This window comes from Diadema antillarum, unplaced genomic scaffold (assembly GCF_040938485.1).
Source record: "Diadema antillarum isolate AM-2024a unplaced genomic scaffold, OU_Dant_1.0 seq00002002_RagTag, whole genome shotgun sequence".
NCBI lineage: Eukaryota > Metazoa > Echinodermata > Echinoidea > Diadematoida > Diadematidae > Diadema > Diadema antillarum.
The window spans coordinates 327,373-383,954 of NW_027272658.1; the positions used below are offsets into that span (position 1 = coordinate 327,373).

General features: G+C 38.0%; 3 protein-coding genes across 3 annotated transcripts; 1 reads left to right on the forward strand and 2 right to left on the reverse strand.

Annotated features, from left to right (window-relative positions):
- Positions 1-3,248: 3,248 nt before the first annotated feature.
- Positions 3,249-18,119, reverse strand: LOC139713550 (beta-1,3-glucosyltransferase-like). The gene is made up of 14 exons (XM_071625273.1): positions 17,982-18,119; positions 16,187-16,227; positions 14,968-15,093; positions 14,439-14,515; positions 12,919-13,027; positions 11,048-11,178; positions 10,105-10,168; positions 9,116-9,313; positions 8,181-8,250; positions 7,552-7,665; positions 6,880-6,982; positions 5,946-6,068; positions 4,655-4,799; positions 3,249-3,401 (listed from the first exon to the last, which is right to left on the reverse strand). The coding sequence occupies exons 1-14, from the start codon at positions 18,055-18,057 to the stop codon at positions 3,249-3,251; spliced, it is 1,530 nt and encodes a 509-aa protein (XP_071481374.1). The 5' UTR covers positions 18,058-18,119.
- Positions 18,120-18,510: 391 nt separating this feature from the next.
- LOC139713556 (bleomycin hydrolase-like) lies at positions 18,511-31,329 on the forward strand. The gene is made up of 11 exons (XM_071625278.1): positions 18,511-18,587; positions 21,384-21,538; positions 22,131-22,280; positions 23,588-23,818; positions 24,872-24,964; positions 26,348-26,503; positions 27,600-27,758; positions 28,295-28,362; positions 29,359-29,482; positions 29,862-29,937; positions 31,133-31,329. The coding sequence occupies exons 1-11, from the start codon at positions 18,581-18,583 to the stop codon at positions 31,300-31,302; spliced, it is 1,389 nt and encodes a 462-aa protein (XP_071481379.1). The 5' UTR covers positions 18,511-18,580; the 3' UTR covers positions 31,303-31,329.
- A 6,609-nt stretch (positions 31,330-37,938) lies between these two features.
- LOC139713554 (vacuolar protein sorting-associated protein 33A-like) lies at positions 37,939-53,806 on the reverse strand. Its single transcript, XM_071625277.1, has 15 exons — positions 53,663-53,806; positions 51,667-51,732; positions 50,372-50,611; positions 49,516-49,620; positions 48,567-48,683; positions 47,975-48,149; positions 46,248-46,456; positions 45,452-45,542; positions 44,943-45,017; positions 43,838-43,917; positions 41,913-41,999; positions 41,182-41,313; positions 40,388-40,556; positions 39,144-39,260; positions 37,939-38,114 (listed from the first exon to the last, which is right to left on the reverse strand). The coding sequence occupies exons 1-15, from the start codon at positions 53,762-53,764 to the stop codon at positions 37,993-37,995; spliced, it is 1,887 nt and encodes a 628-aa protein (XP_071481378.1). The 5' UTR covers positions 53,765-53,806; the 3' UTR covers positions 37,939-37,992.
- Positions 53,807-56,582: the final 2,776 nt, after the last annotated feature.

A 56,582-nucleotide genomic window follows, 5' to 3' on the forward strand; every position in this document is an offset into this window, starting at 1 on the left:
TTGCCAAGGGTTAGCCAGACAGCGTTATATCTGAGGGGAGATATCCCTGTATCATACAGTCAATTCTACCAGCATATTCAGAGTTTTTTTCTCCCAGTTTACGAAATGTGGATCCGGGAAAACAAGGATTTGTTGCTTCAGTTGCTTCTTTCATCATTTGTCAAGTTATGCCTGCATAACATGGGTCATTATTCGGAGGATAAGCTAGTGGGAATTATCAAAATAGTGTGGAGACTGTATCCGTATGCGCACAAATCCCACTAGCACCTCCAGTTTCAGCGCAAAATGTCTATATCTGTGTAACCTTATCCACTGTATGGAATGCGGGGTGGGGGTGGATGTCGTTTGCGAAGTATTTAGCGTTCCTCGAGTTAGTCAAACTCTCTCAATGTAAAAGACACGTGTGCCTTTTCACACAAATATCGTGAGCAGCATCTTAATGGTGTGGGGAAGTGTGTTAAAAAAAATGAAGAAATTTTGCTGCAAACAATTGGAAGATATGGAAATATTCTAAATATGTCCTTGAGGGCTGGACTGTAATATACAAATATCATGGATATTTGAAGGAATATTGGGAAAAAATTGAGAAAAGCACAAAATGTTATTGTTTGTCCAGTTTCGGTGAATCTACTTTGTAAATAGCATTTCTACACTGTAAAGATAGTACATCTCTCTTGTTTTTGTCAACGTGAGAAGTTGACAATCTGTTGATACTTCTGTATAGGTGTTTGACTATGACCGTGATGTAAATATGACAAAAAAGGTATAGCTTGTTTCTTTTTTATTATCAGAATATGTTGTGTACAGAATGTACAATAATACATTGCCAAAAACAGGATCTTAGTCTTCCCTTGTATTTTATGTATTATATTTCATTTGAAATTGATAAGAAAGAGATCATGCAAGGAAGATAGAAAGAGAGAGAGAGAGATACGAAGGTCAAAACCCCTGTTAACATATGAATTTGGGGAAATATTTTGTGGCTCATCGTAGCGGCATTCAAAGAATTTGTAAACTAAGCTTGTGAAACACATTCAGTCACAGTTTTGAGATGTAATTGCTACAAAAGAAAGAAATTATACTCATTGCATCTAACTGCCACCAGAAGACACCGAGACCCTTTGACCCCCAAGAAAAAAAAAGGGGGGGGGGGAGAGTCACCATGATTGTGTATGTTCCTTACCCTTGAATTTTGACTTGCCTCTGCTATGCAAGGACTTTTTTTTTTCAAATTGTATTCTTAGTTTCACATCACTTCAATACTAAACAACAACGTCTCTTTGGAATAAACTCCCTCTCTATATTCGGCTCGCTGAAAATTAAGATAAGTTTAAGTCATTGTTGAAAAATTTGTTTACTCAACTTTAATTCTGTTGTTGTTGCTGTTGTTATATTATAATATTTACATGTACATAATGTTGTATTTTATTTCAATGTCATACTTCTTTTTTCCAGATCGATGCACTTAGAAACATCAGTATTAAGCGCTATATAAATGTTATTCATTCATCATTAACAACAACGACAAGGAAATGCATGTAAATGCGATCTATTCATCTGAATGCATTTGACAAAATATGAATGCCCTAGTTGACAGGCCAACACATTTAGCTTGCTAGTGGGTGTTTCTTCTGCAGTCTGTACTGAAAAAAAAAAAAACATTTTCATGCACAAACAGACACACATGCACATACATACATCTACATCACACTTATCATCTACCATACACTGAAACAACAATAACAACAAAAATGCTTCATGTAAAACATGCTGAATATAATATCATCCTTCATTAGCTCCAATAGAATAATAACGGTAAACTTTAATTCAAGAAAACAACAATATCATTTGATTCTCTGCCTATTTAAAGCAGCAATACCATGCAATATACACAATGCGCAGCAAAAACCATGTCCCATTGTGTATTTTATGTACTTACAGCTTATACTTTAAAAAACAAGAAAGGCAGGTACAAAAAAAAAACCCTGTAAAAGTGGTAATTTTTCACTCAGCAGTGTAAGGTGAATTTTGCATGTTTTTCTTTCTGAGGAATCAAAATATTAACGAGTATTACATAGAGGAAGTAAAAATTTTCACATGCTTTTATTTTCACGCTAGTTGCACGTGGTGCAAAATGTGCAAAAAAAAGGAATCCAAGCTGCAAAAATTTCCACTTTTACAATACTACATCCTGTCTTGCAGACAAAAACTTACTGGTATTGTACATAACATGCCTATCAACAGTCTTCAGCTCACATTCCCACACAATCTAATATTGGAGGATGTCCTCACAAAAATTTAGAGCTTGTTTAGCAAACATAATACACAAAACAGACAAAACTAAAAATTCAGTATTGCATAGATTTCAACACTTAACATTCAGCCTGTATGTCCGTATATAGTCAATAAACTGAATCAGTGAAGATAATATAGCACCACATGAGTCCCTTCCACACCCCATACACGACAACCATTAACTCTACTTTAACATGTTTGAAGTCAATCCCGACATGAATGTGACGGAGACTCCAACTCTCCGCTTTCGACGGGAGATCTCCCGCCGAAAGCCAATTTTTGTAAAATCTCCCGTTCTCCCGCTCGAGATTTAATTTCTCCCGCCCTGGCTCTGTGTCTCCCGTTGGAAAGGATTTCTTACTTATTGCCATCATTTATGATGAAAAATAAGCCTTAGATAGCACGAGAGAGCATCTAAAACGTTAGAGCTGGACCCCGGCCACAAGGAACTTCGCGCTTCGGGCACATCAAGTTGGAGTCTCCCATTTGCTAGGGGTTTCAGGCGGGAGAATCTCCAGATCAGAAGGTTCTTGGGGTTGGAGTCTCTGATGTGACATGTAAGCATACATTTCTCCATTCGGTACTACGTTCCATTATCGCAAATTTAACCACTCGCGAAATTGTCAGGAAGCCCCGATTCGCAAAAAATTAGACTCAAGAAATATATGACGTATACAGTATACATCTACTAGATATTTCTTAAGAGACGTCGGTGAATTAAACAAATGCAAAATTCTTTGAATCTTTAACATAAGATCTAAACACAGTTTGCATAGATAGTCTCACGAATGTAGTCTTTGTTCTTCTAGAAAAAAGAAACATCTACATTGGCAGTCATTCCAAATGATTTTGTTGGCCTGGAAGTGTGGGGGGAAAGCAATAAATACCACAGCTTGGACGGACAAATGGGTGGGGGAGGAAGGGAGGGAGGGGGTACATGGTGATAGAGGGCGCTATAACTCATCGTGGGACTCATTTCTGCTCTGCTCGTCACTCTGCCGGAACCAATCCCCGTAGACCCGGACGGGATCCACGTTCCAGTGTTTGTGGAAAGAGACTGGAGTCTGGTGGGACAGTAAACCCTTGGCGTAGTCAGCTGGTCGGGCCTGGAGGGGTAGGTAGTGGTTGTTAAAGTTATTAAAGCTTTTTAATATTTCACTTAATTTTGTTTGTTGAATTCAACTCATTCACATGCAAGTTCTCCCAGTGCTCAACACTCCTTTGGATCTGTTTGTCCTTACAAACAAACAAACAAAACAACCATAACCACACACTGATTCACAAGTGCATTTGAATAAAGTATGTTTTAAAGCCACGATTAAAAAGAAGAACTATGCATACAAACTCTATAAATATTTGCTTGGTGATTTTCACAATTTTGTGAGAACAACAATTAATAAGAGGTTTGATTAATGAAGTGAGATAAAAATCCTAGTAGTGAGGTTAATGAGTTAGAAATTTGGAACATACGTGTTAAAGTCCCTTGACTTATTATGTCAGCATCAAGTGGATGGAATGTGTAATTTTCATGAAAAATGATTTTTAGTGGAATTCCCTTTATATTTTCTTTGTAAAATTGTTGTCCACACATGACGCCATAACCTCTAGTAGTCTCCTCATCCAGTGGTTCCAACACCAAAACTTTAAAACTTCATAACTTTTACATCAATTGTCCAAATTTACTCAAACTTTCACTGATGTGTTCTACTAATGTTGCTGCTTTCACTCAATCCACATTTCTCTTCTGGTTTGGGTTTCCGTTAAAGCTAAAACACAGTTCTCAGGAGGCTTCAAAATTCATCTTTCACTATTTGGAATTTTCCTGCATTACACCAAAACGCTCCACCAAGAAGTAAGTAGGTGATGGTCAAAACATGCCCTAGTAGTAGCATGAAATCTCACGCAGCAAACAAGCTGCAAATGCGATTCACTCTCACGCAATGGATGCTTCTGCTGCTGCAATGGTCCAATATATTGCAATTGATGTAATCAATTATAAAACATTGTGTAGCAAACACGGTCGAGCATGCTCTGAGATTGCAATACTTCTGGCGTATCATTCTGGGTATTAATTTGCATTTTTGTCAATAGCCAATTGAAATCACATTATCACAGCGTTATTTCACACATTTCTTGTGCATATATCTCCTTTTTAGAGCGAAAATTGAAAACTTTTGCAGTTATCTAGGAACCACGTACTACCCTTTGACAAACTGCACTATCAGGTAATCAGAATCAAACAAAGTGTCTTTGTAGGTAGGGGCATGCTAGAGAAGACATGATCATGCATCTTGGAGAAAGGCTAAGTCACATGACACAAAAGTGGTGACCTTTGACACAATATCAGTCACGCCCTCACCTGGTGAAAGAGGGGAGAGTGAGCGATGGGTACATCATATCTCTTGGCGCACATCCCAATGATCATATCATCAGGGTCGTCGATTTTGCTGCACTTGCATCCGTTTGAGATCAGCGTCTCCACGGCTGACCGGCTGAAGACCATTCTGTCAGAATAATAGTCAAACAAATTTTTCAAGTCTTGTTTTCATTGAAAATAGTTGGGATGGCCTGTATAGAATGGCTGCTTTACAATAGTTCCTCACATTTCATTAAAAAAGGGTTTAGAAATATACTGGGGAAGCAGTTTTCATATATGTATAAAACATTACGAAATACAGCAGAAAAAGAAAAGCAATAATGATGAGTTAACACCACATTTTTTTTTTTTAAGATGTTACATATACTAGCAGTTTGTGTTTCCTGCTGAAGTTGCATCACAGATACATGCTGCAAACTTTCTTCACATCCTGACAAAGGAAAATATAGTATTTTAATGTATTACAGTATTCACTGTACAAGTGGACAATTTCACAGAATTTGTGTAACATGAAACCGGTGCAAAGAGAAAATGAAAAAAAAAAAATTGCTTGTCGTTTTAATCTTTTTGTTATTTGTAGTTTTCTTCACATAATTTGCTATTCCTGTAGCATGAATGAATCTGCGGTTCATGCGGGTGAGTTATCTTTCACTGCAGTATGTGCTGCAAAAGCCCTTAAAGATAATATAAAGTTTTGGTACCTCAAAAGTTTCCCTGAGTTTCCTTGTTTTAGTTTGTGTTTCAGGTTAAAGTATCTTTCATATAACTAACACTGTGAGACTTACTCGCCCCAAAGTGCTCTCATGTCTTAGTAATCATGCAATAATGGTTTCGTACAATACGTGTATATTGATTCTCGCTGTACCGCGTCGAGTCAAACTAACGGCTCGTTCAAATTTTTCAGAGCCCGCTCTGCTCTGGTACGAAACCATTATTGCATGATTACTATTAAGACATGAGAGCACTTTGGGGCGAGTAAGTCTCACAGTGTTAGTTACATGAAAGGTACTTTAACCTGAAACACAAACTAAGACAAGGAAACTCAGGGAAACTTTTGAGGTACCAAAACTTTATATCATCTTTAAATGCCATGACAGTGGTGCAATGTTTGAAGCGCTCACTCAGTTGTCATAACCATCTACAAACTTAAAATTATGTGATATTCATTTTTGATACCCTGCTGAGCATGAAGAATTACTTGTGCATAAATGTGCACCTGGCTTTACAGAACCTAATTGTCATCGAGTCTCTTTGCCTGAAATGTTCATCTTACCCTCCTCCACCGGTGACGTAATCGTAGCCGTGTCCCTTCACGTGCCCGTACCCGTACCGCTCACCAACGATTACGGGATCTTCGGCTTTGTAACACGACAGCAGCTGCTCCAAATGCGCCACACTGAGGAGAAAATGCGTAGAGAAGCAGACTCAAACTGTGATTTTACTCATCTAGGGATTGCCTGGCAGGCACTGATGGTTAAGGACTAACTTGGAGTTGTATATTTTACTTTAAAAAGACATTGTATATCTTCTCTTAATAATTGTGTCATGGTAACTCTTGGCAAGCACTAGCAATTTGAAAGTAGAAAGCCTACACAAGCATGATCTTTAAAACCGACTTTTGTAAAGGGGTGGCAGTATCTTGTCTATGACATCACAGAGAAAAATTATATCATTTTCACCTAGCACCTTTCATTTCATTTCATTCATTCAATAAAAGGTCAGAAAGTAGTAAACCCATACCAGGAATATATCCAACTCTCAAAAGGGTGACATTACCTTATCAGTGACATCCTGTCTTGCTGACATAGTGACAGCTGAAATCACAGTGCTTACAAAAAATATGTTACAACTAGAAACTGAAATGAGGTGAATAAAATTGTAGCATTATTGTTTTGGACGCAGTCTATCAGAATCAGTACTAAATCATAAAATTTGCCAAATAAACAAAAAGAAGTGTATCAAGAAAGTTCATCCAAACATCACACTGAAAGGTCTAATACTCATTGGAAATCTGGGTAATGGATATAACTTAAGACAGCTTCAGTTTGAATAAATCATTTTAAAAGTTTTACAAGTGTGTTTTGTTCTCATATTTATCCCCTTTCTTGTTACGCATTGACATTCTGTACCACTCTGTATTTTGACATTGTGTTTGTCAATGAAACACAGACAATCTCTTTAATCAGAAGTGGAGTATCATCACTCACCTGAGAATTGTGTCGTCATCTGCTATAACGAGCCACTTGAATTTCTCATACTCCTTTTCACTTAGAAATTTCTCCAAGATGATGAATGTCTTTGCACAGTGTCCTAAGTGGAAAGAACAATATCCAAGATATATTCCTCCTAAGCTTTGTGAAACTTCCATTTATTAAAACAACAACAACAACAACAACAACAACAACAACAACAACAAAACATGTATATAATTAATCATGCTTGAAAATAAATACAGATGTTACCAACTGGTTTACGTATAAAAATGATTTTGACAAAACTGCCAACATCAAATTAGTGTTTTGAGGCAATCTGGCCACTGGTATATCCAGTATTCTTAGTCAAGACATTGCATTTCTAACTGGAGAGAAATTCTCTCACAGAAAATGCACCTCAGGTACTTCCATCCTTTGCTTGCATCATTCAAGTTTAAAGCTGGCTTGCATTATTCAAGTTTAAAGCTGATAGGCACAAATCTAAGTATTAGTATTGCTTATTTAAAGGTTGCACATCATAAGGTGAGATTCACAGCTAATCTCCAACTTTTGACATTCATGACATTTCTTTTTTTTTTCCTACAACAGACCAGCTAAGATTATCATCATGAACTGAAAGAAATATCAATTTGATTTTGTAAAGGGGGTCAAAGTTCATTTAAATACCTCGCTCTGTGTTCGGCACGCCACATTCCACAGTAGGTATGGATTCGTCTACCTTGTCGCTGAAATACACCAAATGTTGTGCAAAGTTTCCCCATGTCTTCTTCACCACGGACACTGGGGCATTGAGGAGAGCATGGCATGAATATAGTATGGAGTCACAGTCACCACAATAATAACTGTCAGAGTGGACCGTATCAGTGAACTCTATGAAATTTGCATGTGAGAGTACATGTATTCCTGTGCACTAACTGATACCTCTACTAATATCTATGCTTTATCATATTGCAATTATCTAGTTGAGCACAAAGTTTGTACAAAAATAAAATAAATGTCCACATCATGAAATATTCGATGTTCATAGAAAGCATTCTGCATGTTTCTTGTAAACCTTGTATGTTCGTTTATGACTTTTATAGTCTTGTATGATTATAAACTATATCTTTTTTTCTAATACCATTCATGTGACAGAAAGACTGTCACCAGGATTATGATTGCTAACCACAACTGTGAAAAACCTATCCTCTTTCTTTCTTTTATAGTTGGTTTCACTGTATTAAAATCAGTATCAAAATATGCAATTACATGTAGCTACATATAAAGGAATATCTGTGCAGGGGTGCAATATGTACCTCTGTCTCTATGAAACTTTTCACAAGTTTTCACCGCAAACAGAACATCATCACCTGGAACAGCACTTCCCTGAAAACAAAAAAACAAACCAACAGACAAAACATAAGAACACATTAAGAATAACAGCTCCTTCATTGCCACACTGGTAACTTTATTTTGTTAATGTAGCACCAATACCTTGCCAGCTTCCACGAGTCCGATTTCATAAAAAGTTAATAAGATAGCAACTCTTGCTAGAATGGCAATTGTCATAGTAATGACAAGAATCCAGCTTCCTGATTAGCTGTTGCTATTGGAAATTGCCATTCCAGCATGAGTTGCCATCCAAACGTCTTTTATGAAATGGGGCCCAGATTACTACCAGCTTATTACCAACTTACCACCAGCTTACTACAAACTTACTACCAGCTTACTACAAGCTTACTACTATCTTACCACCAGCTGCTTTAAATAGTGACTCTTCTCTTCTTGTCAATACCAGCAAATCTGAGTCACCATACGTATGACTTAAAAATAAATAATGATATTTCATGTTTCATATTATTTAATGATTTCTTTTATTTCTATGGTTATGGGGGGGGGCAGGAGCTTTTTACACCTACTGATGTATCTCTTCTTTAACACCTATCTCACCATCATCCTATTACATTTTTTTTTTTTTTCTGTCCACCCTATTCTCCTGAGTGTCTTTTGTATGCATGACATTTCGGCCTACAGCATGTCACTTGAACTAAGACAAGGCATACAGTATAATCTTTCTTGAAAAACTGTAAGATATTTGACTTCAGACATCTCATAGAGTTTGAAGAATGTGCTGAAGCAAACATGGGTGTGAAAAGAAAAAAATACACATTAAATTTGACTTCAGACATCTCATAGAGTTTGAAGAATGTACTGGAGCAAATGTAGGTGGGAAAAGAAAAAAGTGCCTTACACATCGGGGCAGAGACTTGGGGTAGGCGGTGACACAGATGGAGTCCGACTTGGACCGCTTCGTCTTGCCCTCCTCGACCCTCTGCCGGACCTGGTCATCGGTCAGCGGCAGCGGACTGTGGTCAATGTTTCCTGCGCACATCTGGGGGAGGCCAGTCAGGTGGAGCCCGCCTTCTTCATTCCAGATGTAGAGAGCAAGCTATGTTTGAGAAGATACAATGTTTGTATGTAAAAACAAAACCAACAAAAATAAACAAAAAAACATGGTAAAGTAAGAACTACACGGGGATAAATCCATACATTAATTCTTTGAGTACTCTTTTTAACCATTTCTGGATAATAAAGAATGGTACATGCTGTGTGGCAATACAGAGAGGGGACAGAAAAGAAAGATTTGCAATTGATTGTAACTTTCATAAGAGACATATGAAGGTGTGCACCACACTATTTTTTTCCCCTCTTCTTGGCAAAGTCATGTCAACACTATGGAGCTTCAATCTTGAATATTCTAGACAAACTCAGCATCATGTCATCACCTACTGGAAGTTCTCCAAATACACAAGCATTTTTACTACATATATTCTTTGTATAGTTGCAGGAATTTATCTTCAAATCATACTCACATAAAACCACAAATCCTTTGACACCTGATCATCAACAACAGGCAGACTGATTTTTTTTTTTTGCTGCTTTGGAATTTGTTTCCACAAGCTCTAAGCATATTTTTCAAATTTGAATCAATGATTTATTTTGATATCTTATTCTATTTCCGGTGTAAATAATCTTACCAAAAACATTCTCTTCTTTCTACACACTCATTACACTGGCAACATGCATTATCAATGAGAACAAAACAAACACACATCTCACTTTAAACTTGACAGATATGAACACGTCTACTCGTAGTCAAGCTACCATCACACATTTTGATATTGAGGTTTAAATAGAGAGTGATGAGTACGATTCTCTGAGCTGACAACTTGGTCATACCTCATGCTTTACATCAATGCTGAAGTCCACTTTTGGTGTCTCCTTCTGTATCCTTGCAGCGACACTTTCCAGTTAGAGTAGATGAACAGCATACGTAAATCATGTAAGCAATAATCTATTTGTTGTATTGACTGAAGACATGAAGAAAACTTCCCTACTCACATTCAGTTCTCTACCTCCACTGAAATTTTCAAAAAGAAACTAAAAACCCATTCATTTCAAGAACAGAACTGATGATTATGTAGTTGTACTCATTGTCGATTTATATGTTTGTTAATTGTACAGCACTCAGAAATACTGGGGGTGTAAATGCCAAATAACAATTTTACATATTATTATTATAATCATCATTAATCATCATACTGTAAAATAAGAAATGTTCACACGCATGAAACTTTTACAAATTTTATGAGGAGCCAAGATTCGCGAAAGTAGCATGCAAATGAAAGTTTTCGTCTATAAACAAAGAACTGAATGCCAGTCACCAGTTTGCAAATGTTTATATGGTTTTACAGTAAATGAAATTAAAAGAAAATTCACTCCGAGAGTCAGCAGACAGAATTTAACAAAGATCCAACAGCATAACACGTGTCAATGTAAGGGAATGAAGTACAATATCATTTGTTTCTAAGAGAGAGAGCTATCATGAAAGGAACTTCTTTCTTTATGCTCTTTTCTAAATAATCACTCGTAACATTATTTGTTTCATTTCTTTGTTATCACTTCTAATTCTAAATTTGCTTTTTTTCCCCCCTCATGAGTTTAAACCCTTTTCCTCGCCCCCCCCCCCCCCCAAAAAAAAAAGGCTCAATGAAGTGAACCAAAGTGAAATCTGAAGATTAAAATTCAAAAATGAAACAATCTGAAGAGACCTCCATGACAATCACATCCATCTGAGATTCCACCAGCCAGAATTTTACATCACAAAGACTGAGATCCTCACCTGCTGAGTAGCGTGGCACTCAGGATCCAACCCGCATCAAAATCCGGGAAGATGAATTCTGACTGGGGATTGTGAAAGTGATGGATGATTGTGGCTTCCTGGTCGTAAAGTGTCTTCCCAAAGAACCATTCCTGGATGATTGGGGGGGGGGGGGGGGGGGGGGGGAGAAAATAATAGGTCACAATCATTGCTACCGCACTAAGTCAACATTGGTGAAGAAGGCATTGGTACCATGTTTCTTTCTTATAGGTGGAGGTAATGCCTTATGGCTTCTATCAACCTTTATCAATTTTGTGGGCAAGCTTTCATGGATTAAAAGAATTCAACCCACACTCAACAGGGATTCAGGCTACATTTTGTCTCCGATCTTCGGTTCAATGATCTGATGAAGACAAGCGGACTGCCGAGAGAAACGCTTCGATCACTTGGCTCGAGAAAGTCCACGGGAGTGGACGAAGGCTTGCCCACTAAATTGTGAAAGGTTGATAGAAGCCGTAACCTCCCCCAACATCATCCTCCTCAACTGATGAAAAATTCTGTCTCATGTTTCTTTCTTGCACATTTACTCTAATAAACATCAACCCTCACTGTGCCAGGGGCTTTGGACAGTGTGTACAATACTATGTGCTTTTCTGTGGCAGTTGGCTCTAAAAGCACACAAACATATGATGTGAAAGTGTTTTTAATGTATTAATGAGGTGCATCAGCTCCCCCCCCCCCCCCCCCCCCCCCTTTGATCAATTAACGTGAGTAATAAGTTGCATGGCTGGCACCAAGGTGTTGATCCTCAAGTGCCATGTTCGCTTAACCCATTGAGGACGGCTTGATTTTGTTACAACACACATTTCCTACAGACGCTTGCCTGAGTATACTCGGGACTCGTCCTCAACGGGTTAACGGAGAAGACTCTCAAACAATTCTTCCACTGTGAATTCTGGCTAACATAGAGATAGACACAAACAGTGTATAATTCATGGATGTATAAATTTGACAATGGTGTCATCCTATGACATTCCATATTCCATTGTCACTCAGTTTTAGCCCAAAGAGATCAACATGCTTATTGTCATTGCGATCACTTCACAGTCTCAAGCAGACTGCAGCTCTTGCCAAGATATCCATATACATATCCATATACATATCCATATACATATCCATAACAACAATGTCTAATAGACTTTTAATATTTAAAAGAAGTTACAAATTCTTTCTGGTTCATGAAGGTATACTATAAATTTCAAGTTTCATTCAGTGTGTAAGCACCACACCTTGATGACTCTTGCCTTGTTATATGTATTGTGTACTTTCTGCAGTATAGTTTTCTTGTGTGTATTGCATTAACGGAAGTATTTTTTGCTGTAATACTTGGGATCAGCCATAGAAAGACCAACGGTCTATGTTGATCCCCCCACAAACTGAAATAACTGCTTTTATGTTGTGTTTGCCTATTGTGAAATTGTTGTAAGTTGAACATTTTTTTCCTGTATTGTTCCAATGTTCTACTGTGTATGTATCGTTCCTGTATTTTTTGTAAATGCTTTTTATCAGGATGTGGAAATAAATGAAATGAATGAAATGAATGTACTTTAATCTTTTTTTTCCCCATAGACATTAAAGAGGAAATGAATGAGAGTAGAATAAGCCATATCTTTTGCATTGCAAAGCAGTGTCATCTTGAGGATTAACCCATTCCATACGGGAACCTGGTGGCCTGTGTATTAAGTCTAAGGGGAATCCGGAATTCAGTATGGAACGGGTTACGAGCAGTCTTTGCCTGAATGAAGTCAGTCGCTACCAAGTATGGGATGGCATTCAGCTCCAACAAACCATAAAAACAGGTCATATACAGTTTTTGTGCTGTCTTTTTTTACCTCATCAGAGCTAAATCTGCTCAGTAGGACAAGCAGCCCAGTCACGCTGACCCTCGTATCTTCCTCGCAGAAAAAGAACCATTTCTTGCTGCTGTATTCTCTGAAAATCCTGCCACAGGAGTGAACCAGAAAAGGTTGCATATTTAGTTCTCAACAGAGATTAGGGGCTCATCACAGATCCGCAAGTAGCATATATAGAATGAATAGGATTACACACACTGGACATACACATGACAATTACTGGACTTGAATGTATTACAGTAGATATGCTACCTTCGTTTGAGACTGAAGAACACAATGTGACACTTAATATGGCAAGTATGGGTGATAATTTACTTAGACAACAAAGCTACCTAGACAATCATGGGTATGTATAAGCTTTTTAAGGTAAAAGGAGATTAGCTTGCTTTGTTTGCTAACCAAAATTTACCAAAAATCTGCAAGCCTCATTATATCTCATCCCAGAATAAGTTTCAATGATCAAATAGCTGTACAAGTTTGTGCTCACAAGCAGAGATATTTTGGAACACAATCTTGAGCTATGCACTCAGACTTCCACTGAATTTTTTTCCTGCCATCTAATCAGTGGATTGACCAAGTTTGTGCCAGCATCGTGTAAAGTTTGATGAAATTCCTACAGACAATTCTTTACACACATACATACGAATCACAAAAATTGAGACAGACAGACAGACAGACAGACAGACAGACAGACAGACAGACAGACAGACAGACAGACAGACATGGTATAACAAGAAATTTATATAAAGACACACAATTCATCTTTTGGTAATGACATTAAGCCGCTGAGGACGGGCTGATTTTGGTGCAACATGCATTTCCCATAGACACCTGCCCTAGTGTACTCGGGACTCGTCCTCAACAGGTTAAGATGAAAACAAACATAACAATCGTTTCTGGCATTTAAAGGGAACCCAAACCCAAAGTAACAATGTGGATTGAGTAAAAGCAGCAACATTAGTAGAATACATCAGCAAAAGTTTGAGGAAAATCGGACAATCGATGCAAAAGTTACGAATTTTTAAAGTTTTGATGTTGAAACCACTGGATGAGGAGACTACTAGAGGTTATGATGTCACGTGTGGACAACAATATAAAGAAAATATAAAGAGAATTCCACAAAAATTAATTTTTCCTGAAAATTGCACATCCTCTCAATTAGATACTGGCATATGTTAAGGGTAGTAACTATTCCCCCTGATTTCTAAAAGCAGTAAATGGAGTGCTCTTTTGGTACGCTAGAAAAGTGAAAGCATGTTGAATTTTCTTTATATTTTTCTTTATATTGTTGTCCACACATGATGTCATAAACTCAAGTAGTCTCCTTATCCAATGGTTCCAACGACAAAACTGTAAAAATTCATAACTTTTGCATCGATTGTCTGATTTTCCTGATATGTTCAACACTGATATGTTCAACTAATGTTGCTGCTTTCACTCAATGTACATTTCTCTTTGGGTTTTGGTTTCCAGAATCTTTTCTGGTATTTAATACTTACTTGGGGAGGACAGGCAGCATTGTCCACTGGCCATGTCTTCCATATTTTTCGTGCAACAAAATGACCTCTGCTTGACCCTGGATGGACATTCATGATAAAGGATCAAAGACACTATGAATGTAAATACATTTAAACATATCAGTTTTTCCTAACATTGATACCATATCAAGTTGACAGATAATCTCTTCACTTCTCTATGCAAGTCATATTTTGAAAACAAATATTTACTTAGATAGACATTTAAGTACGGAAGTAAATGAATGAATAAAAACAAATAAATAAATGAATGAATGAATAAATGAAAGAATGAATGAATGAATGAATGAATGAATGAATGAATGAATGAATGAATAAATAAATAAATAAACAAATAAATAAACAACTAAACAAAATAAACAAATAAATAGACAGATAGTCACAACTTATGACTGTGTAATTCTTTGGGGGGAAACTTGAAGGGTTTGCAAAGATGGCCACTGACAGATTCAGTTCTTTGTTTGTTTGTTTGTTTGTTTGTTGTAATGCTCACCAACTCTTGCACCCTGGTCTGCTGAATGATGTCGTCTCTGACCTGCTGGGCCCATTGTCGGTGGGGCAAGGCGGCTTGGCTTCTGATGACAAACAGGACATCTTTCACCGTCACATTGAAAGCACCCTGAAGAAATGGTCACAAAAAACTAGCCCATTTTATACATGCTGGCAATCATCAAACCAATTCAAGCAAAGCTGCCTATTCTTTCACTGCAAAATGAGACATTGTACGGTGAAAGTGAAATATCAACAAATTCTACGGTTCCCTCAACATCAAAACTGTGTACTGGCATAATTTACCATTTGCAGACAAAACAATAACTCAGCTTTAGTGCTTCAAAATAGTTTTAAAATGTGAGTAGCTTTAGTGCTTCAAAATAGTTTTAAAATGTGAGTTAGGGATAGAAAAAGCCAGAGTAAAAAAGTTAATCAGTATAATCAATGTTAAGTATTCTTACATGAACAAAATGTGAACAATAATTATAACAAAATTATCTCTAGACTAAACAGTCTACAGTTATGGTTTAGTGAGAAACATAGTGGTATCTCCAGGTTATATTTTAGGCTTTATTGCAACATTCTTTATGCGTTACAATGTTTTGTGATACAACTGACCTACACATATGCATCACATGTGATAACTTGAAAAAAAATTTAAATCACTGCTCCCAAAGGTAAACAGTAGATTTAAACAAATGAGAAATGAAGGAAGTAACTGAACATGATTGATATTGGTCATACTGTATTTAAGGAAAAAAAAAATTTGAAAGAGTCAATACTTCTTCCAATGACTACTTTCAGCTTAGTCTATGTGTTATATTTTCTTAATTGACTGGAACCCAAATCTTGAAACAAACTTGAGGAGTAACTAGGGGAACTCTACACAGTGTCCAAGCAGCACACATACTGGATATCATATATTTCATTATGATTGTTGCATAAATGTTGTGTCTGACAAGGTCAGACTTTGCATTTCACATGGACAACATAATTGTAATTTGAACACTGGAAACAAACACATATTCTATAAAACAACAGCAAAAGACAAAAACAAAAACAAAACATAAATAACTCAGGTAAAGACAAACGTGCTGTCAAGAATGGTTTTGCACTAGCTAACAAACTTTTAATATGGATATGAAGAGGTATTGAATAAACAGTAATATCAATAATACATCAACAAAAAAAAAGAAGGAAATGCAAGTCCAACAACTTACATGTGGTTTACTTGAAAAATCCTGATAGGGATTGAATGTACCTGGGAAAAGTGGAAAAAAAACATTTAAAAGTTGAAAGCAAATTACTGATTGCAAAGACAAGCTAAAGTAGGCGTGTCTTGGCGGATACCGGCGCTATACAAGACTTCATCATTATTATTATTATTATTATCTAATACCAAAATCACATTGGTTCGTACACGGTGGAAAAAAAAAATGACACCCAAAACTGATGCTCGAAAGTAGTGTACTTCGCATTGGTCTCTTGTCAGTCATAGCTTTGTTTTTGTTTTTTTGTCCAATGAAAAATGAACAATGAAAATAGGATTCTGTTATGATTTTCTTTGCTCGAATTTTTAAGATATCTATATTAATTATTATATACATTTCTAGTCATTTTCTTTCTTTTTTTTTAGTTTTTTTTTAATACATTCTCAGCGATTTTGCCATCTCCAACAAGTAACACACCATCAATGAATTAGTGCATTCATATTGAAGCTAGTGAACACCCTACAAAAGCAAGCATGTAACAAATTCTTGGCCAGTATAGAGTAAAGTCTGTAAAATAATGAAACCAGTGCGAGAAAATACACACCTGTGCACCAGTTAGACATTTCATAGTTGCTGTTTTCAGGAATATCGCACAAAAGTGCTGTAACAAGCAATCTCATTTGCTTTATCACTTTTTATTACTCAGGACTAACTTTAGTTTAACAATTCTAAGAAACTTATTGAAGTTTCAACTGAAATGTCTTTAAATTCATAGATATTGTTCGATATCATGAAATATAAAATATGAAAAAAACAAGCCTCTTTTATACTATTAAAGATTATATGCTCGCAGCCCTCTAACAACAAATTATTTCATCTGCCTCTAATCCGAGACTCATTCATGAGTGGTAGCCGTCTAATATGTTTATCAGCTCTACAAAATGAAGTCATCTCTTCAAGTGAATTTGTTTAAGACAGGACCGACGGCAATTCAGGATGCGACCACATTACCTAGTAGTAGTACGAGTAGTACTGGAGTTAAGATGGGATGTTAATGTTGGTAGATGATATCTACACCCAAATTCATCCCAACAGCTGTCTCACACATTGGGTACAAGTATTGTGTATAGCTTTGGTGCTTGATGGGGCTTGCACCGGGGGTAATGTTATTACCGTACTGGACCATGCTGTATTTACTTCTCCCCCCCCCCCCTCCCGATAACAATTAACATACATGTATAACTGGTACACACAGACTTTCAAACACAAATTCTAAAAATGCATGACTCATATCATTTCATTATTTATTAGATCTTTCTACTCTCCACATTTCCCTACAAAGTGGCGGTAAAAACATGAATGATTTTTTAGTGATAACTGATGCGATTTGTAAAAAAGTCTGATCTGTTAGTAGTGTTAGTGTTACCAATACTACAAATACAATTCGCATGCATTGCTCGATTAGGGTAAAATCTGGCACCGATATTAAATGTAGGGCCGTGAAGTGCACAATTGCCCTTAGTACTTCACCAATCAATGTCAAACCATCCTCAACAGTAGGTCTAACCAGTTAGTCAAGTTGATTGTTGCAAATTGGCATTGTCAGGTTTATATTTTAATCATCATACTTTCATTGAGTGTGAAAAACTAGCTGCAATCCGGCTTATTTCTTCGCGTGATGTTCCACGGACAAGTCTGCTTTCAGAAGGGGTGAGCTATGGATAAATAACATTGCTTTTTACTCTGGAGGAATAGAAAGAGACTGGCGCAGACACGTGTACATTCATCAAGCAAGCATGCTTACCTGCTGCAACAGCGGGAACACAACACACCGCCAGCCCGACGGTCAGGGCAGCGATAGTTAGTAATTTTCGATGCATCTTGACGGCAATCCCTCACACACGATCACAGCTGCTATACCGTTAACTTGCGGCAATCCTACTTTCACAAATAAGGCTCGGCAACATTCAGAGCATGCTAGATATCTGCCACTGTCAAAATTTATAGTTTCGTAAAATCTTTGAGTATTACGACGATTTCCGGTTGACCAGACAGACACCGACTGCCTCTACTCTTCTACGCGCCTGTATGTCTGCTAAACCACCGAGAGTGCAACTAGCTAGTGGGACGTGTACACCATTGAAATAAACGCTAAATTCTTGACCTTTGCACCGGGCACTCCTGCGCTCCTTCCTTTATTCTTGCGGGTGGGTGCGCATTGCGCATAGAGGGCCGGCTTCGGGAATACTTTTAGGTGGCACCTTCAGTTTTGTACACTTGATAGCATCAAAACAATAACGAGTAGGCTTACCGGTAGTTTCTTTACGCAAGGAAGGAGGAGGAGTGGAGTCTAGTTACTTTACCCGTGAAAAGATCGACGCCGAACTCAAAAAATCAAAGCAAATGGCTGGTATGTATTTCCGATTGCAGTCATGGTAATTGATTGTTGAAGTGTAGCCAATAATGGTGGGATTTTTATATAAGATAATTTGATGCGAGTGTGAGAGTACGTTGTCGTTGGTCGTGTTGGTCTTGGTCGCCGATCGTCGAAGAAGAGAAGCGTAAAATATTGCATACTCATGAGTCATGTAGTGATCTCTCAAACACAGAAATGATAGCATGGGACTGTTTCAAACTGTTAACCTCTGGGAATTCCCAGTCTCTGGGTCTGGGTCTGCCAACCTTGAGTCCTTTGGAGACTCTTTTGGATTCCCTTTTGGGGTCTGAGAGTGCAGCCAAAATCGTACTGAAATTGTCTGATCATTACAGCATTTGATTTAGAATGTAGATATCTAACGTTACATGTGCAAGTTGTAATCTTGTATTGTCTTCAAGTCTTCTAAGATAAATAAAAATCCTGGTAAAATAATCTAACGGTTAGACTCTAACTAACTTACTTAGTGGTAAATTACTTTTTTTTTTTGGTGGTGGGGGAGTTTTGTGGTTGATCTTATCAGTAAAAAAACAAAAAACAAAAAACAAACAAACAAATAAACAAACCAAACAAAGAACAAGAACTAAAACAAACCAAAGTAAACAATGCCAACAGGAGATATAGAATCGAATGCAAGTTTGAAATATTGTATAAAATTAACATATTGATATCTGATAGTGATATGTAATGTCAAAAACTATAACATATAAAATTACAAACTGGCTACCCTACCACAATTAAAAGGTGAGGTATCCGAAAAGTACACACATAGGGGCCTACATGTACGTGACAGATGATCTGAGAGTCTATTGACTGTTGTGTTACCGTTACCAGATGCTTATATTTTTTAATTCCCCTGAATTCTGTTCTCAGCCAGAGGATGAAATTTCAAACAAAAGTAAAATAAGCACTGGATCTAGTATAGGCCTAGAAGGTATTCACAAAGTCCTGAAAATTACAAATCCACCAGAGGTGCGGGGAGACGTGACAAAACCGTGAGGGATCGCCTGCGGCGTCTGTCCGTCTGTCGTCTGTCCGTCGTCTGTTCGTAACGCTACAAAAACTTGAATAGCTCTCTACAGAGGACTTTAATTTCAATCAAACTTGGAGGGATGAGCGGTTATACAAAGTTACAAATTTTACCAAACATGTAGGTCACTTCAAGGTCAAAGGTCACAGGCAGGTCTATGAACTTTAGGGCCCAATGTTAAGTTTTTACGGCGCATTTCGATTATTGCTCATAACTTTTGGTGTATGAGTCCGTTTGTGACCAAACTTGGATGGTAGATGTCCCTTGGGAGTTTAAGGTCAATACAAGGTCAAAGGTCACAGACAGGGGTCAACAAACTTTTAGGGCCCATGTTAAATTTTTACAGCGCGTTTCGATCATGGCTCATAACTTTTGATCCATATGTCCGTTTGTGACCAAACTTGGCTTGTGAATGTCCCTTGGGGAGTTGAAGGTCATCACAAGGTCAAAGGTCATAGGCGGGGTCAATGAACTTCTTGGATTTAGAAAAACATTAATTTCTTCTACGCGAATGGGCGAGACACATTTTGGCACTTGCCTTGTTTAAAATATATTTCTAAGTTAACCCCTCCACGAAATGTTATCTTTTCGTGCAGTGCAGAAACACATCAAAATTCCAAACATGATTTTCATAATGGATTAAGCCATGTCTTTCACATCTTATTCATCTTATGCAAAGTCCCATGCGTACAGAATGTCATTATTACTTGCAGAGATGCATGCACATTCGGAGTTACTATGAATGATGTAGTGTCCAGTAATACCATGTCTGTTTAGCTAGACATACCTATGATATTTGTCAAGCCGTGAGGGTGGCTTTACTACTGGAATTATGGAATGCAATCACCCCAAATCGTATCGCTCATTTCCTACCTTTTTCACTCTTAGCAAATGGATTTTCTTAACTTAGTCACTCAGTCACCACTAATAATGTCTTCCATGATATCTGGGCAGGTAAAAAATCTTGTTGTTGTGTTTTTCTTAAATGGAAAGAGAATTCAGAAGTTCTCCAATCTGAAGTAGATGTAGAACTAGTATGTTTTTGAGAGAAAGCATTGTACAGTAAGTGGTGATTTACTGCAGACTAATATGATTACAATGTACATTTAACCACATTTGAAAGTCTTTGTTATCCTACATATAGAAAGAACTACCCCAGGTACCCTCTGCCTTGCTGCCCCTATCTGAATGATGCCTATTACTAAGTTCCAAATATTTTAGTTAACCCTAGGGCCTATGTGTTTTTTTAGTGGTGATTGACACAACACAATTCATAACCCTGTAAGCACTGTCTATAGTCCCTGGTACAGAAAAGATTAAACGCAATAATGAGTACGAGAATCAATCATGAATAAATCAGGGCAGCAAGTTTAGTATTAGGTCTGCCTTTATTTTCAATAATTTGAGTGTGATATGATGTCATAAACAACACTAGGGATCATGTGATTTTTCTTGTAGTCGGGAATGCCATTCTTAGAAAGATTTGACACACAGTAAACTCTGCAATTGGAAATAAGAAAGAGCAGAAATTAATGAAGGAATTCATTAATTTGATAAATAAAAAAGCATTTCCATATATACATGCATAGCAATGACCTTTCATTATGCAAATTCAACCAAAGTATAGAGGTCATTTGCCCTGTGTTGTGCTGATGTGAAACAAATACGAAGTCAAGAGCATATCTGTCATTGTTTGCTCATGTGTTCTGCCATGCTGACTATGTTTTTGTGTATTCTGCTAGAAATCACCGAAGCACAGATCAGCTCCCTGCGGGAGGCCTTCAATGCCGACCCCAAGAACATCCTGGCTCAGAACAGCGCCACCAAGTATGACCCTCTGGAGTTCTCCATCGCTCCCAGTGTTGTGCCCAGCAACCAACACCTCTACACACACCGGGTTAGTTCACTTGCCTGTTTGTTAGAGACCTATGTTCTTGTTTGCTGAAAACTCTCTCACCTTTAATCGTAGGAATTCTTCATAGAGTTTCCTGTACTGTTAAGTTTTAGTTATTTCTTAGGCAAGGGATTGATTAAATGCTCAGAAAGAAAAATCTAATTCCTAGTTATTTTTTTTTCTCAAAAGATTACTTGTAAGCTTTCAAATCAGTTGTATTGGCAAAGGAAACCACCTTAAACCTTTAACCCTTGCATATTCTTTTAAAGCAAATATATGTACGATGACACCCCCTCCCTCCCCCCCCCCCAAAAAAAAGAAATGAATGATAAAGATGAGAGAATAAAGTTACCCATTCTGTGTACCTGGTAAGTATTTACAATTGTCTTTTCCCCCAAGTCAATGGATAGTTGTTCAACGTTACTCTAATATTTTAGACAACCACGGTAGTAACTGTTATTTTTATTTCAACAAAGCTTTCACTTTTCTTGTCATTTTACCATTAACGTTTTTTTTTTTCAAAGTGAACTGGAACTGGGAGTAAAATTTTGACTGTCATTATACTCTGGACGGTTTCCCTTGCATCACTTTGCAGGTCACTGAGGCCAAACCCATGACCAATCAGCGCAACTCCGGAAGATGCTGGATCTTTGCTGCCCTCAACACCATGCGCATTCCATTCATACGGAAGTTCAACTTGGAGGAGTTTGAGTTCAGCCAGAACTACCTCTTCTTTTGGGACAAGGTGAGATAAGGATTCTATACACTTGCTCTTTATGTGCCACGTTCGCACGCCCGACTCAGTCAACGGCGTGCCAACTTGGCATATTCTGCTCAAATGCACAAACCTGCCCAAACCGATCGATAGATAGCCAAATGCCACAGTACAATGAAAGGGTTTCTCGTGATTCTGTTCTTCTCACAAATAGCTTGCAATTCAAGTAGTGATTAACTAGCAATGAGTGTTCCCTACTGGATTAGCATGTGAATTTTAAGTTTCTGTCTCTGTTTTGTGTGCAAAAGTCATGGCTTTACAGTAATGTAGCTACTGGTCACTTGAAAGAAAAACAAACATTGATTTCTCATACCATTTACATCAAAGTAAAGCTTGGCATTTTCTCTACAACTTTACTCACTATATGTTCAGCTTAACAGAAATCTATATAAAAGTTACATAGATTTGAAAAACAGAATGTTTTCCAAAAGCATGACTACATTAGTGTCTCAGCATAATGTGGCACACAGGGGGTTTTCACCATGGCACATGAAGAGCTAGCTGTGTTCCTACTTACAGAACGGAATAGGCTCAACATTGCTGAGCACTAGTTTGTGTTTACTTCAATCATATGTACTGAAATTTTAACAATGGTTTGATTGTTGCCAGTGTTGTGAATAGGCTCTCGATTGTAAAAATGTGGTGAAAAGAAAAGTTATGACAAAAATGTGCCCCACATGCACTGTCCTGATGCAGCACATTGGTGTTACAATATCAAGTGTCTACGAGTAGTAGAACCCAAGGTATCGGGCCACCTGCTCAAATCCTTGAAACACTAGTACTCTTTTTCCGAGAGATTTGATCTCATTTCTAGCAATATGTTAACAAAATAGTCAAATTTCTTCTACACGTTCTTGTCTTTTTGTTGTTGTTGCAATTATTGTGATGATGTGAAAATCATAGAGCGCAAAATAGACAACCTGTGAAACATCTGATCAGCTGCCATCAGTGTGTATAGTATTTTTCTTCTGTAGACCCTATAGGTACAGAGATAAATTTTTATGTAGATATTTATACAGCTTGATGAAAATGTTTCTTGCCTTCACAAAGGGTCAAGCATTGTCTGTAATACAGCAAATGTTAGGATTTTCTGTTTACAAAGTTGAAAGCAATGATTTTTTCCCTTTAGCAAATACACACTTTGTATTCGTAACAGCAAAATGAAAATTGGAGAAATGCGAATTCATTGATGTTCTTTGGATGTGATTATTCAAAGGAAAGGTGGAAGAAGATGTGATAACTTTAAAACCTCTCTTTTTTTTTAATTGATCATGTAGATCGAGAGATCCAACTACTTCCTGCACTCCATGGTGGAGATCTTCCGGCAGAATGAGCCAGTGGATGGGCGACTGGTCAGCTTCATGTTGACCTGTCCCACCAATGATGGTGGTCAGTGGGACATGATTGTCAACCTGATCAAGAAGTACGGCGTCATCCCCAAGAAGTGTTGCCCGGACGTCCACAGCTCCGGTGCCTCTCGCCGACTCAACATCACTCTCACCTCCAAGGTATGGCTGAAGCTGCACATGCAGAGCTGTCATGGCCCAGTGGTCTGTTCACTGGACCCACAATGAGTAGGTCATAGGTTCAAGTCCTTGCCATGATACTAGTGTCCCATAATAGAGACAAACATAAACATGAGTTACTTCTGATTATTCAGGCATTTGGGGGTACCTTCCAGGCCAGGCCAGGGCAAATTAGTCACTGTTCCGTCAATATTCATATGTTGAAATTTCTGTGATACATTTTTTTGTGTCTAGACAAGAAGATGTTTTTGTGTAAAATTGTTGATAGCCCTCACTAAGTGGTGGATGAGGACTAATGCCAACCTCTGTGCAAAGAGTGGCATGTGATATCTATGTAGACTAGATGCCTCCCATAAGTACATGTATATGTAGCATTTTGTGGTATTTTACATAAATGATGGTCCCACCTTTTATTAGGATTGCTCTCTTTTGGGTATCTCAGCCATTTCAAAACCAATTTTTATCAAATAAACATTGATTTCCTCTTGAAATTACAGTTGAACCTCTCTTATCCGGCCTCCCTTTATCCGGATCTCTCTATTATACGGACGCAATCTTGCCGTGATTTTTTTTAAAAATAATTACGGAAGGAAAGGGGGATTCCCAACTCCTTGAGAACTTGAACTCCTACACAAACACACATGAATTACATATTACTTCCAACATGATTAACATACATTACATCAAATTTCCTTCCAAATTGCTTACCTTCAGACATTTTAACATCCCCAAACATCCCCAAATGTAACAATGAAAAGGTTGCAGTATACATATTACTACATGTGGTACTACAATGGGCTACATCAGTACATGTGTATGTATATGTACATGTATAAAGCATTGAGTCTCCCGTATCCGGATGAGCCCCGGTCCCGACTTGTCCGGATATGAGAGGTTCAACTGTACATGCTTTTTCGTATTTCAAGAGAGGTTTCTCATTATCTCACCCCAAAATGTGAGAAACCTGAAGTTAGGTCTCAACCAAAACTGTACAATCCCTTTAAAGAAATCGCTGCGTGACTATTGCCGTTACAGCTGAGAGAGTACGCTCACGTGTTGCAGTCAATGGTGGAGAAGAAGGCGACTGAGGAAGAGATCCAGACCAAGATTACACAGCAGATGTCAGAGGTCAGTAGTGGTGTAGGGTCGTGTGATTCCTCACCCATTGTTACCTCCGCCAAGGGAGAAGGTTATGTTTTCTTTGGCATTTTGTTTGTTTGTTTGTTTGTTCATGTGCAAAATAACTCAAAAGTGGTGAACGGATGTGGATGAAACTTACAGGAAAGGTTGAGAATGACACAAGTAACAGATGATTAAATTTTGTTAGTGATCCAGGAATATTTGTGGATTTTGTGAAGGATTTTCTATATTTTGGCAGGTAGGATCAATAAACTTTAATAGGAGTTCAAGCTGCTCATTCTTTAGGTTTTCATAAGTGCACTAAAGCGTGTGCTCTAGTTTCTGCTAGGGCGAGGCACGCCGCGCGGCTGGAAGTTGGTGACGTAACAAAAGGCTCCTGTATTGGGAAATCGCGCGACTTTCAGCATGCATAGTATGAGTGGATATCACTGATCTCTATGGAAGAACAAGATCAGTGGTGGAAATGAGCTGCTTGGCAAAGGTCTGCACTCTCAGAGTGCTTCTCTATAATATTCAGGGGATGGGGTTTGTTTTCCTTCATGACTTTCAACTTTTCGTAGCACTGGTAACTGATTTTGATATATTACTTCTTCCAAAGTTCTTTGCACAGTTAGTGTTTTGATCCATGTCCTTCGTCTGAACTGAAATTTGAGTTTAACACTGCCTGCAACATTAGGGAGTGGTCAGTGAGATAGACAAAATGTTACAGCAAGCCTTGGGTAGTTGCTTACCTATCTTCTGAGCTTGATTTTGATCTGTGTCTTCCACATAGACTAAGACTTAAAAAAAAAAAATGAGCGAAGTTAAACTCACAACTGAAGGAGACCATCTTTTATCGCAGTGGCACATATGTTCATTCTGATGTGATTTTTCCTTTTATTTCTTGGGGTTTGTCCTCATTTTGTTGTCATAATTTCTGCCAAACCAGACTTAACCGATTGTGTGCTTTGAGCACTGAGTGGCTCAGAAAACCCCATAGCATTGTACACACTGTCCAAAATCTCTGACATATAAAGGGTTAAGATTTTATCCCTACTTGCTTATTTTTTTTCACACTCCCCCGTTTTATGCATGACCTCTTTTGTTTCGCTCTTCTCTCTCTCTTTCTCACTCTTTTGTTGTTGTTTTTTTCATCCATCTTCAATGCAAATGACTCGGTTTTATGGGGTAAACTTTTAGGTAGGTGACTATGGTTTAGTCTGACATGATTGCAAGTTTGCAGTTGCATTGAATTATTGTATGATATTGATCAACGTTTGAAGCATCTGGAGGCAGTTGACGAGCAGAATGAGTAGTTTTTTATTTTTAATAATTCACTTGTAAATCTAGAAGTGACAGTTGCTTATCTTCATCGTTCACATCATGCCCCAGATTTTCCGTATCACGTGTATATGCCTCGGAACGCCACCAGCGACCTTCACGTGGGAGTACTACGACAAGACCAAGACCTACAAGAAGATTGGGCCTATCTCCCCCAAGGACTTCTATCACCAGCACATCAAGCCCGCCTTCAACATGGAAGACAAGGTGACGATATATCCTCCTGCGGAGTAATTAGTACAGTGCACTCCCGTTATAACGAACACGGTTATAACGAAATTCCGGTTAAAGCGAAGTAAAGTTCGGGTCGCAACTTTATCCACTCTGTGTATTTTTATTGTTTATTTGTTCGCTTACAAGGAAATTTCGATATCACGAAAGAAAACTTCCGGTCCCGAGGACTTCGTTATAACGGGAGTCCACTTTATACAAGTGATCCACAGGTCTGAGTTAGTTAGTAATTGTGTGCATAAGGTAAATATGAAATGTTTAACCTACGCGCAAAGCTGAGTAGGTTAAGGTTAGGGTTAGGGTTAATTAAGAGCCTAAGGTCTCTCGTTAGGGTTGGTGGGTTAGGGTTAGGATTAGTTAATAGCCTAAAGTCTCTTGTTACCGCATGCACACTATTCCTATTGATGCACAAAAAGAACATGTGCATCATCTTTTTTTATAACACAGCAACAAATTTGGGGCTAGAAATCCTTTTTTTGATTGTGTAACCTGATGGAAACTTTACTGGATACATTGCATGGATACATTTCAATGAAGTAATTCATTACTACAACAGTAGAGTTCTTATCTACCATTATCACTCTATATCTTGCTATTCCCAGTCATAATTTTGATTGTTATTCTTAGAATAATTCCTATCAACAGTTACAGAGTAATTTTTTTTTCTTCCCCAACATTGTCACTCATTATTTGTTGTTACGGTTATTTTTGTTGTAAGTGATGGCAATGAAATAAAATCAAGTGAGATCTAGTTAATAGATATGCATTCTTTTTAGATTTAGGTACAAGTTTGTTGTTTTCCTTAGCAGTTTGTGTTGACATAAATGGAGTGTGGGCAATTTGTTGTGTTTGTTATTGCATATCTTTGCATATGTCTGCAGACCATTACAGCTTCTGCAGTATGTTATGAGGGATTTGACTATTTTAATCTTGTTCTGATAGTATCAAAACATCTCATACCATATTTATGGGAGAGTTGTAATGACAGGTAACTTTTCAGGAGTTTACTAACCTGGTAATCTTGTTGATGTTTCAGTATTAAAGACAATGTTTGTTTGTTTGTTTGTATCAGGTCTGTCTTGTCAACGATCCCAGACCGCAAAACAAATACGGAGAGATGTACACAGTGCAGTACCTTGGTAACATGATTGGTGGGCAGAAGACTCTGTACAACAACCAGCCGATTGAAGTCATCAAATCGGTCTCTCTTAAGTCCATCAAGAATGGAGAAGTGAGTTCATGCTTTTATTCTATGATTATCATTTTCCATGTCTTTTGTAATCATTATATGTAAATTATCTTTTTCATTAGTGTTACTATTAGTTTTACCAAACTTGCAGATTGAATATAGTTTATTAGTTTTTAAATGTATCCTTTTTTTTTTTTCTGATTATCCTTTTAATAGGGTTTTGGTCACATATTAGAAAGTTAGTATAAAATTAGCTCATTTCTTCTGATAAGAATTATGGAGGAATTATTGTTACTATTATGGAGAAACTGGCAAACTACATAAGATGCAAGTAGGGGGAGTGATTTTAACAGATGCAGTTTGTGCAATGAACAAATGCATTTTTAATCAATACAGGCTAAAAAGAAAGTACTGTGATGCAGGTTAAAGAAATATATGCAGATAGATAGTGCTGTTGACGGAATTTGTTCAGTTAACTCACAAAAATTAAATGTGAGAAGGTTGCCCTCTTGCGGCATTTTTCATTCCTCTATAATCATGCATCTTGTATGCTCCCTTTCCCTTACCCTGTCCCGCAGGCTGTCTGGTTTGGCTGTGACGTGGGACAGTGCTCGACGAAGAAGACTGGAATCCTTGACCCTGAAGCGTATGTTGCATGTCATACTCCTCTTTTATTTCATCTCTCACATTTAATAGTCTTTTGAAGTGATGTTATGTCACCTGTTTTCCAAAACATTCCCGCCTGTAATTGTCATTTCATAAAGATCAGTCCACCATGAAAGGTGTCTTTCTATCCAACATGATATTCTCTGGGAATCATACAATATGGCTAAACTGTATGACAGCCGAGGTGTATTTCCATTCACAAATCCCTCTAGACAAACTTGGAGCACTTTTACTGGAAGAGGACATGTGTGTCCCAGCTTGATCAAGATGATCCTACTAGGGATGATTAAGTCTTGTATCAGTGATCAGAGTTGAAAGTTGAAAAATAGAGGTTAAAGGTCACAAGAAGACTTTAGAAAGCCAGGAGTGTGTGCTATTTCTTTGAATTCATGCAAACTTGGCATTGGTACGAGACATGATTATGCAACTCATAGAAATTAACCCAAGATTTCCATGTCAGAGGTCAAGGGGTTAAGATTTAAGGTCAAGATTATATTGTGAATCATATGCACATGTGACTGAACTGCAAATAAGGGTGCAGCCTTGTAGAGAGAGAACAATAGAGATTTTTAAGTAGCAAAAGTACTTTCAGTACAATTTATCTTTGCTGGTCATGTACAGTTTGTTACTCATATCAAAGTGGAGATATGCATTTTTCATGACATCAAATTTTATTCAATGCAGGAGCAAGTCATTAATTAACAATCACAACTGCAGCACAATGTATGTGAAAGTGAGAGTGGTTTAATGCACATTTATCAGCAATGTAATGTTGAATATTGAGACATTTCTAGTCATGCACTACATGGAGCTCTGTCTCACTTCCGGAAAATTTTCACCTGTCATTTGAAACAAAGGAAAAATTAAAAGTGACACTGTTTTGTTTTGTTTTGTTTTTTTACATTTCTGTCTATATAAGTTTGTAATATTGGATGAGTTTCTCTGCACACTCTTTCCTATTTACTTTCATCTTAAGGGTGGACTATGAGCTGGTGTTTGGCATCAAATCCCTGCAGCTTAACAAGTCTGACCGTCTCCGCTTCGGGGAATCCATGATGACCCATGCGATGGTCTTCACCGGTGTAGCAGCTACAACACCGGTAGGTTGTGATTCCAGACAGCGCTGCTACTAATGAGATTCAACAGTGTATGTTATTGTATATCAAAGTAATGTTCTAGTTCTAAATCTGAAATGTTTGGTGCGATCTCCTTGTAAAAACTGAATATACAGTCACTGTAAACGTGGACGTTTATGTCTGAGCAATTTTCCATGCTCAAATGGGTAAGATGAATTTTGTTGTGTTTTTAATTTCTTGGAATCATAGGTATAAAATGATAATACATATATGAGCAAAAAATTCACATTCTTTCACTTTCGTGCTTGTTTCAGATCACGCAGAATGAAAATGAAAATTTCCACTCATACAGTAATGGAAAAGTCTGACCGATTGACATCTTTGTGATGTGTTTTTATGACAGGAGTCGGATAGTGAGTCGGAGGCCGTGCAGAGATGGAGAGTGGAGAACTCCTGGGGGGAGGACGTAGGAGAGAAGGGTAAGTAGAGCAGGGGATGATTCTCTTCCAGAATTCATGCATCCATATCTCTTTCCTCCAAGCCTCACTCCACCTTTCTCTATCAGTGTTAAAAACTCTTCGCCTTCTGATCTCTTTTTCTCATTCTCGTTCTCGCTCTCTTCTCCTGTCTCTTTCTTTCTCTTCCGAACTAAAGATTTACAGAGTATTGTTAGAGATTTAATGCATTTGTAAGTTAATATTTTATTGACTACCTTTTGAGAGTACAGTCAACCTTGCTTAAATTGAATCTATGTGGACTAAAGAAATAGCTTCGACTCAGAGAAAATTCAACTTATGAGGGATTAAGATCAAGAAAATATAAAGAGAAGAGGACTTAAAAAGTCCTTCGACTTGAGCGATTATTTGACTTATGGGAGGTCGACTGCAGGAAGGTTGACTGTAGTGAAATATATCACCTCAGAGGCGCAATTTTAATCAAATTTAATGAATGCCCTCATCAGATTTTCAATTTATAATTTTCAAAGAAGTTGGAAGAGCATTAGACCTGCAAGTCATAATATTAATATTTTTGAAGCAATATGACGAAGAGATATATCTGCGTATTCCAGTGTCGACAGACATGCACACAAGACATACAGTTGTTTGTCTGAAACACTTTCATGAAGTTAGCATAAAGTCTTTTTAAGTGGTAAGATTTTCCCTCTGATTTCATATGTGTTTTTAATGAGAACTGAGGGTAAATGGATATTGATCATTAGTAAGGATACCTTTATCAAATATGATGCGAAAAACCCCGCGTTCACATTGGTCCCCGCGACGCGGGGAAAGTCCCGAGCTGTGGGACTTTCTCCTCCAAAACCATAATGTGAACACTCAATGGGACTTGTCCCCCCGTCCCCGCCAAGCAAGTCGGGTACAGGGACAAGATTTGGAGGGGAGAGTGACCTTGGGGCGAAATTGATAGCGTCCAGCTGTGGTCATCAAATGTGCGCATGTGCTATGCCTGGCAGAGCTCGCCCCAAGCCCCAATTGCCCCCACAGCTCGGGGACAGATGAGATACCAATGTGAACGGTCAGTCATAAAAGAGATAAGATCTCTTGTTGCTGTCCCTGCGTCGCGGGGACCAATGTGAACGCGGGGATAGATACTCTGCATTGATTTGTGTTTACCCATGATGACTCTCATTTCAATTGGGGGTTTGTGTTTTGGCAGGCTACTTTCTCATGACGGACCGCTGGTTCGAGGAGTTTGTCTTCGAGGTGGTGGTCGACAAGGCCCACATTCCTCCTGAGGTCCTTGAAGTTCAGAGCAAAGAGCCCATCGTGCTGCCACCTTGGGACCCCATGGGGGCCCTAGCCGGGCCGCTGTCTTCTAAATTATAGCCACCCTCTGCAATATATGGTGATCGAGAAGAGGAGCTCTTAACGATGGAGACTCCTAGATAGCTAGAAAACTCTTGATTATATACTTAAGGTAGGACTATCATTATCTGTAGATCCTAGAGAAAATGGTATTTTTTGATAATCACTTTTTATGATAAAAAGTGCCAGAAGTACACATCCATGTGAACGGACTCTACAGTACTGGCTTGTGTGTTTTGCATCAATGTACGTAGAGAACATTAGTGATTTCCAAAAACTGCCCAGATTTTCAAAACATTAGGCTAGTACAAGAATACCAGAATCCTTTCTCATTGATCTTTTACATTCCCAGGCATTAATCTATCTAGTCCAGGAAACCATGTTTTTGAGATTTGATGCTTCTCTTTTTTGTCATTATTTTATCATTTATTGCCAGTATATCACAAGGTGGAATAAGAACTTCTCTTTAACTTGAGCTATATTTTCATATAACTATATTTTCATATAAAATTGATTACTTTATCTGTGGAATTACCCAACTCCTCAATATTCCTACTTTACACCTGATCCTTAAATTAGCAACAGTTTGGAAGATCTAAGCAAATATTTCTTATCTCAAATTGTTGATTTTTTTTTAAAGTCCAATTTTGTGCACATTTCATGTATGTAACCAGTTCCATCTACTCTTTCTCCAGTATAATAAGTGGTGAAATTTGGAGTTGCCAATTTCATGAAGCCAAGACAATAATTTCTGCTGCAAAATGACCCGAAGACTCGATCCAATGGGCTCAGTGAACATATTGTTTGAGAATGAACTCTTCAACCCAGCCTGCATGTTACTGGGAAGCCAGAGCAAGATTCATTTTTCTCTTTCTTTTCTTAAAACGGTACTTGCCTCACCTTATGAAACGTTATGGAGCATTTTACACATTTATGTGTCATATGAGAAGACTAAAGAACTCGTATGTCTAGGATTATTTTTCTCCAAATCTTTATTTTAATTTCATTGGTTAGGTACTATACAATCCACTTGAGTGTTTAGATATAGATACAAAATGAATAGACTAAACATAGTATTTTACGACAACACAACACACACACATACACACATACCTTGATACCTCCGTAATAATTTCGTGGACAACAGTCCCAGACATAGATTTTGGTGTCTGATTATTCTCATGGATAATTTTTCCAAAAGGCCAGGAAAGGCAGCTTACCCATGCAATCTTATCACCATGAATCTATGTTTTGACAAGCTGTTGCCAAAAGTGCTGTCAAACCTTTCGTTGTGGTTCAGTCAGAGTAATTACCAGTGTGTATAAAACTTCATGAAGTGTGAAAAATCATAAGATTTTTTTCTGCAAACTTTGTGAAATTGTATTGTTCAATCAGTTTTTAGCAACATGACTGCAGACAATGAATTTGTATTAATTTTGCATTAATTACTGAGCCCTATTGTGTGATGCTACAAGTAGGAGTGATGATGAAACAATAATGGGCTAATTTTTGGCATTGTGCAGCAGATGATCATTCTGTAGTCCAATTCAATTGCACAGTTTTACTTCCTGAGAGCATGCATCCAGACTGTAGTGTTGTTCTTCAGCAAGCTGCATTTTTATAGTGAACACGGGCCTTCATTTGAAGAACAATTGTTGAATGATTGGTGTCGAAGGTTCAGAAACTTGGCATGTTGACTTTGTCCTCTTTTCATCTGATGCCTCCAGCAGGAGTTGAGATCAGATGTGGGTTTGGATATGACTGAAATGAAGGGAGATGTAGGCTCTAGATTTTCAAACTACCGGTATTTGATGCACATACCAGTGTCATCGTCGTTGGCATACGTACATTTGTCACTCACATGGCGACTTGCTCCAAACCTATTCTGAGTCGTCAGCACCAAGAATTTAAAAAATGTCGGTGGAAGTTTGAAAGATACTTGGGAAGCTCAAGTGAAAGCATGCTCATCTCCCACAGAATTCTTTCCCCCAGGTGACCTAGAATGTGAACAATCTATCAAATTTGATGCAAGTCTTTACTTCACATGAGGTAAAAAGAGATGAAGCTATTTGCTAGGATTTACCGGTAATGTGATTTTTCTTGTCATACGAGCTTCCTCTTACCTAGGAATGAAGACACACATCATGAATGTATTATAGGTATATTTACAGGTGACTATAGCTGGATTGTTCTAGTATGCTTACTGAGTAATCCATGCCAATTCGTGAATGGGGGGCTACCATATCTAATATTTGAGCTTGTTGAAATTGTGGGCAAAAAAAAAAAAACTGCCAGAAATCTTCTCTCTGTAAAGTGAACATTACTCCAATAACCCGCACCAATCATGTTACAGGCATGCTGCAGTATGGTTTGCTGCACAAGCTCAAACAAGAGCAAATCTGCTAGAAATCTCGAATCTTCAAATTGAAGCACACTTCAAAATTTAAAGGCAGCAATACTTTACAGGCTTACTGCATGTTGGTGCTTGTGTGTGCGATGCATTGTTATTCATGACGGATGCAAGCTAAAACAAGAACCATCATTATATGCATCGTTTGGTTAAAGTATTTTTGTATTAAGAAGTGTTTGCTGTCGGTAATGATTTATGTGTCGGTGATTTGGCAATGTACTCATGGCTATTCTGCAAAGTATAAGAAGCATTTGTTAGCTCTGTTTGTATGTAAGAGCTTATTCTTTTTTTCTCTCTCTCAGTTCTTTCTAGCATGTTTTATACAATACATATAACTCTCTGTAAAGATCTGTATCTCTCCATACTGTATTTGGCTTTACTTTTTTCAACAAATAATATGTAAAGAAAAATACGACTTTGACACATTTATTTGTCTGTGATGCTCTCATCGAGAAAAAGAAAGTATATAACTGCATTTCTAAGTAGTCCAACATGAGAAATTTAAGATCAAACTAGTGTTTGTGTGGTACAGGTGTACAAAAACTGCAGATCTTTGGAGTTCTACAAGGTGGTTTGATATCAAGTCATGCTTTACAAATATGTTGAGCTCGTAAGTTTTGTTAAACGACTATTACTCAGACTTTTCGCACACTGCAGTGCATTATATTAACATATTGCATTTTTTAGTCCTTGTGTATGGTAAGAATTTCACTGCATCATTGATTTCACCAAAGTTTTATTTGCAATTTGTGTTACCTAATGCAATGCTGCAGAAGAAACATTACATATTCTAGCATTTGGCATAAAAATACATACAGCAGCATTGATAACTTCTTTAGCATAACCTGTCTTCAATGTGTGAGTTTTCTTTTCTTTTTCTGTCACAATACTCAGACTGTTTATGCCTTAAATGGTCATGATTAATGATTGTTATTCATGTCAGGCTTTTTGTTGTACCATAAAAACACCATGGAAGAGCATATAAGGACTGTTCCTGGTATATGTTGTGAATGACCGTAGTGTCAGTGTGAAGGATATGCCAGAAGATATTGCACCAACCAGGGCCATATTTTCTTATATTCCCCTCAAGGCCTGCATAATTATGTTATGTAAATGTTACATACTGAAAGTCTGTGGCTTTTGCCTCAATGCAGATTCATTCCGTAGGGTTGTGTTGATGCGTGAGACAATACTTTTCAAGAACTATATTATATCTGATGTGAGGATACCGAAATTGGATGTTTGTATACAGTAAATGTGTTCATAGAATTTAATTTCTTGAGACTGCAAGACAGATCATTTTAATAATACGATTCTCAAGTATGTTTTACATGGACAAATATACTCAAATATGAATCACTACGTTCATTGTCTTTTGTTCAAATGCTTACCCAGAGCGCATATTATTTTTGCAGCAGGTTTGATACTAGATATACAAACAGAATTACAGTCAACTTCACTAAGTCAGTTCACACAAGTCAAAATATTGACCAAGTAAAAGAAAAATCCTATTGTGTAATATGAATTTTATGTAAATTGAAGAATTTTTCTGGTGCCTTTGGATTTGACTTTCGCGAAGTTGAGTGTATATATTGTAACTTGTGTGTCTGTGTCTGTATGTCTGTGGATAAGAAAAATGTCTCCACCTTTTCACACAAAACCTTGACTACATGACGATCACCAAATTGACAAAATGAGGGCAACATAGCTGAAATATCTGATTTTAATATGTGGCATATTGCACTGTACAAGTCTTTTTTTACATACAAAAATTACATAATTTTCAATACAGCATGAATGGCATAGTTTGCCACTGCCATCTATTCTACAGCTTCAATAGAAATAAGAACTAAAAAATAGCTCGTTCATGTCCAGGCATAGATGTATGTATTGTGTGTTAGTGATATTAATAACAGTTGTATCATAATGTATGACTTTTACCCATTCAAGTTTCACAAAGTTGCTCAACATCAATTTCCTAATTTTTGGCATCTCTAAGTTCCCAAGACTCCAAGCTTGCAATTCTGATATAATTTGTCTTAGTTTATTATAAAAACAAAACAAAAAAGAAAAAACAAAACCTACCACAGAATTGATGAAAATACCATTAACTATGCAACTATTTTTCAGAAAATTTATATCACAGTTTAAGTGCATGTTTGCACGAAATGAGACATTCAGCACAATTCAAATGAAATTCCCAAGTCTTAAACTGCAAAACATCCTTAGAATTTGAGATTTAAACTGGAGGTAGAAATGAATGTAAACTTTAGAATTTGAAGTGAATATCAAATTTCATATCTTTCAACCAATCAGAGAGAGAATACAGTCCTCTCCACTTTGATATTTGTCAATCTTACTTTGTCCCGAAATCACACTAATACAAGCATTTCATCCATTTAAACTGAAGACTAGTCCCAAGTATACTCGGCAAGGTGTCTATGGGAAATGCGTGTTGTAGCAAAATCAGCCTGTCCTCAATGGGTAAAATGTTCTGTCACTGCCTGAGTTTGATAACAATCATTATCATAATGAAGAAATAGCATCTTTCCATCTACTTTTTGTTGCTGTTCTCGCCATTGCATTTAGTTTGGATAATAATGGCATTGATTATGTTTGCAATTAAGACTGAAAGCATAACATCAATCTATAAGAAGAACATCTACCAATCAAACCGAGTTGTTCTTCTTGATTTTTTTTTTTTTTTTTTTTTTTTTTTTTGAGGGGGAGGAGGGAGGGGGTGGGAAAAGTAGGAAAATCACATCATCCCACATTTGGATGAGGATAAGAAAAAAAAAAATCATCTTCACTTGACCCTTCTGAAATGGCATTGAGACAACTGTCACACAAGAAAAGACGTACACCATACAGTGTGGAATGACATTGAAAATAAAGTATCCCACACACTACATAATGAAGTGTACTGCGGCAGGCCTTTTCCTGTATGGAAGATGATCCTACCCCATATGCAATATCAATAATCTTCCACATATCTATAGATGTTATGTCAAAATGTTCACAGATATGCCTCCTATTAACAGTGGCATGTCCTATCCACATATAGGTAGGTGTCCAACAAACGAACCTGCTCCACATTTTGCTCTAAAATATGAACATTTACTTCTCTTATAATTATACATTGACGTACCAACTCTGAGGTACCAGCATCGAATTGTGAATAAATCTATGTCAAGAAAGTCATACTCTAGAAGTTGATCCCAACCTTCATCTTCATGATCGCCAAATCTTATCAGCCAGTCTAATATCCTGTCAAACTGTACAAGTACCTGGTTCGATGGCCTCATGTCCAATAGTACCTTTTTGAGTTTTGCTTACACAGTAAATTTCAGATTACAACTATGATATTAGACCACAAAGTTCATTCTCCTTTGCTGGCTCTCTTTATTTTTCAAATCAAATTTATTGGCTTAAAAAAAAATTAAGATTGTTTAAAATACCTCTTGATGCTATTGATGTAGTTGTTCATCTACAAATATCAAGTATAAAACTGTCCTGACAAATGCTTGTGGGGCTGCTTTCAAAATGAGTATGAAAGAGCAGAGCTCTAAATGAACTAAAAGGTGTTCCCCAAACATACAAATTGTATATGCGACTACCCGACACGACTCATATGAAACATGTACTATACATGTTTTTTAGTATGAAATTACAACTTCCTACAGTTTGGCCAGAAAGAGATGAGTTCTCATTCATAAACACTCACAATCCTGCATCAAATAGTTGGCAAGCAAGTCTGTTCGATCGTTTCTGCTCAACCGAGGTATTATTTGTGAAAGGTTAAACAGCACTGTGAAGATTAAAAGGAAAAATTAAGAAATTATTACTGTATTGAAGCCTGTTTGATACATGAGGAAAATCCTATCTATCGTGTAATACACTCTACTCTCCCAAGCATTTTCACATAAAATGTAAAATAATTTGTGAAAATTAGGTCTAGAGTTTCAATTTTTCAATCAGGCATGGATAGTTTTCCATGACCCAAGCCTTAGCTACAAATGATTTCTCTCTCCAACTGCCACTCTCTCTCCTTAATGTAATACTGAGAATTCCTGTTCCAGAAACTCAATGAAACTTGCTGGAGTCTGGGAATGAGACTATAAGAGGGATCACATGGGCACAAGCTTGCCATCCAGTGGTAGACAAAGGCAGCTTGTAATCCAGTGAGAAAAAAAAAATGCCAATGTTTACATCAAACTCGGGATCTCCACAAGCTGTGCCAGGCTACGAATGAAACAAAGTTCTTGGAGCCAATTTTGCATAAAGTTCAGCTGCAGTGACCCTTAGCTTGACCTAGCGGCAGTAGAGGAGTCCGGAGGGGCAATGTCCGGTCCGTCCATCATGCTCTTGAGCCAGCTATGACCGTTGATGATCTTTGTCGTTGCTATCACATACTCTGACGGGGCTGCCGTGACAAACGAAGGGAAACCAAACGGTGAAGAGATTTTTTTTTTTTTCACTGAGATGCTTTGCACAGTGCCTTATTTTTCTACTTCTAGCACAAAAAAGAGAAAAAAAAATATATAAATATATGTATGTCTTGGTGCTATTATGAAAATCACATGCCCTGTTAAAATGCAACAAGCACTACACTTTACAATTGTAAGACAGAATACTTTCAGAGCTCAAATGGCTAAACCTATTGAATATGCATTTGTAAATATCATAAGGTAAAATTACCACTTAAATCTTTTATATTGTGTTAATATCAGATGTGTTTTACTTCCTATCAAGACATGTCAAAATAATGAGACATATTATCAGCATGGGGGGGGGGGGGGGGAGGAGAAAGAAAAGGGTGAGGGGATGAATGGGGTCTCCAACAGAGAGTATGCTTGTTCTAAGACAAACTTTTGGTTCATCAAGGCAAACAAATCGCAACACTTGCTTCAACCTGGTAATTTGGCATTCCCGGGAGAAATTGTGTACAGCACATAATGCACTCACAGCAATCAATTGCAACGGTGCACAGGCTTTGAATAGGTGGCATGAAAGAGAACGTGTGTGTGAGGGGGAAGAGTGATTTAAGTGGAGACCTTGTATATGAACAGCTCTCTTTTGAGGTCTTTAGGGACTTTTAGATTTTGTGGACATGACAGAGGTCAGGCCACCAAAAAGTGCGAGCCAACCGTTCCTGGCGACTCTTGTTGACACCAGAGTAAAACCATTTTAGATTTTAGTCGACGGTGAGTACGAGTCTGACAGATTTGGTGACGTCATAATCGTCATAAGCTGCGCACGCTGCCCGTCCTCAATCTGGGAGGAGGTGAAATCCCTTGAGGACACGTTCTCGATTCTTGCGACGGACGTGCCAGAAAATCTGGAGCATGCGCAGTATCATAAAATGATGTCATCACGTTGCAGTCCACGTCCTGGATATGAAATCTAAAAGTCCCTTTTATTACTCTCTTTGCAAGGAGTTGTGTTGGCTTACCGTCTTCTTGCTGTGAGAGGAAGCGAAGCGCTGCGATCTCGGCGTAAGTGACACCTCCCAGGAAGAAGACGAGGGTGACCTTGGGGGAATCCCCCTGGCTGTCCCCAATCATTGGTCCTGGTGACAGAGATGGGGGAGGGGTGATGAGGAAGGAAGGGGTGGGAGTCAAGGGAAGAGGGTTACATGGGTAAATACTATCGTCGCTGGGGTGACAAGACCTTGTATCTCAAATTTTGGTGAAAATGACTTTCTTTGATTGATGGCCAGATAATCAGTTCAGTGATGTCTTGTCCAAATCCTACATGTCTTACCCCAAAAATGAAACCACCACGGCATGTCAAATGAAAGTCTATCCCATTTTGATAAAGTGCTTTGGCTGCCATTTGTTTTGTTTTGTTTTGTTTTTTTGCTTTCCCGAATATTTGACATTTTGTAGATACGAGGTCTTGTCACCCCGGCGACAATATGCTATTTCACTCCACATGATGTATTCATTTATAAAATAATACAGTCATCTGCGTTAAGTCGATGGTGTATGTCAAATAATCAGCTAAGTCAATGAAATTAAAAAGTCCCAAATTACATGAAGAGACATACGTGTGTAATGCCTCTGTAGACACAGAAGGCCAATACTGCCAGAACTTGAGGTCAGTGGGTTTCCTCAGTCCCGTCAAGATAGGCTAACGTGGTCGTGGGGTTGATTGTACACCACAAGGTTTGTTTGCGCACTTTTAATGCACTGAATTCGGTTACCTGGGTAGCATGATCTTACGCTGAAGATTTCATCTTGGCATTATTACATGTGGTTTATTTTTCATAAGAATTCATGAATTTCCTATTCAATGCAATGGCACATGCATGTCGCTGAAAAAAAAAGAAGAAAATTGTCAGCTGCCACAAAATTGCAACTTATAAGGGCCATGGAACATTTTTTAGGGGGAAGGTTGTATCAACGGTCAGTGTACAATGCAACCCCCACTTTGACAGGAAGAACCTCTGGGTGGAACTCTCGGAAAGTCATGGGTTAATTCATCTCTTTTTTTTTTACATTATTTTTTTTTCTGATTCTTATTTCCATTTGTTTTTCTTTTTCTTTCTAAGAGCCAAAACTTTGGGGGAGAGGAGGGCTGCAGCTCCCCCATAACAGTGCCATTTGTTATTGGTAGAAAACCATAAAGATATCTGGCCTCCAGCTCCACAGTTGGAGTGTAAGAGATGAAGGGGGGGGGGGGCAAAATACTCACTCTTTTTCTTGAGTCCAGGAGGTAGGGCCTGGACCTCCTCGATTGTAGAACCTGGGATGAGGCGGAGGACCTCATCGATGCTACGCCAGCCGGATCCAGCGAGGAACTGGGCCAGACGGACGGAGAGAGGTGCGTAGCCACTGTACACGTATGAGATGTCTGTTGGATTCTATGGACCAAGAACGGAAAAAAAAAATCATACACCATCCATATTGCAAAACATGTGCTGGTTCGTCAATGACGAAACACTACATACACACAGCAATACCATTATACGCTACATACACACAGCAATACCATTAAACACTACATACATGTACATGTACACACAGCAATTCCCTTCTTCATGGAGGGATTTTTTTTTGTGGGGGGGGGGGGGGGGCATTGAGTAGATTTTCATACCACACCATATCTGAGGGTTGTGTGGCTGGTGTAAAAATCTGGTGTCATTTGCACAGAAAAAATGTGTTTGGTTAACCAGATACATCACAACATGTGACTTTAACCTGTTGAGGACGAGTCCCGAGTATACAGTGTCTATGGGAAATGCGTGTTGTGGCAATATCAAACCGTCCTCATTGGGTTGATATAGAATACACATTGAGAGAGGTTATCCAAGTTTTCTACTGAGTTATATATTAAACATCGTTCTCATGCTTGATGATAACTTTTCAGAGATATTCGTACCATTTTTCCTCTCCTTGAGAATCATATGCAGGTCCACAATACCAATACCACGGCAACATTTAAAATGACATGAAAAAACCAAAAAATTAATTCAACCCCCCACATACCTGTTCATTAACATCCTCTTTGACCAGCTTGAGCGTCTTCCTAATGGTGGGAAACGTCTTCTGCTCCTGAACCTTCATCAAGTGCGCCCTCTCCAGCTGCTGTATTGTCAGCAGGTGATCGTAGCCATAGGTCTGGGGTGAGACATTTGATATCAATGCAAACACAACTGTAATGACATTTCATTTTTTTATCATGCACAAAAGACAAAGGATTCAGTGGTTGACCAACTCTGTCCAGTTGTATATGAAACATTCACATCATTTCAATATCACGAAGTAACAAATTAAGTTAGTCAGCATGTTGTATGCAATACTAGTATTCTAAACGCTTATAGAAGTGCCAGAATAATAGTCAAAAACATTACACTAATTAATGTACATTTTTCCAGAGTTTTTCAGCTGGATGTTTCCTTAAGGCTGCTTACAGGATTATAAAGCATAGCACACCTTACAAATACAGCAACATTTACTATGAGTATTATACCACACCACAGAATCAATAGTTATAACTAATACTAACTGCAAACTAATTCAAATGCCTGCTCTTCAAACCGATAATTCACACAGATTCAAATACGGTCGCTTCATATTAGTTTCATCTGTACGCTTGTTTCTCTCACAGAAAGATAAGAAACATGCTGTCACGACGCACTAGGAAACACATTGGAGTATCTAAATCTAAATCGGTGTTTGAAATCCTACATAGTAACTGCATCAAGCAAGCAGCTCACCTGAAGTATTTCTCGCCGGTAGAAGTCATAAACTTTGGGCTTAAAACCGTTGTTTGTTACAGACTGCATGCAAAGAAGTCTCAAGACCTGTTACAGACCCAAAATAAAAAAGGAAGAAAAAAACAAGAAGAAAACAAGAGAATAACTCAATACTGTAAAACGAGGAATGTTCGTGTGCATTTTTATTTCGCAAGCGCCGACATTCGCGAAATTAAAATGCATGTGAAAGTTCTTGCCTACACAATATGCAATGGATGCCAGTTGCAATTCGCGAAAATTTCATGCTGTGAGAGGCCATCGGCTCAAATTCGCACATTTTTCATGCCATGAATATATCGTGTTTCACAGTAGTACAAAATCAGAGCAATCATTTTCTTCTTGACATGATTTAATTTTGACAAAATTGATAAAATATGCATTCAAAATGTTTTCATAATGACAACGCTGCTACTAAAGTAGAATGGCCATTCATACACTTAAGAAGAAATCATCATCACCATCATCATCATCATCACCATCATCATCATCATCATCATCACCATCATCATCATCATCATCATCATCACCATCACCATCACCATCACCATCACCATCACCATCACCATCATCATCATCATCATCACCATCACCATCATCATCATCATCATCACCATCATCATCATCATCATCACCATCACCATCATCATCATCATCATCACCATCATCATCATCACCATCATCACCATCACCATCATCATCATCATCATCATCACCATCATCATCGTCATCATCGTCATCACTGTCATCACCATCAATATCATCATCATGACACACACATTTCTAAAGTGCAGGAACTACATACACAGATTCTACGGTGTTGCACAAGCATCTGGGTCTTATTTTGTAAAAGATGTTATGAAAGTAATTCTTGCTCCATAGAATGACAACTCCTTCTAGTAACAGCCAATCAGGCAAGGGGATTCTTTTCATTATCATGACATTTGCCACTGCAGCAAGATTTGCTATCAGAGGGACTTTTTGTGGAATGGGGCCCAATGTACTTATTGAAAACTATAGATAGATATTAATAGAAAAAGAGTTAAAAAGATCCATATTCTATTTTTATTTCAAAGTGTTCCATGGTTGTTTAGTTTCTAATTTTGCAGAATATTGGAGTTATACATCATCAAGACGTCCTGGTTTATGCTGAAATTTCTTTTGCTCCATTGATTTCTTGAGTTGTCGATTTTTTACCACATAAACTGCACGACTGAAAAACAGGAACGACATGAAGGAAAAATTGTGTTGTTGACTCCAAATGCCATCAAGACAGTATACAAATAGTGAATGGTCACAAGAGCGATGGTACAAGATTTTGCAGGAGGTGAAAGATAGAGGCACTCTATTCAACGAGGTGAAGCCGAGTTGAATAGTGCGTTTCATTTTTCACCGAGCGCAAAATCTTGTTCCAACATCAACAGATGTGGTCCACACAGATTCTCGAATTTAGCACAGAAATGGCAATCATTTTCTGTGAAAGATAAATGAGTAGCCTCACAGTCACGGTCACCGTGTACATGTGTACGTGAAGCTGATTGGTTGAGGTTGTTTACAAAAATGATTGACATAAGTACACACTTGTAAGCATGCTTGTAATTGTTGAGTGTGCGCGGCAAATGTCTGATTATTGCGACATCAGAGCCGTGTGATGGAACAAAAACTTTGAGTCAATCGTGACTTTACCACGGGAGTCAATGGAAATGGGTGACGTCAGCCATGCGCTATCCATTTTTGCTCAAACAAACCTGCACGGCTGACAGCCACAGTGTGTGATGGAACTTTTAACTAAATGTCATGTGATGGGCAATCAACTACCAATCGGAGAGCTACATTCTTTTTAGGTGTTGTATTAATATTTCTAAATAATGGAAAGGACAAGACCTCACCTTAATTAGTGGTTCCTTCCTGGCGATGCAATCTTCTATGTATGCATTGACTTTGTCCGTATCAATGCCATTCATGAATTCTTGAAAGAAGGAAGCAAAGATTGAGAAGATGACGGGACACTGTGAGTCTACACCCTTGTAGTCCAAGACACCACTTTTGCAAGGTTCAGCGCTGTATCATTGTTTATTACAATTTTACTATGCATTGGTAGTGTTTCACGAGGTAGTATGATCTTTCAGGTAAGGTCTTGTTCTTCAAATAAAATAGTTTGTTTCATTTGCAGAATTTTCATCTGTTTCTTCATGGGTGGATTCGTAATATATCCATAAAGATGCAACACAATTTAGCATATCAAAATTTCCCTTTCACTCTTAATCCATTCCATACTGAATTCTGAGACTTCCACAGACTTAATACACAGGCCACCAGGTTCCCATAGATAACAAGGTTAAACTGCCAATACAAGCAAACATTCTTTGTTACAACATGGCTTTGATGCAAAATATCACTCTGAAAGATTTGTAATGAGTAATTTTAGAGTCAATTGACTTATTTGACAAGCACGTGCACACACAGAAGGGAAAATAAATCAGTTCCTTACATTACCTCTCTGACTGCATGAACAAAACTCACAACAAACAAAGCAGCTTAAACCCTTTGGCCCAAATTCACGAAGGTGGTACAAATGAAACCATGGTTTAAACCATGGACAAAAACTATGGAGCGCCAAGTGTCGCATGGAATATTTCGTTACAAAATCAGTCATTTCGTCGATGAAATGATTATTTTGTTATGAAATGACAACATTTTGTAACTAAATGAGCATTTTTTCCACGAAGTGATAATTTCGTTAACGAAACGGTCATTTTGTCGACGAAATGACCAATTTCGTAACAAAATATTCCATGCGACACTTGGCGCTCCATGGTATTTGTCCATGGTTTAAACCATGGTTTAATTTGTACCACCTTCGTGAATTCGGGCCATTGTGTGCTTTGAGTACTGCTTGGCACAGAAAACCTCATAGCATTGTACACACTGTCCAAAGTCCCTGGTACAGAAAGAATTTTAGATATCAGAAATGTAGAGCTGGGTCTCACTCACCTTGCTGGGCTTGCAGAGAATCCATGAAACTCTCCTTATCCGTCCTTTCCTTGATCAACTCTGCTATTGATGTATCTGTAGGAAACACAAAGAGTGGCATGAAATTCGCAGAGATTTAAAAAAATAGTGTCCACACATTACATAAGGCTCAATTACATAAATACCAGCAGGGTGTTAAACATAATGTCATGATAATTTGTGACCACTTGTCACAGTAATGTGCCAAGAAACACAGCATGGAGTACCCATCCAGCAGTGGACATCATGCAATGAAACTATTTCACTGAATTTATATCCACAGACCGTGGAAACAGCATCAGGAGTGTGCAAAAACATTGCAAACAAAACTAAAACAAACCCACAAAAATCAACCTTTACGAGAACCCTTCATGCTTCAGACAGCATCATAACCACATCACATTGCATGGCATGATAGTCAATGAATGCCTTCTTAACAAACGTCAAGAGTTAGATGGAGATTTCATTTGGAGGTCTAGCACTGGACTTACGTGTCGCAAGAGACATCTTTGCTGCTTGAATGTGATGGAGTTTGGACACAAACTGTCTGATCGCCGAAACAGACTTTGCATCTTTCCTTTCCTGTAAAGCAGAAACACAGCAATCAGCAGTAAAGAGGTGAAATGGCAAATAGAAATGGACTGAAAAAGAGCAAAGTCTGAAAAGGTTTCTTGTAGATAGCCTAGACTAGCAATACCATATTTGTCTGCCTAGATAGCACTGACATAGTGTAAACGCAGGATCCCCATAATGCAGACAGTATATGGTTTGTACATCAAGACAAAATCACCACACTGTCTTTAAACGTCCACACAGAGAAAATCTCTCAGACCTGTATACCTGTTGTGGCTGAATGTAGACTAGCTTTTGTGTTGGTCAGATTCATTAATTTGATGGGACTTCTGAATAGGGATTTTGTTAGGTATGTGATCAGACTAATAAAAACAGCAAATCTTATGTCTAAACATATTTTCTGTTCTGACACTTCCTGATTAATTTAGGAAGTTCTGTTTACAAAATTCTTTAGTACAAGACAGTTTACTTTACTACTCATTGTATCTTGCTATCTTATGTCACAGTCGATTCGAAATTGCCAACCAAGCATGTAAATAGTATCATTAGTTTCAGCAAAAATAATCACGGTCACAGAAATAAAGAATAAAGCGGACATTAAAACTAAAAGTAATAACAAACAAAACATAGCAAAACAAAACAAAAAGACAATACAAAGCATAGAGAAGGATTGTGGAGTTCAAAAGTCCCAAAGGAGATAATTCTAAGTCTGACCTCATACTGAGCCGAAAGGATCTTAGCTCGACGACTCAGTTCCGGTCCCACGGCATGAAAGTTCCTGTCCCTGATCACGGAGAAGAGCTCGTCGGCCGAGTTGAGTTGGATCTTCTTCAGCTCCGTGGGTAGGTCTGGGGCCGGCTTCTCCTGCTGCTTTGGGTCCTCGTCTTTCTTGGCAAACTTCTCCGGCGGCAGTTTGACTGTGGCTGAGGGTTGAATGTAACGCCAGCGAGATATCAACATAACTAGACCAAGCACAAAGGGCCAAACTTCATGCTCTAAAGATGTATTTCTCTGCTCTGTGAGTTGAATGTTCTGTGAGTTGCCGCCGATTTTCCAACTCAAATAGCTTGAAATCATTCAACATTCATTAGAAATATCTGCTTTTAGGCACAATTGCACTTCACAGGGAACAGATAACAAAAATTCCTCTTCTATTTCAGACACTTAAAATCCACTGACCTGTGTCGACAGGCCCCTCACATGAACTGTTGAGCACAAGTTCCAAATTCTACATGCTCATCAAGGTGCTTTTTGACACATTTCCTTTCATTGAATGCCAACCTCAAGCCACTGTGCCAGATTTTGTTCAGTGGTGGCATTTCTCAAATCCAAATTCAGAAATGAGTTTACTTTGTTTCACTGATGTTCCTAAAGATGCACAGACCTTTAACCCTAACTAGGCCGGGCTATTTAGGTAGTTGGGGGGGGGGGGCCTCCCAGGCCCCCCCTCCAGATCTCGGCCGTCGACCGCGCGATCGCGACGAAAATTGGCACACACATTGCCTATGATGTAATCTAAAATATCTTGAAGTTAATTTTTCAAAAAATTATCATTTATGCTAAATTATGCTAATTTATGCATAATGATGCATGAAATCAGACTATTTGGTATAAATCACAAAATAAAGCTCAAAACAGGCACATTTTTTTGTGTAAATATTCCTTTTAGTGTCCTTAGCAAATGTAATAAAAAAAAATTGTGATATCAGAAAAATTCTTAAGTATTTTATTGTTTTTTTAATTTCTTATGTATTTCTTTGTTTTTCGACTTTATGTTTTTCATTGTTTTTTCGATGAAATTTGTCCGTGACATCGCTCCGAACATGAAAATATGTTATTCATTGATTTTAATCAATAAAACACCAAAATAATCATGCTTTTATGAAATTTGCCTGTAAGCACAGTTTGCATTGAAATTGTACACGAATTCACGTTTTTGAGCAATTTTTGGTCTGACATGCATGTACATATTTATGCGTAACTTCGGAACCGCGCGCCCAGGCGTCGCAAATTTGGTGTCAAAAGATGCGCGAGACTCAAAAGAAAAAAGTCATGAAACGTCACGGCGATAGCTTTTTGCGATTGCAATACATCGCGCGGAACGTCGAGGGGGGGGCCTCGGAGGCCCCCCCCCCCCCCCCCCCCCCCCGGCCTAGTTAGGGTTAAAGATCTTGACACAGAGAGAGAAAAGGTAATTTTATTCATGATGTGCAGTCGTTAACTCTCTTTTATCTTGATCAAAATATATCATTGTATGGTTAAACTTGTTTCATTATGTTGCCTTGATGCTAGAAGGCAAGGCCTAGAATCCCCTTTTGGTACAGTTACTGCCACACAAAATATCTAAGCCTTTGTGTTCTTTGAGCGCTGATTGGCACAGAAAACCCCATAAGGTTGACACACTGTCTAAAGTCCCTGGCACAGAAAGGGTCAACACTTACTGTTGACGATGCCGTAAATCTCATCGATGAGGCCCTCGTAGGTGAGCTGCGTCGCCAGTGGGGTCAAGAGGTCAACGTTGCGGTCGAGGAGGAGGAGACAGTCAATCTGGGGGGTGATTGGACGCTCCGTACTCGCTGTCTCTCTCCGCATCCGGAGAAGCATTTCAGTCACTTGCTGCGAATCGAACAGAAAAACCTCCCATCAGATAATAAGTCTTGACCTGGGTTGAACTACATCTACCAATAGTACATATTTCGTTGCTACAACCACCTTCAACCCTTTCTGCTCTTCCTCTGTCATTTTCGTTGACATCTCTCTTCCTTTCTCTAGTGTCAATCATCTTTTGCAAACTTACCATTTTGAAAGTAGCAATAACATGAGGAATATGACATTTTATGCTTCAAAGTTACTTTCAAGACAGTATATGCAAACATGATTTTGTTTTTTTACTGGAAATATCAATGGCAATAATACAAAAAAAGTAAAGCAACCATTGCCTAACTGGTAACTCAAAAACATAGTAGGTAATGACTCTCTTCCTCTGACTGGGTCTGCCAACCTATATGAGACTACCATCAAAATTTGACTAACCCTGGCGGCTTCTCCTTTGCCATAGACGTGCGGAATGATGCCATAGAGGGCTTGGACCTTCATCAGGGACTTGGCGACGTGAAACAGGGCAGTTGGGTCACCTTGCAGATAGCACTCCTGCAAAATGTCACAATACGCCATTTGTGTCAAACCGAGTGTTTCTGAAGTGTACACACACACACACACACACACACACACACTACAATAAATTGTAGCTTCTGACCATAATACGAGCATTGAGAATAAAGGGTTTCTGGGACGCACACTGCTATGGCTATCTATACCTTGGTCAGTAGAGCGCTAGCACTGGTCTAGCAATCCAGAGGTCTCGGGTTCGAATCTTGTCGGAATTCCATACTCTTCGATTAATTTTCACTAATAAACTGTTTCAGAGGTGCATGTCAATCATGTAGCAGTAATTTTTATTGTTTGTTTTGGGCTACAATTTGTATATTTGTAAGATGTTCCCGTCCTCAGTAACGCAAATCAATTCAAGTCAAACCAATTATCCCGTAGAGAAGGAACTTGTCAATACTATTATCAGTTCTGCTCTACAACCTGCATTGGTTAAAAATGAATAAATAAAATATGAGTCCCCTGCATAGTAACACACATTGATTGAAAACAAATGCATTATCATTTTTCATGATTTGACATCTGTTGGATATACTCAGTAGAGAAATGGTGGAAGTTAGTGGAGACATCAAATACATACAAACACACATATTTACACAAACATACACATAGACATCACACACAAAAGCACACTCACAGTTAAACCTTCACACATATACACACAAAACAAGAGCTAGATACATGCACTCAATTTCAGCTAAACTCAAATATCACGAGCTAATGTTAGCAGTGTTTGGACGACAGCGATAATTTTCCTCTATATATGAAACCACATCACAGGATTCATCATACTGCAAGGTTTCCCAGAACTCACTTTGAATGCCGAGTCGGATTCCATTGAGAGGACATCACTATCCATGGGTAAGAGGTCAAGTCCGTATTCTCCTACAGTGGTCAGGTCACCATATACACCAAGCTCCTGGGGGGGGGGGGGGTTATGATAACAAAGAAGGTATAGTTAGGGGGATCTTTTTCCTTTCAAACCACTAGGGAAACAACATGAAAAACTAGTGTACATGTTTCTGACTTTGATGCCATCATTTATTTGTTTATTCTGTGACGTAAAAAGTGGTGTAAAATTATGCCTTCTCTGCAGCTGACATATCAGGTACCTATTCTGCAACAACTTAGGTTGAATAATGATATTTGAATGTTCATGGAAATGTCACAAAATTGACTTCTAAGTTATGGTTTGATTTCTTTTTCTATGCTTTGTTCTTCTTTGCATAATGTTAAATCAGGGGGATGAAGTACCATAACCTGTTTCATTTAGTGATCACTACATACAAGTGCAGAAATAATTTTTCCCCTTTATATGCACTTCCTCTTGGGGGAAAAACTTCTGTTTTCTTCTCACTGTTTTAATGCAGCAATGACATCTTTGTGTCCATCACCTACATAATTATACAAAGTCTAGAAGAGAATCTCAATAACCAATGTAGAACAAGTGGCATCAAATCTAGGCTGACAAAATACATTGTTTGATGGAGTTGTTACTGAAATCAACACTCGATGGGTCATTAAGAAAAACTTGAGCATTACAAAAGAAATCACAAAATGTATTAGAATCATATACAGATCACCTGCTCCTTCTTTGATCCCTTTAAGAAATGATTGCTATCTTTTCAAATTTCTTTATTCCTCCACAAAATTATCGTCCCATGACTCACTGTGAGCTTCCGCTCGCAGAGCAGACTTTTTCTGGGAACAAAAAAGATGTGGAACTCCTTCCGAAAGCGCCCCTGCATCTCCTGAGCCTTGTGGATGTTGTCCGCCACGATGGTCATCAGATCCAGCTTGGGACGCACGATGAAAATGACATTCTGGATGGCCCCGCCCACTCCACTGGAGGTGGTCGTGAGAGGGAGACGCCCCATGCGTAGCGGGAACATCTTGTCAACCTCATGTTCCTGGCAACAAGGTTCAAAGGTCACATTTAAATTTTGCATTTTACTGTCTACTTTTTTAGACTATTCCCTATTGGCAGTTTGCATTATCATAACTGGTCTTTCCTCCTATGGCATTTCCAACAATGAATGAACTTTTAATATGTATCTACAACATCAAACATGAATTCAAGATCTAAGAATATTTATATTCATTAAATATAAATGGCATTCTTCTAGTGACCACAAAGTGTCATTTGTAGATTGCTTAAGTTCATGATGGTAACTTTCATAAATTTATGATCTTGATCACTGAAATTCAATGGATATACTCTTCTAGCTGATGAAGAGGATAACCCTATTATTATGAATGTAAAGAAGTGTAAATGAATTTCATGAAATGCTTCATGAGCAGCTGTTTGAAGTTCAAAGCTTTGACCTTTGAACTCATTCCGCTGACCTCATTTCAACCATGTGACCCAAATTTTTATTTAAGTCATCTCTGTATTGTGATGCCAACATGTGATATATCCCACTGGTTTCTTTTCTTTCTTTTTTCTTGACATGTTTGTTAAAATTGTAGATCAGCAGTTGCAATCTTAAAAATACCAGAGGGCAACATTCGATAAGCTGTTACAGCTCAGATTCTCCCCTTGGCATTAATATTCTTTCTTTTATGTGACATATTTTTATGGAAGTACCTCCTGTAGTTATCAAGTAATTGCGGTGATAAGAAATAAGTGCAGGTGCCACAGCACTCATATATACAACCTCAATGCATTTAACGCTAGAAGCACTACTATGGTCAATGGTGGGGAAATCCAAGAAGAAATGAAATGCAAACTCCTTCTAAGGATTCTTTCTACAACAATCCTGGAATTCTAGTAAAATAGTTGATACAGGTATATCAAATCAACAGATTATAAAATGACTCATCCACAAAATAGACAAATCATCTTAGTTATTTAACGAAGTACTTGGAAGGAATTATCTCTAAAAGCAAAATACTTTCTGAATAGAAGAAAAAAATGATTTTAACAAAATGCACCGAAGAAAAAAAAATAAATAAATTGGCATACCTTTAACAAGGAGTATTCTGCAATAAGGCCAATTGGACCAGTCAGAAAGTCATCCCAGACAACTGCCTGCATAGGAAAAATATTCATAGCAGAAAAGCAAAATAGATTTATAAAGATATTTTGCCATTCTGGGTGGTCGAATTGTCATTTTGGATCTATATAGAGCATGGGGCAGTTCTAGTTCTGGCCCAATAATGCTGTCAGTGGACAAGACCATATCTGAGTTCATATGTAGCAGAGGCTTGAATTCAACCTTGAATGACATGCCTTTAACTTAAATAAAAATAACAACATGGTGCCTCTGGACAAGCCACTTCATCCTCATTGCCAAGTCCTGCAAAGGCCAGAAGGGAACTTAAGTCAGTCCGATGGTTGCTCATTTAAGCCTTTACGTGCTCCTTCAATAGCTGTGTAAAACAAAAAAACAAAAACAAAAACAAAAAAATCCACACACTTTAAAAACTCATCCACTGACATTATCACTCACAATGAGACATTCAAAAAAAAAAAATCTAAAAACAAGATATTCAGGGGAGGGGGGAACATTATCACCCACTTCAGAATGTTCAATTAGAAGAAGCAGGAATTACTTCCTTTAAGTAGTTAATTAGCCAATCGGTTATTGTAAATTTGAAAACACATGGAATCGTTAACAGTTTACATCTTGGCCATGGGTTGCTGTATTATAATTCTTAACTTGCTCTGATCTAAAAATCTTACACTTAGTTATACAGTTGAGTTAGAGGTCTACATCACTCTCTAGCTCTAGATTTCTAGATCTCCAGATGAGTAGAGTCTGTATCCGCATATGAATCTTGTCTTGTCTTGTCTTGTCTTGTCTTGTCTTGTCTTGTCTTGTCTTGTCTGGTCCAGTGTAATCAGTCAATCAATCGGGGATGGGGGGGGGGGGGGGGGTCTAGCTAGTTCAAAGAGACCTCCTGATGTTTTTCAGACTTTTACATTTGGATATTCTATTAATTTGTTATACTGCAGTTACAGACTTTATAGTGATTGGGATGAGGAATATGAATGTTAAAATTTATGACAAATTGCAATTAAACAAGGACATGCAGCCTCACCATAAGAATGCATGAGATGGGGCTCAAGGAAACAGAACAAAAGAAGAAGGGGCAAGACTTCCATATGTACCCCCCGCTATGTGTCATGTACATGTATACGTAACATAAATAAGTTTAGGTGGCTTTGGGATTAGGATTAGAGTTTACTCAGTTTAGGACTAGGGTTAGGGTTAGGGTTAGAGTTAGGGTAATGTTGATCTCGGTGTCCTAGGGAAATGCGGACTTCAGAGGAAGCTCATACAACAATGTACAATGTAGGTGTATAATAGTGGGGGGGTACATATGGAAGTCATGCATAGATTCCACACAGGTGAACTTGTTAAGCACAGGGTACTGTAATGGAATTACGCTTCTACATTTTTAAACATGTGAGGATCATTAACACTGTTCACAGTAATTTGTATAAGATTTGTCAGAGTTTTGATTTCTCTGCTCATGAACCACAATAAATTCCACAAATCTATACATGGAACTGTCAATTTATGCACTATACTACTTGAAATCATGAAAATCGTGTGGAATGCCCCTTTATGAATGGGCAATGGCAACGCTGCTTTATATTATTTACATTCTTTGTTTGGTTTGTAAATTGAAAATATTGTTCAGAGGCAGAGCAATAATTTCTCATTCCATCAACATCTAAAATGACCACTAAGTTACTTATTTAACTCAAGTATTTGGTTATAATCAATTAAATAAGTTACTACTGTGGGAAAATTCAATAACGACATACAACACTAACTGTAATACAACAACTACTATTGTCACTGTATTCCTTGGCCGGCCAATCAGGATATTTATTCATGCCATGGTTATGAAGAGCCAACACACATCAACATAAACTAGTGGGACTGTATGGACGAAATGGGTCATTATTACTATCTGGAAAACCGGATTCCCAGTCGGGCTTACAATACCTTGCTCCCGCTACATTTGTCAAGACAATCCAGAAGTTCCCTTCTTGCTACTTCCCTCCAAAACGCTAAATTTACGCGTCCACTAACAAGATGAGTTGCCATCTCGCTGCTTGCTTGGTGGGTGGGTAGGTGGTCCCTCGCTCTCGCGATCTCGACTCTTGCATGCTGGATCCCTGCCGCCCGCCGCGCCCGGGTGCCCGCTGATCGCGCCCCGCCTGCAGCTACGAGGCTGCCTGGTACATGTATTTTTCATTCACAGTTTTTTTGCCTGGACAATGTGCTGCTGTGACATATAGATGGCGCTCTCCACTCTCGATCTCTCGATGTTGCATACTTGATACAATTGATTACAATCTATGATTTGATGTATTGTTCCTGCATGGTATTATAAAACATCATTGATATCCACATTACAGTAATTTGCACGAAAAGAAGTTATACATGAATTTACATAAAGAACGCTGTTGTTGAATTCTAAAATATGAACATATCGTAGAGGAGAATTCCCCTTTATCATATCACCAAAGAATACTGGGAATTGGTACACTTTTCAGACAAAAGAGACTGTCAGTTTCCATATGAATGACACTAAAAAGTGGCACAGTTCACACATACAACGTGAAAAAGAGAGACCAAATTCTACAAAAGAATGATAAAAGGGGGGGAGAAGCAATAGCATGGCATTTGTTTCAATGTTTCTTTAAAAATGGTGTATACATCGATATAAAACATTTTAATCTACAATACACGGACAGAGAAATTTTGTTGTTTCTCTTTAATTATCACAAATAATTATTCTGCTTGTATATGATTAGGAACACCTGTGGACAACTCTGATAACCAGCCTTTCTTTTTTTTTGCTAAAGAGTGTGCTCCACATCATGAGCACATTGATCAATTGATTAACTGATTAATTGGTTGATTGATTGATTGATTGACTGACTGACTGACTGACTGACTGATTGACTGACTGATTATCGATTGATTGATTGATTGATTGATTGATTGATTGATTGATTGGTTTGATTGTTGAAAATGATAAAATACCACCTGTAACGTGTAGCGAAGATCTGAGATCTTAAAGAGCCTGCAAAATGATGATAGTGATTTCATCTATTGTTTACCCACTATTTTGCCACTAACATGTACCCGCCTATCTTTGATAACAATAGGTTAGAATGGCAGATTCAAAGGGCTGGGAATAGTGCCTATGTATGCATTTAGGGTTCGAAACTCAATTGAAGCAGCACATCACACAATGCCAGAACTTGCAGAAGCGGAGCAATCAGCAACCTCTTCCCGATTCGCCGTTCGCACAGTATAACCCATCGAATTAACATTTTGCTGTATACAGTGATTAGATCATCTTGTCATCATCAGGTGACACATTTCAATTTCACTTCATATACATAATACTTGAGGGAGATTAGATATATATCGTTGAATATTCATTCAAGGAAGCCAAAGCCCGAATATAAATGTGGATTGAGTGAAAACAGCAATATTAGTAAAATACCTCGGTAAAGTTTGAAGAAAATCGATTCAAAAGTTATGAATTTGTAAAGTTTCGGTGCCGCCGTCGCCGGATTAGAAACTATCACACTTGACGTCATAATGGACAACAATATAGGCCTAAAAGAAATAGAACATTCAACATGTTTTCACTTTTCTTCCATAATGAAAGATCACTGGACTAACCCCTTTCAGAAAGCAGGGAATTCCAAATAATTATCGCCCTTAAAATATGTCAGTTACAACACTCAACCCGCATTTATATCTGGGCTTTGGTTAACTATATGCCCCAATGACCAGATAGATATTAAGTATACAACATAATTCTTAATTTGAAAGAGAAACGTGATCTCTCATCATCTGCAATACTTTTGACAATGTAATTAAGAGTCAATTATTGTGAATGTTAGGTCTATAACCATTAAAAGGATTTTAACAATGCAACCAAACAAACACTACCAAAGGCTCTTCTGACATATTTTTTTCTTCTTTTTGAAACTCTTTGATTATAAACATTGACTAATCATCAATCGTACACAGGTCCGTAACGAGGGTGTTTTTTATGACAAGGAGGTCAGAATTGGAAACAGTGTACTTTTTGTCAGGGACTGTATATTATACAGTTTTCGGTATAACGAACTTTATTTCATTTCGGATTTAAACGAACCTTCGAATAACGCCGGAAATGTAATGTTCGGATTAACGAGCCCTTCTTCATTTTCGCATTAACAAACCTCTAGGTGAAGGGAATGTGTGTGTTTCGGAATAATGCACCTTCTTAATAACGAACCTTGTTTAAATTTTCGGATTAACGAACCTTCGAATCATGAACATCACCCATTTCCTGAAGGCCCACTCATTTTGTTATCCTGGAAATCTTTACAGACGGAAGCCCGTAAGGCTGATGAAGTTACAAGAGTCTTTTGATACATTGTTAATCATATGTATTGGCATAATATTGATATAGTGATTACTCTAGCTAATTAACGCTCATTCATCGCAAAACCAAGCAAGTTAATACATTTTGATTGCTCTGTCAACATTATGTGTGTGCAAGAAGCATCTACAACTGAATTGCATAGTGTTCCTCTTTGCGACAGCAAAACATCATAATACACTTTCTGATTGCACTTGACTTCGTTACACCAAGGAGGTAGAACTCCTTGGTTACGCTGACTTCATCACACCTGACTTCGTTACACTTGAGTTCATTGCACTTGATTTTGTTACACTTGACTTCATCACACTTCACTTTGTTACAATAGACTTCATTACACTTGCTTCCGTCTCAATTTTTTTTCTTTTTACTTCTTTGTTTAACAACAAATAAAGAGGGGGTGCGCGCCCGGTGCGCCCCCCTCTGGATTCGCCAATGCTTAGCTACCCTATTAAAATTCTGCACTCACCA

Excerpts from the sequence above, each read along its gene's own strand:
- LOC139713550 (XM_071625273.1), bottom strand. The coding sequence starts at position 18,057 with ATGCATCGAAAATTACTAACTATCGCTGCCCTGACCGTCGGGCTGGCG. Across the intron at positions 15,094-16,186 it reads ATTTTTCAAGTAAACCACAT|GGTGCTTTCAATGTGACGGT; the intron begins GTAAGTTGTTGG and ends CCATTTCTTCAG. Across the intron at positions 14,516-14,967 it reads AGACCAGGGTGCAAGAGTTG|GGTCAAGCAGAGGTCATTTT; the intron begins GTGAGCATTACA and ends ATGTCCATCCAG.
- LOC139713556 (XM_071625278.1), top strand. Across the intron at positions 22,281-23,587 it reads ACCTCTTCTTTTGGGACAAG|ATCGAGAGATCCAACTACTT; the intron begins GTGAGATAAGGA and ends TTGATCATGTAG. Across the intron at positions 23,819-24,871 it reads ACATCACTCTCACCTCCAAG|CTGAGAGAGTACGCTCACGT; the intron begins GTATGGCTGAAG and ends TTGCCGTTACAG.
- LOC139713554 (XM_071625277.1), bottom strand. The coding sequence starts at position 53,764 with ATGGCAACTCATCTTGTTAGTGGACGCGTAAATTTAGCGTTTTGGAGG. Across the intron at positions 46,457-47,974 it reads GATTTACGGCATCGTCAACA|CCACAGTCAAACTGCCGCCG; the intron begins GTAAGTGTTGAC and ends TTCAACCCTCAG. Across the intron at positions 45,018-45,451 it reads AAAGATGTCTCTTGCGACAC|ATACATCAATAGCAGAGTTG; the intron begins GTAAGTCCAGTG and ends TGTTTCCTACAG.